Consider the following 72,089-nt stretch of genomic DNA (forward strand, 5'->3'; position numbering starts at 1 on the left):
TGGAGGGGGCAGCCCTGAGGCACAACACACACCATCAGTTACCATCACAATCTGCATGAAATGCAACATCAACTATTCAGGAAGTTCAGCGCTGTTGGTGTCACTACGCCGTTCAACCTTGACGTGCACCCAGCATGCACCACGCCTCCATCGATGAGATTTTACTGTTTCTGGTGCAATTAAGATGTTTATGAGGGGGACCTCTGCTCCACCGTGGCCTAGGGACCTCTGCACTACCGTGGCCTAGGGACCTCTGCTCCACCGTAACCTAGGGACCTCTGCACCACCGTGGCCTAAGGACCTCTGCACCACCGTGGTCTAGGGACCTCTGCTCCACCGTGGCCTAAGGACTTCTGCTCCACCGTGGCCTACAGACCTCTGCACCACCGTGGCCTAGGGACATCTGCACCACCGTGGCCTAGGGACCTCTGCTCCACCGTGGCCTACAGACCTCTGCTCCACCGTGGCCTAGGGACCTCTGCACTACCGTGGCCTAGGGACCTCTGCTCCACCGTAACCTAGGGACCTCTGCACCACCGTGGCCTAAGGACCTCTGCACCACCGTGGTCTAGGGACCTCTGCTCCACCGTGGCCTAAGGACTTCTGCTCCACCGTGGCCTACAGACCTCTGCACCACCGTGGCCTAGGGACATCTGCACCACCGTGGCCTAGGGACCTCTGCTCCACCGTGGCCTAGGGACCTCTGCACCACCGTGGCCTAGGGACCTCTGCACCACCGTGACCTAAGGACTTCTGCACCACCGTGGTCTAGGGACCTCTGCTCCACCGTGGCCTAAGGACTTCTGCTCCACCGTGGCCTACAGACCTCTGCACCACCGTGGCCTAGGGACATCTGCACCACCGTGGCCTAGGGACCTCTGCTCCACCGTGGCCTAGGGACCTCTGCTCCACCGTGGCCTAGGGACCTCTGCACCACCGTGGCCTAGGGACCTCTGCACCACCGTGACCTAGGGACCTCTGCTCCACCGTGACCTAGGGACCTCTGCTCCACCGTGGCCTAGGGACCTCTGCTCCACCGTGGCCTAAGGACTTCTGCTCCACCGTGGCCTACAGACCTCTGCACCACCGTGGCCTAGGGACATCTGCACCACCGTGGCCTAGGGACCTCTGCACCACCGTGGCCTAGGGACCTCTGCACCACCGTGACCTAGGGACCTCTGCTCCACCGTGGCCTAGGGACCTCTGCTCCACCGTGACCTAGGGACATCTGCACCACCGTGGCCTAGGGACCTCTGTTGCACCGGGGCCTAGGGACCTCTGCACCACCGTGGCCTAGGGACCTCTGCACCACCATGACCTAGGGACCTCTGCTGCACCGGGGCCTAGGGACCTCTGCACCACCGTGGCCTAGGGACACCTGCACCACCGTGGCCTAGGAACCTCTGCCTCACCGTGACCTAGGGACCTCTGCACCACCGTGACCTAGGGACTTCTGCACCACCGTGGCCTAGGGACCTCTGCACCACCGTGGCCTAGGGACATCTGCACCACCGTGGCCTAGGGACCTCTGCACCACCGTGGCCTAGGGACCTCTGCTCCACCGTGGCCTAGGGACCTCTGCACCACCGTGGCCTAGGGACCTCTGCACCACCGTGGCCTAGGGACCTCTGCTCCACCGTGGCCTAGGGACCTCTGCTCCACCGTGGCCTAGGGACCTCTGCACCACCGTGGCCTAGGGACATCTGCACCACCGTGGCCTAGGGACCTCTGCACCACCGTGACCTAGGGACCTCTGCTCCACCGTGACGTCACGTTCCCTCGCACATGTCCTGCTGTGATGAGCCACATTTTCTACCGTGGAAAGTAAAAAAACTAAAATCTCCAATATCGCCTTGGAGCTTTCACTATATTCAAAACTACATTTTAGCGAAATGAGAGGGATGCAGTTCAGAAGAAGGAAGTTACGTGCTGAAGCTGCATCCTGTCTGACTCTACTGAAGCTGCACACTTTTATTTATTATTTACTCGTTTATCCCTCAATTGAAAAACATCCAAACAGTTTACGTTGGTAATTAAACGTATTATTCTGTCGTTTGTCCACAAGCAGACGCTCGATATGTCCCCTGAGATGAAGATAATGGATATTTTATCTCACATTAGTGTGCAGTAACTAGTGTGTGTTGCATTCTTACTCTGAAGGTCCACGTGGAAGAAATGGGTGTGGGCTGTCCACTCGTCTCCCAGTGTCATGTTGAACTGGACAATCGTAAAGTCCATCTTGTCCTCGCTGAGTGTCCAAGACGTCCAAGACGTGGATCCAACTGTGTCCACAGACGGCTGCTGCAGAGAGTCGAGGGTGGTGTCCACATCACAGATGCTGCAGGAGGACACAGAAGAGTGAGACCTGGACCTGTTCCTGTACGTCCCTTACAGGTACAAATGACTAAGATGTTGTTGGACCGGTTCACAGAGACGAGGACCGCCACAGAGCCGGCCCAAGGCATAAGTGAACTAAGCAGCTGCTTAGGGCCCCGTGACCACTAGGGGGCGCCCAAGAGTTAAAAAAAAATATTTTCACATAAATACACATATTGACGAGGTTCTTGACGAAGTTGAGTGATTTTAATTATAGTTCTAGTTTTTGTAGTACTTTGTTGTTGCACTTAATTGTTCCACTTAAAATTGTTGTTGCACATTGAAAGTAGATAACGTGTTTACAGTAAATGGTTTATAAATGATCTATTGGATTATTAGGTTTCTTTTAGTAGGCCTACACTGTAGATGACACTCAGTATCACACTTAGTACTATATCACTTTAAATATTAAGTGTAAATCAACCCCAGGCCGCTCTTGTAGCTGAATTTGCTCCATTTCAGATTAAAAACCATAGATGGTAAAAACCTGCCAGGCTGACAGTAGGATGATGAAACAACTCTGCTGCAACTGTGCAGCTCTCTGACCTTTGACCTGTTGCTTCTCTGTGTGGCCAGTAGGGGCAGTTGCTGACTTTGATCAATATTAATAGAAATATTTTTCTGCAAGTTTGTTAATCTGTTGTAGTTTCCATGGTCTTAATCACTGTGGATTACAATCTAACTACAACAAAAAGTTCTTACATCTAGTTTTACAAGTGTATTTGTAACGACAGGGAAGAACATGAAATAAGTTTATAGTGGGTGTGTGAATGATCAATAATCAGTATCATTGGCAGTAATAGAGGGCTCCATGGAGGCTTGGGCAGGCCCTGACCGCCACGTCCATCTGCAGCCTGACTTCCACTTCTCTTTAATGGGCTTTTTAACATGGTTAAAGTACAGCAAAGGTGAACACAGGTACATCAGCATACCTGATGGCCACGGAGAGCTGAGTGTCCTCCGGCAGGGGGGGGAAGGACCAGGAGCATTTGAGGGTGTTGGTGTGGTACAGCAGGCAGACGAGGTGCTCCTCTACCTCCGGCGGGTAATCTTCCAAGCCGTCAGAGTTCTGCACAAGGATCTGCACGAGTGGCGAGAGTGTTAACGGAGCACACGTTTCTTGTCTTGGGGGGTCCACAGGAAGTTTGGAGAAGTTAAGGTTCTTACCGTGCCGGGCTCGTTTCCCTCAACACACATGCTGCCTTCGGTTTCTGTCAGGAAAGAATAAAGCTGTAAGGAAAACGATGGCACTGCTGAATCCATGCTCATGGATGGCCTGCGTGGACGCAGCGGTGCAGCGGTGGTGAAGCGGCGGTGCACCACTCAACATCGTCTGTCACCATTTCCAGTCACTGACTTTTCCACTTTGTTTAATAATCATGCAGAAATTAATGTCCCTAAACAACAGTAAAGGGAAGCAGACTTACACTGATTCTGACTTTTAGCACCATTGTCATATTTTTTTTCTTTGAATCAAAAAAAAATACGACTATCTGTGTGTGACGAGCACAGATAGACAAGCTATTTTGTGTTATTTTATAACTTTGTTGAAGTTTTGTTTTTGTTTTTTATTTGTTGTTTTTTTAATTACGTTTATTGGAAAGTGTTTTTTTTAATTTGTGATTTGTTTTTGTTTTTTTATTATTATTACATTAATTTAAATTTGATTTCTTAGGAAAAAGGGACAGATAAAATAAGCTTGGTCTTCTTTCTGTTCCCTTTCATTCAAGGAAAGAGATTTGTTGTAATTATATTGAACTGTTTTGTTTTTCTTTTAATGAATGAAATAAAGAAGAAAGAAGAAAGAAAAGAAGATCAGTACAAGATATTCTCTTCATAACCTGAGTGTGTGCATGCGTGTGTGTGTGTGTGTGTGTGTGTGTGTGTGTGTGTGTGTGTGTGTGTGTGTGTGTGTGTGTGTGTGTGTGTGTGTGTGTGTGTGTGTGTGTGTGTGTGTGTGTGTGTGTGTGTGTGTGTGTGTGTGTGCGCGTGTGTGAGAAGCCCATTAAGGTGAAAGGTCACTCACCATGGTGTAGGATCCACAGGACCAGGAACATGGACCAGAGTACCAGGACAGCTGGAGAGAGCTTCATAACTGACCTACCTGTTGTGAAGACATGCACACATTTACCCAGGATGCCTTGCTCCGTAACTACAGAACGATAAGACCAGACTCTGGTCTTGGCAGTAGGAAAGCGTTACCCTGCTGCTGCTCTGCCGCTGCTCTGCTACGGGGCAGACTGACATGTCTGATGCAAGATAAAACGTGATGTCACACACCGCAGAGAGCTTCAGGAAGCTGGGGGGGGGGGGTTCTTCTGCACATGCGCGTTCAACGGACTTCTTATCAAACTGCATACAACCATTCATGATCAATGCAGTAAAAACCACATCTGTCCACATCTGTTTGTGTCTGTTGTGGAAGGAAGAATCTAAAACCTCCGTAGAAGCGTTTTGCCCAATCGAGGTGACTGCAGTACCCGAGTCAGACTGAAACTTTTAAATTAATAAATAAAGACCCAGAGAGTCTCCAGTCCAGCAGGGACCCAGAGAGTCTCCAGAGAGTCTCCAGAGAGTCTCCAGAGAGTCTCCAGAGAATCTCCAGAGAATCTCCAGAGAGTCTCCGGTCCAGCTTTTTTGTAGAAAACACACAAAACAACCTGCAGTTCTCAAGAACATCTGTGCAGCTGTGTCAGACAGCTGAACCCAAACTGCACAGATACAATAACGGTGTGACCTCTGTGCACTCAACACGACCTCTCAGGGGGGTGGGACTCTTCCAGCACACTTACTCATGCAACACCAAGGGACACGTGCAGATTACTGTCCTGGGGCCTCATTTATAAAAGAGTGCGCAGGATCCATACTAAAAGTGCACGTAAAGCCAAAAGCCGAAAATGGCGGGCACAAAAAAAAATCTGGATCTATAAAACCTTGTGCACGCACACTTGCACGCAATGTTCACTTTATAAATCACAGTCCAGCTGGAAGGTTGCGCAGCTGAATTCGGCTCATATCCTGCCCTCTACACACCCACTTTTTACCGTAAATGGGCAATGCAAAGTAGTATTTGCATATGAATGATCCTGCTGAGCATGCGCAGCGGCTTCCTGCAGCCTGTTTGCGCGTCAGGATGAATGAGACGTGTCGAGCAACCGTGCCACTAAATTTCACGGAGACTGAGATCGAAATGTTGTGGATGAGGTGGAGGCCAGGACAACGACATTATTTGGTGGTCACAGTAAAAGTTTTAATAGTATATAAATAGTATAAAATAAAGAGGGTGAGTGGCACGTCGTTGCTGCGCTAAACAACGTGAGTGCCACGGCGCAATTTCCACTGGGGACAGGGGGAACATGTCCCCCCAACTTTTCAAAATCATGTTTATGTCCCCCCCACTTTTTACAGTTTAAAAACTAACGGTAGGCTCAGCCTGTAATTGCAAATCATCAAGACACCCTGTGCGAAGACGATGCGAAAATGGCACGGCAGCCCCGCACCCCCTCCTCCCCTCCCCTCTCCCCTCAGTGCTGCTCAAGGCTGATTTATGGTTCCGCGTTAACGCAGAGCCTACGCCGTAGGTTACGCGGCCCGCGCACCGTACAGTGCGCGTCGCTGCGTACCCTACAGCGTAGGCTCTGCGTCGTTTTAACGCGGAACCATTATTTAGGCTTACGCCCGCACGTAAATGTTTCACGCACGCGTAAAACTCATTATATATATAAAAAAAATCTGAGTCCCTTTAGGGGCTCCGTAGAGTGGCCCGGCACTATTTGTTCTGTCCTCAGTCACTCTACGGTTGGAAGCGGCCGGTGGGTGACGAGGGAGTTCCCGGCACGGCGCCCGGCACGGCACCCTGCACCGCCACTGCAGCAGTCACTGCAGCAGCAGAGTCCTGACTGACGCTGAGCTTCAAACACAGAGGGACACGATCAGCGCTATTTTATTATAATTCTGATATATGTTGTGATATCTGATGACATTAAAGAGCAGATTGCAGGTTGGAGACCCCTGTGAATCAATGTGTAGGAAAATAATGTAGGAACTGAATTTTCATTGAAATATGCATAAATATATACTACAGTGACCTCCAGAGTTGTTTTTGTGAGAGTATTTTACTTCCGCATCTGAAAAAGCTGAACCGGAAGTGACGTAGCACCGGGGAGTGCGGTGAATTTCAACAATAGGAAAAATAATGGATCTTAATGTTAGTTGTGACACTGAAGAGGTTGTGAATGTGTATTCACACCAATATGACGGGCCACAGCCTTATAATTACGAACCCGTTACGGCCCCCACCGCCGTGCGCCGCGTAACCTACGCCGTAGGCTACACCGTCGATTTTACGCAGAACCATAAATCAGCCTTTATTCACCGCAGCACCCGCCCGTGCGCTCCTGAAAGAAACTCCGAAAATAACTCCTAAAAGATGGGTGAGTACTTGTAATCTCTCTACGTTTGTACTTTCTAAACAGAAAACAAGCTTATTATCTTCTCCTTTTTCTGATTAAATGCATGCGAAATAGCCGGGTATTTTTAAAACCGAATATTTCTCCCCCTTCGTTTATAAAATAATTTGTATCCACATTACATCGTTGTTAAAAAAAAATCCTTCCACACATAACCGGAGATCTGCGTTTTCGACCACATTCATTAGCATTTCAAACCTGTAGATCATCTGTTCTTCCGGCCTTCGGGCCTCCGCGGCGCAGCTCCCCGGGATCCGCGTCTCCTTCTCGGTAACGAGCCCGAGTCCCCCCGTGTCCCACCACGGAGCTGCTGCGTTAAATCGACGCAGCCCTACGGCGTGGGGTACGGCGTAGGGTACGGCGTAGGGCTGCGTCGCCGCGTACCCTACGGCGTAGGCTCTGTGTCGGTGTACCGCAGTAAACGGTGGTCAAGAGCAGAGACCATTTATTTAATAAATAGCTTGGAGAACAGATGGTGGATCATCTGTAGTTCTGTTGTAAACAAAGGTCGCACGTTAGACGTCAGACTCAGAGCAGATTTGTTGTTGTTTTGGAGCATAATGTGACGTTCGAAAACGCAAAACTCCGGTTGTCTCTGTCTACACGCATCTACATAAACGGAGTTTTCAAAAATCTTCACTTTGCCCGGAGTTTTTTTAAACATTCGTTTATTTGTTTTTTCATGTGGATGACAGCTCCAAACGTAGGGAAATATCTTCGGTTTAGCAGATACCCGGCTACGTGTGGACGGGGTTTGCGCAGTAAGATGGGGCAGAGCTGTGGAGACGTCTCCCTGGTGCTGCGTCATATGACGCGGTGTTGTGTCTATCATCTTAAAGAGCTCATGGACAGTACTAAAGTGGAACAAAGCTCTGTGATTATTCTAAGAAACGGAGGGAAACGTATGTGGACAATTAAATCCATACATGAGTGTGACTGCAGTGCCTTTATATCCTTTATCTCTTGTTATATTTTTACAGAAGCACATCAAATACAAATAGTTGAACTGTTGTATGTGTGTATGTTTGCGATCTGGGAACCACGTGCACCAGCACCAGCAAAGCCAGGCAAGTGGATGCTATGAGCGCAGAGATACGCCGATAATTGCTTGACATGTTTCAGGTCAGGTTGCTATGGCAACAGTAACTGCAGCTGTCTCCCTGACTGGCCTGAAGTTTTCTGGATGGGTCTCTTGCGTGTCGCTAGTGACAGAAAAACTGCACTTTTTATACACACGTTTACAACTGTGAGCAATTAAAGGGGACCTATTATGAAAAACAGGTTTTTTCTTGCTTTAACAAATATAAAGTGGTCTCCCCTCAGCCTGCCAACTCAGAGAAGGAGGAAACAACCAAATTCTGCAGTGTCTGTACAGCCGCCCGGATGAGCCGTCCAGTCTGATGTGACTTCGACGAGCCGTTCAGATTCTGCTCCCGTCCTGAGTCACGACAGGAGCAGAGTTTGGCCTCCGATGCGTGAAACCACGGCCACAACTATAAAGCCGTTTAACTGCATGAGCGTCCGACTATCGTAGCACTGCGTGACATCGGACGCTCTCTGTCCATCTCCCTCCAGCAGCTGCCACTTTATTGAGGTTTTTGTAGTGAAATGAGGAGGAATCATAGAGATAACTTCTCATTTCAACTAACTGGATCAGCCGTTCCTCATCCGTGACTGTTTCCTACAGCGCTTTCAACCGGCTTTCAACACGAGTGGCAGAAAGAAAATAGAAGCAGGGCGTCCGACAAATGTTCAGCTCAAAACGGCGCGCCGCGTCATGCTGCGCAGCGCTGCATCGCTTGCGGCCAGTTAGGACAGTCCAATAGAAAATAAAGCAATGGAATTGATTTTGTCGCTGATGCTCGCTCCCATCGCATGCATGACACGCTGTAAAGGCTGATTTATGGTTCCGCGTTACACCAACGCATTTAACGCAGAACCATAAATCAGGCTTAACTCCACCAGCCGGAGGTTCCACCATTTTTTCGTAGCGTTGTATAGTGTCATTCAGGCAGCCAATCAGCACAGAGCCTCATTATTATAGCCCCGCCCACTCAGAATCCTGCATAGATAATGAGGTTAGAGACTGGGAAGATAAAGACATGGTTTAGAGGCTGAATTTCTAATTTATATGAAAAAAATCAATCAAAGGCTTGTTTTTAAGACATTCAAGGCCTGATTAAAATAGACATTAAATGCCATAATAGGTCCCCTTTAAGAGGTTTGATGAACTGGCCAGCATCTCGTCTGCATCTCCAGTGTCACCTCTGCCGTTCACTGTACGGGTGGAGGTGTGTGTCGCCCTCAGGTGTTGACCTCCAACCAAAAATACATGTATGTTCCAAGAGAAGACAGATGAGTTTGTTCATTTATAAAACCCTTCTTTAACCCTTCTGTTATGTTACGGGTTAAACTGACCCATTTTAAAGTTTGAAGATATAGGTGGAATATTTAATATTTAATATTTTCAGTATGAAACTTTTTCTGCTTGCCTTAATTAGTGTAATCAACATATACAGGACTATCTCAGAAAAATTGAATATTGTGAAGTCCTTTATTTTCTGTAATGCAAAAATGTCAGACATTCTGGATTCATTACAAATCAACTGAAATATTGCAAGCCTTTTATTATTTTAATATTGTTGATCATGGCTTACAGCTTAAGAAAACTCAAATATCCTATCTCAAAAAATTTGAATATTCTGGGAATCTTAATCTTAAACTATATGTTAAACATAATAAAGACAGTGCCAAGGCCCACTAGGATGGCAGTGAGTCGTGTGACTGTTGAGCTGGCCCTGCCCGATCCAATACAGAGAATAATTCTGGAAATGACTAATCTAGAAGGTCATGGCATGTTTTGGGTGGAGAAGTTGGAGGAGCTTGACAAAATAAATTTAGATGCATATTTGGGGCTCGTCATCCTGGCTGGGGTCTATAGGTGGAAGGATGAATCGACAGTCTTTGGGATGCAGAGACAGGCAGGGCTATATTTCCAGCCACAACATCTCTTGAGACTTTTCACATTTTCTCCAGATTAATCTGATTTGATAATCGAGAGACAAGGGCTGGTAGATGGGAGAGAGAGAAGTTGTCAGCTATTAGGACAGTGTGGGACGAGTGGGGAGAGCAACTTCCACTACTCTACAACCCAGTCCTTAATATCACAGTGGATGGAAGGCTGGTAGCATTCAGAGGTCGCTGCCCATTTAGACAATACAAACCTTCCAAACCAGCTAAATATGAGAGAAAAATCAGTTATGCAATGAACATTAGGGAGTTAGGGTTAGGGGGTGTTTTTATATGTTGGTCTTTCAAAAGTAATAAAGTGCTGAAACATTAAAAAAGTTTGAACATGTATTTCTTTTTATGAAAAACAAGTGAATTATCCTAATTGAACCATTTACCTGTTAGAGGTAAGGAACAGCATTGCACTAAATATTGATAGAATAATTAGATTATTAATTTAATGATTAAATATTCATTCTGCTTGTTAGGATTTCTTTACATCTTTTGGATAATTAAACATGCACCGGAAACACCATTGCTGTTCCTGACAAATGAAGATAACAGGAGGGTTAATCACATATTTTTGAAAGGGTGAGTAGGTGTCAGGTAGCATGTTGTTTTAGCAGATCTACTTGACAGCAACATCAAATAAAGGGTTTTGTTATTTATCCAAAGTTCTAAAAGGAAGCACAGTGCAACATGTGAGGGGGGGGGGGGGGGGGGGGGGGGTTGGGGTGAGGAGGGAGACCACAGCAAAAGACCTACAAACATCCACAATGTCACACATTGCTCAAGTTATAAAGAAAAATTAAAGCTGCAAGCAGCGATGAACGGGCCCTCGCACCCTTGTACACGTTCAGGCTGCAGTGGAAGCTTGTATGACTTGCATGTACATTCTTCAGGCCTGGACATTTAGGGGATGAAACCAGCCACGACTCTCTATATCAAACCATTCAAAAGTTATGGCAGAAAGTAGGAACTATCAGATATCGACCAATCAGAAGAACGGGGGGGTGCGCTTTTTGGCATCTATCGTCGCCACGGTAACACTTTTGACTGAGAAAAGTAATGCGCATCGTCGTAGGATTGAGACGCACATTTTGATGTATAACACACCTGGGTGCATGTTGGCATAATGCAAATGGCATAAATTTCCCCAAAATTACACGATTAATTCAAAATGGCTGACTTCCTGTTTGGTTTCGGCCATGGCGCCAAGAGACCTTTCTTTAAGTTACGACATGATACAGATGTGTAGGGATTTTCGTGCATGTTCCTCAAACTGTATTGTGGGGCTTGAGGCACAAAGTTTTCTAGGGGGCGCTTGTCAGATTAATCAAAGATTTGAACAAGTTTGTCATTATGAAACTACCAGAATCAGAATTTAGGCCTATTAAGGTCAGCTTATTAAGCTGACTGCTGGTTGTCACATTCTTATCACATGTTAACAGATCAGGGCAGCCCTTCCTGTGTTCCGTTAAGGGTTTGGGCTATCCTGGGACAACTGTCCCATTGTATTTTTAAGGTTTAAGGAGTTTTTGTCAGGGGGGTCGACTGACAGCCGTCTCATTGTCTTTAAGGGTTAGTTGGACCATCTGATGACAAGACCATTTGAGGTTTCTTAAAAGGATGTCTGTTGATCTGCATACCACAAGATAAGTTGCTTATTAACTGAAAAGTCATAGGTGTGACCTTTTTAACCATCATCTGATACCATGTCTGTTCTCCATCTGTTCATTGTCCATTATCTATACCAAATATGGTCTTTCCTGTCACCCTTGCTGAATAAAAGCGCCAGGCTGCAGGGAGAATTTGAGGTGGGCCGTGTTGCCTTGAAGCTCCTCAGACTTCTCCCCAAAGCTTCTGCAGAGGCGCCTTGAAAATCATTCCACAGTCTCTGTGTCTTTCCTTAGTTATGAATTTATGTTATGATGATTTAGGAACCTAACACGCTGTTGAGCCATTAGGCCACGCCCATTAATGCAAACCATTAAATATCAAATATTTCGCCAGGCCTGGCTTGCGTGCAAAATTTGGTGACTTTAGGGGGGCAAAAAGGCCCTCATTTCGTCTGAAAAATCAAAATGAGAAAAATTTAAAACAAGAAAAAAAAAATTCCTACAGATACAATAGGGCCTTCGCACTGTAAGTGCTCAGGCCCTAATATTCCCAATAAAAACAAAACTGATTTCTTATTAATGTCTCTTCTTCAAAGTAAATGTCTGTCATGATACATTGATTTTTCTTTTTTACCATGTGAACATCCTTGATAGCATCAAATCCGACCACAGCTGTGTCTGTTGTTTGGTGCTGGCGGGGAGACGGATGCTCGTGCGTCTGAACCTTTTACAGTGTTTGATGTCCTGCAGCAGTTCATCTCTCTCTGACTCACCCGGCTCCTCACTGCATCACCATCATGGTCCACCCCACTGTTTATCACATACTTCAGTTTTATCTTAAAGCTTAAAATGAGTTAAGAAGTAATTAATTTCATTTCATTTTATTCCTTATTTTCATTCAAAAAATAAAAAAAACAATTCAATACAAATACAAACACAAATGTTCATAAATTGTGAATGAAAAGGGAACAGAAAGAAGAAGAATCTTATTTAATCTGCCCCTTTTTCCCAAGAAATACATTCACAAATAACTTTTTAAAATTTAAAAAACAACAACTAAGTAAATAAAAAACTAAAATAAAATAAAATTACCGCCGGCTATGGGTATGTCAATCAAACTTAACTAACATATTTCATTATATTTACTTAACATACAGGCTTTAATTGTTCTTTTGAATGTAATGTTTGATTTGTATTCTTTGTTTTCTTTATTCAGATTGTTCCATGAACTGATTCCTTTCACAGAAACACAACGTTCCATCAATTTAGTCCTGAATCTTGTTTTTTTTTTTTTTTTTTTTTAATCTCTGTTCCTTTTAAGTTATACTTGCTTTCTCTTTTTGAAATCTTTTCTGAATGTGGATTGGTAAAGTTTTCTTATGAGCTTTAAACATAATTTGCAGAATACTATAATCTACTAATTCATGAAATTTCAACAATTGTAACTGAAGGAATAATGGATTTGTTGGATCTCTATATCGTTTTCTACTGATTATTCTTATGGCTCTTTTTTGCAAAATGAAAATTGACTGAATATAAATGTTTTACAGGCATTTCCCCAAACTTCAACACAGTAGGTCAGGTATGGAACAATCAGAGTGTTATAGAAAATGTACAATGCTTTGTTGTCCAATGAATCCTTTACTTTGTGTAATCCTGGCTGGGGTGCATGCAATAGTTGACCTATTTATTCTTGGAGCTTTTTTCTTTTTCTACAGTTTGCAGAAACAATTCAAGATGAAAGAATTCATGCAAAACAAACCAAAACAACAAAGACCAGAGCGCAGTGCAGCATGACAGAAAGGTGTGAAAACCAGAAAGCCTTTTCCTGTATCTCAACCTTTGGGCTGGTTCTTGTGCTGCAGCAGCCTGCTGCAGCTCTTCTGACAGGACACGGATGAAGACTTGCCTCTGAGGCGACATGGAGAGCGAGGGGACGGCCGTGCGCTCCATCTACTACGGGAGGATTGGAAGCGAGGCCACGGAACGGCTGCTGGAGAGGTTTGGATGTGACGGCAGCTTTCTGCTGAGGGACAGCGAGACCGTAGCAGGAGCCTACTGTCTGTGTGTGAGGTGAGCATCAGCCGAGGCCTGCAGGCCTCGACCACAGGCTGTTCATCAGCTTCTGCTGCGCCTCGAGGCTCTTTCTGTTCACTCGTTATGAGAACGTGTTGTTCTTATGGCGCTTTTCCACTAGTACCTACTCTGCCCAACTCGACTCGACTTGCCCTCGTTTCTTTTCAACACCCAGATCAGAAGTAGGAGGTTGGAGAGAAGCTGCTGTGACGTATTTGATTGTGTGATCTAAAGGAAGAAGACAACAACACTAAAGATGTAGAACCTGGAGGAGATGATAGATGTGCTGCTGGGTCTGTGGCTTGTGTTCAATATCAAGTTAAAAAATGAGAGTGAGAGAAGCTTCAAGCGGCGACGCTTTTAGTTTTTTGTTTGTTTGTCTCGGCCACCGTAGAAAAGTCAGCTGGAGCCGTGAGCAGCTATGAAGAGACAGAGCTCCTGGTAGATCTGGTCGTTCCTTATCTCCGTCTAGATCTACAGTGGCCGAGACCCGCCATTGCTGAAAATAAAAGTAATGCTGCATGCTGAAACAAACGCTGCTGCAAATAAAATAAACGCTTAGCAAATAAAAGAAACGCTGCAAAAAAAAAGAAACGCCTCTGCAAATAAAAGAAACGCTGCAAATATGAAGAAACCCCGCTGCAAATAAAATAAACCCCGCTGCAAATAAAAAAAAAATGACGCAAATAAAAAAGCCACAACGGAAGTGAATTACCGGGGACTATTTTTGCCGATGCACCGGTGTTGCACATTAAAAATGACACGTAGCGACGTTGAACACTAACCTTTTCACTTATTTTCCCGTTCGTTGTTCTTCTTATTCCTCGCTCTTCTTATTTCTTCCTTTTCACTTACGTCCTCTTCGTCTTCTTCTTCTCCTCTCACGTAAAAAACACCGGTGCATCAGCAAAAATAGTCCCCGGTAATTCACTTCTGTTGTGGCTTTTTTATTTGCGTCGTTTTTTTTTTTATTTGCAGCAGCGTTTCTTTTATTTGCAAAGCGTTTATTTTATTTTCAGCAGCGTTTATTTTTATTTGCAGCGTTTCTTTAATTTTCAGCAATGGCGGGTCTCGGCCACCGTCTAGATCCCTTTTTAATTCTCTCCTCAGCACCAGGTTTATGAACATCTGCACCTCAAAGTTGGATCACCAAACTTAACTCTGTTACAATACTTATCACCAGACTTTTGCTGCCATTGCTGAATCCGTCAGAGTCTCTTTCTCTGATTTCCTCCTCCTGACTCAGACGTCTGACTCCAACCCCCCGACCAATCGGTGGCCTGTAGTGTGATGATGTCAGATACAGCCGACTAGTGGAAAAGAACCAAACCGAGTGGAGTCGAGTCGGGCTGAGTAGGTTCTAGTGGAAAAGCGCCATAAATCCCAGAAAACTTGTCTTTCTGTGTGATGACGTGTCATGACTTTTGTTTCACAGAAAAGCCCCGTTTGTGCACACCTACAGGCTAGTGCACGTCCCTGAGGGCTGGTACCTTCAGGTGGGTGAACATGTAAGTCACACACACAATCAATCACAACAGACATTCATGACTTTACAGGTGTGTTTGTGTGTTTTAGAGGGACTTACTGGTGAAGTTTGGCACCCTGGAGGCCCTGATAGAGCACTACAGATCAGGCAGAGTCCCTCACGTTGGCATCGTCCCCCTCACTGACCCACTGTACAAAACCCAAATACCAAACAGCTTCCATCACGGTACGACACACACACACACACACACACACACACACACACACACACACACACACACACACACACACACACACACACATACACATACACACTCAGTAAGATGTGTGAAGGTCCTATCTCACCGGAGACCTGTGAGCAGAGCTGGGTAGTAACGAGTTAAATTTACTCCGTTACATTTACTTGAGTAAGTTTTGGGAAATGTTGTACTTTTAGGAGTAGTTTTGAATCAATATACTTTTTACTTTTACTTGAGTAGATTTTTGAAGGAGAAACTGTTTCTCTTACTCCGCTACATTAGGCTACGTTGAGCTGTTTTCGCATGTTTTGTCACATTTACACAGACTCAAACACACACAGAGTTTCTATGAGTTCATGTGTGTTCTAGTTCTGCCTGGTTAAAAAAGAAAAGTACAAAGGCTTGAAATTTTGTGCTACTTGTGCTTAATTTATTTTTTTATTCTGTTATTATTTTATTTATTTTATTATCTATTAAAGTACTTGAATTTACCTTTAAGATTATTTTAATTTAAGCTATTTTTTATTAAAAATTATTTTATTATTTTATTGATTTATTTTGCCTGAAAATGATTATTTTGTACTTTTGTCTGTTTGAAAGGTTGTGTTAAAAAAAAAAAAAAAAAGTAATTATTTGGATGAGTACTTTTTACTTCTACTTGAGTAAAAAGTACAAATTCTGAAGTAACAGTACTTTTACTTGAGTACAATTTTTGGCTCCTCTACCCAGCTCTGCCTGTGAGGGGTCACTGATACCCCAGTTTTCCCTGTTTTCCACCAGAGCTTGTGTACATGGAGCTGAGCAGCAGCAGCTTTGCTCAGTGACGCCCTCTTCAGACCAGGAGGCCACGCAGCACTTCAGGGGGCGCGTCTACTTCCTTATTTATTTCATTGATCATCCGTATTTGGCAAAGGCTTGAATAAAGCGTCTGTGACACCAAGACTCTGGATTGTTTTTACTTTGTGCTTTTATGTGCGTGGGAGTTAGTTTTTCGTCTTAGATGCAGTGACAGATGTGGGATGATGGGCTCTTATCGTGCACCACAGCACTGTTGATGGGGCTTCCTCTCAGAGCGTCGTTCCTCGTTTGCGGTCTGTCGCCCTCTTTTTGTGCGTGAGAACGACAGTTTGACATAATCTGCAATTTCGGGTCACGTGAGAAATCTGTACATGTGGTAAGTACTTGAGTTGTAAAAAAAAAAAATCAGGGGGGATGGTGGATTTTATCATATGGGGACAGATCATTTGTGCTGATTACAGTTAATATAATATATTACAAATAATAGCAGTGACCAAAACAGCTGCAGAAATACTGCAGGAATGACATAGCAGCAGTTAAATGCAGCCTTCTGTAAGCTTTAAATATCCACTGGGCTTACATCAAATACATCAAAACACAACAATAAAAAACACTTTTCTGAACTTATCAATATGACTCTGTCCTTCACAGGATAAGTAACATGGATCACTGCAAAAACTCACAATCTTAACAAGAATATTTGTCTTATTTCTAGTTAAAATGTCTCATTTTAGTAAAGAAATCTCATTACACTTAAAACAAGACTCATCACTGGAAAAAACAACAATTTTCACCTGTTTCAAGCAGATGTTCACTTGAAATAAGTAGAAACATCATTTTCCTACTTATTTCAAGTGAAAGTTTACTTGAAACCGGTGAAAATTGTCAAATAAGTTATTTTTCTGGTGATGAATCTAAATGTTTAAATAGCAGTAAAACCACATTCATTGATGAAATGACATAAGGGATGGAAAGGGGGGATGGCAGTTTTACAGGGGGGATGATTTGGACCGTTTTTATTTCAGGGGGGATGCCATCCCCCCTCATCCCCCCTCAACTCCAGTACTGCATGTGGTTGATGCTGGTTTCATCTACTTCTTTTCCTCATCTTGATAAAGCCGCTGTCATGGCCGGATCCATCTGTGGGTCTGAGGCTGTGCAGCAGAACACAGCATGCACCAAACGCAGCTCATTAAATCACTTCTGGGCCCACTTATTGCAGCACGATGACTTTAATCCATCACTCTGAAACATTCAGTTCCAGAGGCTTGTAGCTGAACATGTTGGGACCAAAGACAACACATCAGGCTGGTCCAACCTGATCTCACAAAAATCTGTGAAATGCCCACGACCTCTCACCACTATTTTCCGTGGTATATACACGGAAAATGGTATAATTCCGTGTGAGCACCACGGATATTGTACCATGCAAAGTCAATGGGATCCGTTGTCGTGATATATACACGGATTATGACATTATTATTATTTATATATTATTCTTTGTTATAGTGGCTAAATTATGAGTTTTTGTCACGCAAGGTACTGTTTGTTACTGTCAGTTTGTAAAAGCATGTTTTTAACGCTGTTTTAGCAGTGTTTTATTGAGGTTTTAATGGGAGCACCACGGATATAGTACTATGCAAAGTCAATGGGATCCGTGGTCGTGATATAAACACGGATTATGACATTATTATTATTTATATATTATTCTTTTTAAAATGGCTAAATTATGAGTTTTTGTCGCGCAAGGTACTGTTTGTTACTGTCAGTTTGTAAAAGCATGTTTTTAACGCTGTTTTAGCAGTGTTTTATTGAGGTTTTAATGGGAGCACCACGGATATAGTACTATGCAAAGTCAATGGGATCTGTCACCCGATTTTACTGCTGTTATACCATTGAATGAAGGACAAAACGATCACAATCATCCCATTGATATGGGCCAGTAGGGCCCTACTCCACCTACTAGTAGGCGCAGGAGGCTGTTATCACCCCTTTCTATGGCTAACCCCATGTTATTAATGCTTGCTATGGAGCTCACACCTCATTATCGCCCCTTTCTATGGCTAACCCCATGTTATTAATGCTCAGTAGGCACAGAAGTTTTGTTATGAAGCTCACACCTCACCTCCCCTTTTTATGTATTTAGCTAGAATTTTAAAACCTGAACAATAGAATTCAACGTAAAATGCTGGATCTTGTCCATAAAAAAACAATACTTTTTGGAACATAGTGTAACAACCACAGATAAGATAAGGCCTTGCCTTGCCTTGTGTGCCTTAACACATCAGCATTTGGCCGACTCGTTAGTGCAGTTGACTGTGGTCTGGGAGACTGTGGTTCGAGACACGCTCTGGGCACGACTTTTTCGCCACAGTATTTTCCTCATTGTGTTATGGTTTTCTTTTAATATCTTTAACATTTCTAAACACAAAAACACGAAAGTGTCCTTGATAATTCAATAATACAATAGGTTCATATCAATGACATCCGTTTTAATTAGTTCTCCTTCGATTATGACATGTTATTAATACTCAGTAGGCACAGGAGGTTTGTTATGTATTGTTATAGGTTTGCCTATGAGGCCTATTTCGTGTCTATTTTTGCTCAGTTCACTAAAGCTTTGAGCTAGGAGGCTGAAATTCTAGACTCTGTATCAAGAGGTGACTCTCATCCACTGCGCCGAGTTTCAGATCTGTGTGACCTTCAGAAGTGTCAAAGGTCACCGCGTGTGTTGCTTTTCGGGCCTGCGAAGCCTATTTTGTGTCTTTTTTTGCATAGTTCACTAACGCTTTGAGCTAGGAGGCTGAAATTCTAGACTCTGTATCAGGAGGTGACTCTCATCCACTGTGCCGAGGTCCAGACCCGTGCGACCTTCGGAAGTGCCAAAGGTCACCGTGTGTGGTGCCTTTTTCAGGCCTTTTTGTGTGTTTTTTGAATAATTCACTAACGCTTTGAGCTGGGAGGCTGATTTTTGACTATGTTGCAATGCAGAAAGCCCTTTGCTAGGATATTTTGGTCCTGTGGCAGAGCTAGTTGGCGTTGCAGAGGGTTCACAGAGTTGAGACTTGGCAAGCCCAATCTAGGCCCCATATGGAGGCCACAGGTCAAGTTTTACTTGGTTTGGTCAAATGTTGTGGCAACGGTGTCCGTTCAAATGTTGGAAAAGGTGAAGTTTCAAAGCCCCGCCCATCGAAAAAAGTACAGGTCCGATCTGCACCAAACTAACTAACTCCTAGCTAAAAGGGTTAGTGAACTATGCAAAAAAAGACACAAAATAGGCCCTGTTCCATTAGTCAGGAGGCTCTCAGACCTATACGTTTCTACACCCTCCTAACCAGCCAAGACGTTTTGGAGGAAACACTGTTGCAGAAGCCATAGAAGTCTGAAGCTTTTACAAACTGACAGTAACAAACAGTACCTTGCGCAACAAAAACTCATAATTTAGCCACTATGACAAAGAATAATATGTAAATAATAATAATGTCATAATCCGTGTATATATCACAACCATGTATCCCATTGACTTCGCATAGTACTATATCCGTGGTGTTCCCATTAAAACCTCAATAAAACACTGCTAAAACAGCGTTAAAAACATGCTTTTACAAACTGACAGTAACAAACAGTATCTTGTGCGACAAAAACTCATAATTTAGCCACTATAATAAAGAATAATATATAAATAATAATAATGTCATAATCCGTGTATATATCACGACAACGGTATCCATTGATTCGCATTGTACTATATCCGTGGTGCTCCCATTTAAACCTCAATAAAACACTGCTAAAACAGCGTTTAAAACATGCTTTTACAAACTGACAGTAACAAACAGTACCCTGCGCATCAAAAATGTATAACTTAGCCACTATAATAAAGAATAATATATACATAATAATAATGTAATAATCCGTGTATATATCACGACCACGGATCCCATTAACTATATCCGTGGTGCTCCCATTAAAACCTCAATAAAACACTGCTAAAACAGCATTAAAAACATGCTTTTACAAACTGTGAGTAACAAACAGTACCTTGCGCAACAAAAACTCATAATTTAGCCACTATAACAAAGAATAATATATAAATAATAATAATGTCATAATCCGTGTATATATCCCGACAACGGATCCCCTTGACTTTGCATGGTACAATATCCGTGGTGCTCACACGGAATTATACCATTTTCCGTGTATATACCACGGAAAATAGTGGTGAGAGGTCGTGGGCATTTCACGGATTTTTGTGAGATCAGGTTGCATCAGGCTGGTCTCGGGCATGTTAATCAGGTACGTTTCAGACTGGCTCTCCTTTGCTGGTGGACCACAGTGCACTCCTGTCAGATGTTACTGGAACAAGGTGTACCAGAGAGAATATTTATGTTCTTAATTATGGTGAGTTTTTTTTTAATCTGAGTGAACTGCGTTGCAGCTTTGGTGTCAGATGTCTCGCCGTCATTGACTGACCTTTTTATGTAAAGCACCTTGAATGAAATGTGCTACACAAATAAACTTGCCTTGTCATTAACTTGACTTTTGAGCTGTTATTTAAGACCCAACAGACTGTATTCATCTTACTTTAGAGGCAAAATGTCTTGCTTTGATGGAAGTTGTATGACCGATGAGATGGGCTCTAGTTTGGAAGGATGATCCAAACTAGGTGAAGGGGATCAGATCCATTGTTTTCAGCAGAGCTAGCCTCATGCTGACTCCCTGAGCTGCTCTGGGAGTAGATCTGGGAGCTCCTAGAGCAGCTCTGATTGCAACCAGAGCTGCTCCTAGAGCTGCTCTAGGAGCTCCCAGAGCTGCTCCCAGATCTATGCCCAGAGCTGCTCTGATTGCAACCAGAGCTGCCCCTAGAGCTGCTGCCAGAGCTGCTCCCAGATCTACTCCTAGAGCAGCTCTGATTGCAATCAGAGCTGCTCCCAGATCTACTCCTAGAGCAGCTCTGATTGCAACCAGAGTCAGAGCTGCTCTGGTTGCAATCAGAGATGCTCTGGTTGCACTCAGAGATGCTCTGGTTGCAACCAAAGCTCCAATGGTGGTTGGAGTCAGTAGTCCTGGCACAAGTAACATATGAGGATGGATGGATGGATGGATGGATGGATGGATGGATGGATGGATGGATGGATGGATGGATGGATGGATGGATGGATGGATGGATGGATGGATGGATGGATGGATGGATGGATGGATGGATGGATGGATGGATGGATAGTGCTTCCATTGAACTGTTTCTAGTCCAGATGACACACACACACACTTAAAGAAAAGGACTCAATAACAGGCTGCTGTTGATGCTGTTTATGCTGTTGATGCTGTTGATGCTGTTGATGCTGTTGATGCTGTTTATGCTGTTGATGCTGTTTATGCTGTTGATGCTGTTGATGCTGTTGATGCTGTTGATGCTGCTGATGCTGTTTATGCTGTTTATGCTGTTGATGCTGTTGATGCTGTTGATGCTGTTTATGCTGTTGATGCTGTTTATGCTGTTGATGCTGCTAGGACACTGTTGACGTCCTAGAACATAGACTAGCTAGCACGCTAGATTTGTGGCCCAGAGGGTCTTGGGCTGGGAGGTGACAGAGACACTAACGTCTGCCACTCATCTATTGATAAGCTTGACACAAAAATGTCCCACTGTGCACAAATGGGTCCGTCCTCCGTACATGAAGCAGCACATCTCTATGGAGGGTTCTGATCTGCGTCCTCCACCTCTGTGATCTCCTCCTCTGACTTGACTGGCGGCGCAGGACGGAAGAACTGGCAACAGAGGAAAACAGCTTCTGCACAGATGTTTGTGGCTGCATGAGTTGTAACGCATGTGTTGTGTGCACGGCTTGCGTGCATGTGGATATGAACATGCACTTACATTTTGTGGATCACTTCTTTCTAGGAAATATTTGTACTTTGGAGGAGGGCGGGGGATCGGGGGAAACAGAACTTTAGACAACCTAAGATAAAACACACACACACACACAGTCAGGCTTCAGAAACAACTTCGCTGCACATCTTAAACTCACTTTGACACGTGGAAGGCTGATGAACTAAAGGAAGTGGACAGTGAGCCCATCCCTTCATTATCTGTTTTGTATTTCCTTTTTTTGAGGACTTCCTCTTTCTGGCCGTTTCAAAACTCTTCAAGAACAAATTCTAGCTGTGGTGTAAGGAAATTCAGAGTCGGAGTTCCTTTGTGGCTTTTCGGACAACAATAAGGTTGTTTGTGAATCTGACTACTACACCTACTTCTTCTTTCCCGCCTCCACCCTCTTCCCTTGTGACAGTTCACAGCCTCTGCTGACACCAGCGTCTTGTTTTTGTCCGCTCTGACACTCGTCAGCGATGCGTTTAAGACACAAACAAAGGTGAGCATGCTCCTCAGAGTCGGTTCAATGGGGAGGCTCACACAATTCTGCAAGAACGATAACACGGCTGTAACCCAGGCGTTTCCTGTTTTATCTCATGAGCATCTCTGCGCGGCGGTCCCTGGAACACGTGTTGTCTTCACGTCAGCTTCAGCTGCTCTGCAAACACCATGTTCTTGAGGGCTTTCTGGTCCACTTCATGGAATTCAATCAATTCAATTCAATTCAATTTTATTTATTTAGCATCTATTACAACAGAAGTTGTCTCTAGGATCTTTCCCAGAGCCGGAGGCCAGACTGGGCAGAGGAGGAAAAGAAAGAACAGACAGAGAGAATGAAGAACAGAAAAAGGAGAGGGGGCAGGCCAGGATGTCAGCAAGCACACAGCAGACATCCACACAGACAGGTGGAAGCAGCAGTGGGATGATCAGAGGGGGGACTGCAGGTCAGGATGCAGCTCCTGAAGCTCCGGCCTGCAAACATACACAAAAGAGAAAAAGGGGGGCCAGCACAAGAAACTACAAGAACGATGGACAAAAATGATGGCAATGAGATACTTATAATAAATAAAAAATGGAAGAGGGGAAGAGCAGAAGGGAAGAGGAGAAGAGAAGAAGGGTGAGTGGCACCGCCTAGTAGATCATGTCAGTGCCCCCCTGCAGTGTAGCTCTATAGCAGCATATCTAGGATGAAGCTCTAGTCTGGTCCTGCAGCTGCAGCTATGACAACTGACTCTAACACACTAGAGTTTACACTAACTACAGTTTTACTAAACACTAACTAGAGGTTTACTAAACACTAACTAGAGGTTTACTAACACTAACTAGAGGTTTACTACACACTAACTAGAGGTTTACTAACACTAACTAGAGGTTTACTAACATTAACTAGAGGTTTACTAAACACTAACAAGAGGTTTAACACACTACACTAGACTAGATTACTGTAATGTATTATTAATGTATTATTAGCAGGATATCCAAGTAATTCTCTGAACATCCTCCAGCTGATCCAAAATGCAGCAGCATGAGTGCTGACAGGAATCAGCAGGAGAGACCACGTCTCTCCAGTGTTAGCGTTGCTCCATTGGCTACCCGTAAAATTCAGAATCCAATTTAAAATGCTATTACTTGCGTATAAAGCCCAAAACGGCTTAGCTCCGCATTATTTGCAAGACCTGATAGTGCCTTATGTTCCTGGCAGAGCTCTCCGCTCTCAGAGTGCAGGTTTACTCGTAGTTCCTAGAGTATCTAAATGTAGATTTGGAGGGCGGGCGTTTTGCTATCGGCACCATTACTATGGAACCAACTTCCAATCTGGGTTAAGGAGGCTGACACCACCTCCACCTTTAAAACTAAACTTAAAACCTTTCTGTTTAGTAAAGCCTATAGTTAGTGTTAGTAAACCTCTAGCTGGTGTTGGTAAATCTCTAGGTAGTGTAAACTCTAGTGTTTTAGAGTCAGTAGTCATTGTTGCAGCTATAGAACAAGACTATAATAGTTAGTCTCAAATATAGCTTTGCGGTAGATATGCTGCTATAGGCCTATGCTGCAGGGGGGCACCGACATGATCCACTGGGCGGAGCCTCTCACCCTTCTTCTCCTCTCCTCTTCCCTTCCTCTCTTCTCCATTTCCATTTTTATTTATTATAAATATCTCATAGCTATCATTTTTGTCCATCGTTCCTGTAGTTTCTTGTCCTGGCCCCCCTTTTTTCTCTTTTGAGCATGTTTGCAGGTCGGAGCTTTGGGAGCTGCGTGCAAGTTTTCTTCCCTCCTAAAGGGGAGTTTTTCTTGCCACGGTTTGGCTTATGTCAGGGTTTGACACTTCCCCCCAGTGTTTGTAACTTTCAGTTCTGTCTTGCCCCGCCTGTGTCCCATCTGCCCTGATTGTGTCCACACCTGTGTCTCGTCTTGTCTCGTTATCCCCTCAGTATATCTTGTCTTGTCATTCCTTGGTTCCCTGTCGGTCCGTACTGGTTCTTCCCTCCATGTGCTCTGCGTCGTTTTTCCCTGTTCCTGGTTTTTGTTTATCCTGCTCTGCAGCGCCTTGTGTTTTGCCTTTTTTTGGATTAAACCCTTTTGTTTTTGAGAACTCCTGCATCTGGCCTCCCTCTCTCTCCCTGCACTTGGGTCCTTTACCAACCAAACCACGACAGAACGGACCGACCAACATGGACCCAGCGGGAGAGTATATTACTCTTTTTGAGTTCTTCCGCCGAGAGGCAGAGAAAAATGGGGACCCCTTTCTGGGAACCTGCCAGGCTCGAGGCGGGCCCGGGGGTTCTCAGCCCCAGGGGAAGCGACGGCGTCAGCGCCAGCCCCAGCCTGTTCCGGTGGGGGCCCTGGACGCACCTCTTCCTGTTCCCGAGGTGGTCCTGGACGCATCCCAGCCTGTTCCCCCCTTCTGGGGAACACGCCTGGCTCGAGGCGGGCCCGGGGGTTCTCAGCCCCAGGGGAAGCGACGGCGCCAGCGCCAGCCCCAGCCTGTTCCTGCTCCAGCGGTGGTCCTGGACGCATCGCCCCCTGTTCCTGCTTCAGCGGTGGTCCTGGACGCATCGCCCCCTGTTCCTGCTCCAGCGGTGGTCCTGGATGCATCGCCCCCTGTTCCTGCTCCAGCGGTGGTCCTGGACGCATCGCCCCCTGTTCCTGCTCCAGCGGTGGTCCTGGACGCATCGCTCCCTGTTCCTGCTCTAGCGGTGGTCCTGGACGCATCGCCCCCTGTTCCTGCTCCAGCGGTGGTCCTGGACGCTTCGCTCCCTGTTCCTGCTCTAGCGGTGGTCCTGGACGCATCGCTCCCTGTTCCTGCTCTAGCGGTGGTCCTGGACGCATCGCCCCCTGTTCCTGCTCCAGCGGTGGTCCTGGACGCATCGCTCCCTGTTCCTGCTCTAGCGGTGGTCCTGGACGCATCGCTCCCTGTTCCTGCTCTAGCGGTGGTCCTGGACGCATCGCTCCCTGTTCCTGCTCTAGCGGTGGTCCTGGACGCATCGACCCGTGTTCCCCCTCAGCCAGCTCCGAGGACCCGTGTTCCCCCTCAGCCAGCTCCGAGGACCCGTGCCCCCCCTCAGCCAGCTCCGAGGACCCGTGCCCCCCCTCAGCCAGCTCCTAGGACCCGTGCCCCCCCTCAGCCAGCTCCGAGGACCCGTGTTCCCCCCCAGCCCGCCCTGGATGTGGACTGTGGGGACATCTGGGATCTGTCCCTTGAGGGGGGGCCAGCGCCCCGGACCCGGGTACCCCCGCAGCCGGCACCTCGGACCCGGGTACCCCCGCAGCCGGCACCTCGGACCCGGGTACCCCCGCAGCCGGCACCTCGGACCCGGGTACCCCCGCAGCCAGCGCCACGGACCCGGGTCCCCACTCGGGCAGCTCCGGGGATCCTCTGCCCCCCGACGCCGGCTCCCCGCATCCTGTCTGCTCCTGTTCCGGTTCCCCGCATCCTGTCTGCTCCTGTTCCGGTTCCCCGCATCCTGTCTGCTCCTGTTCCGGTTCCCCGCATCCTGTCTGCTCCTGTTCCGGTTCCCCGCATCCTGTCTGCTCCTGTTCCGGTTCCCCGCATCCTGTCTGCTCCTGTTCCGGTTCCCCGCATCCTGTCTGCTCCTGTTCCGGTTCCCCGCATCCTGTCTGCTCCTGTTCCGGTTCCCCGCCTCCTGTCAGCCCCTGTTCCGGTTCCCCGCCTCCTGTCAGCGCCTGTTCCGGTTCCCCGCCTCCTGTCAGCCCCTGTTCCGGTTCCCCGCCTCCTGTCAGCCCCGACTCCGGATCCTGAGGCGGTCCCGCAGCCCTCTGTTCCTGAGGCGGTCCCGCAGCCCTCTGTGCCTGAGGCGGTCCCGCAGCCCTCTGTGCCTGAGGCGGTCCCGCAGCCCTCTGTGCCTGAGGCGGTCCCGCAGCCCTCTGTTCCTGAGGCGGTCCCACAGCCCTCTGTTCCTGAGGCGGTCCCGCAGCCCTCTGTTCCTGAGGCGGTCCCGCAGCCCTCTGTTCCTGAGGCGGTCCCGCAGCCCTCTGTTCCTGAGGCGGTCCCGCAGCCCTCTGTTCCTGAGGCGGTCCCGCAGCCCTCGGTTCCTGAGGCGGTCCCGCAGCCCTCGGTTCCTGAGGCGGTCCCGCAGCCCCGTCAGGTTCCCGAGCCCCGTCAGGTTCCCGAGCCCTGTCAAGTCCCCGAGCCACGCCAAGAATCCCCGTCACGCCCCCCGCCAAGACCCAGGCCTAGGCCTCGGGGACGCCCCCCCGAGCGGTCTCGCTGGTCTGCCCAGTCCCGAGGTCGGCCCCCGGAACTTTGGCCGTGTGTGGCCTGGGCCCTCCTCCAGGCCCCCTCCGCCCACCCTGGGTTAGGACTCTGGGGACATCTGGGATCTGTCCCTTGAGGGGGGGGTACTGTCAGGGTTTGACACTTCCCCCCAGTGTTTGTAACTTTCAGTTCTGTCTTGCCCCGCCTGTGTCCCATCTGCCCTGATTGTGTCCACACCTGTGTCTCGTCTTGTCTCGTTATCCCCTCAGTATATCTTGTCTTGTCATTCCTTGGTTCCCTGTCGGTCCGTACTGGTTCTTCCCTCCATGTGCTCTGCGTCGTTTTTCCCTGTTCCTGGTTTTTGTTTATCCTGCTCTGCAGCGCCTTGTGTTTTGCCTTTTTTTGGATTAAACCCTTTTGTTTTTGAGAACTCCTGCATCTGGCCTCCCTCTCTCTCCCTGCACTTGGGTCCTTTACCAACCAAACCACGACAGCTTAAGGTTTTTCTCCCACTAGGGGAGTTTTTACCTGCCATTGTTTATGTAATAATTGCTCGGGGGTTTATGTTCATGTTCTGGGTCTCTGGAAAGCGTCTAGAGACAAAATCTGTTGTATTAGACGCTATACAAATAAAATTAAATTGAATTGAATTTAAGACCAAGAGACCCGAGTCCTCACTGAGACTAGGAGACCCGAGTCCTCACTAAGACCAGGAGACCCGAGTCCTCACTAAGACCAGGAGACCCGAGTCCTCACTAAGACCAGGAGACCCGAGTCCTCACTAAGACCAGGAGACCCGAGTCCTCACTAAGACCAGGAGACCCGAGTCCTCACTAAGACCAGGAGACCCGAGTCCTCACTAAGACCAGGAGACCCGACCTGAAACTCTCAGCTGCTTTAAGTCAAAGTTGAAAACATTTTTATTTACTGCTGCATTTCAGTAATCTCCCACAATGCACTGCAACCTTTATTTCTTGCATCTCATTTGTTTTATTCTTTTTAACTGTCTTTTTAAACTCTTTTTAAACTCTTACTTTTTAATACATAAAAAAACCTTTGTATGCTCTCTGAATCGTCTTGAACATGAAATGTGCTCCACTAATCATCGCCTACCTCTGATGGCGCACCAGTAGCAGCACGGCCAGGAGGATCATGGGTACTCCGAGAGAGATCAGGACGATCACCAGAGGGTCAAGCATGTAATGGGACGGTTCCAGCACTGGAAACACACACACACACACACAGCAGGTTCAGCCAGCCTGCAGGGAACACCAAGGAGTCGTCCAACCAGAGCTCACCAGCAGTGGGACTCCACTCGCTCCAGTGCAGAGGTCCGTAGCAGACGTCCACTAACTTCGTCCTCACTCTGACGCGGTAGGTGCGGTAAGGATCTGCAATTGGGACTTCGTGGTATTCCCGGTCCTTCACGGTTACCAGGTCCTGTTGAGACAGATTCCAGAGGAAAACTCACTGAAGCTGTGCCCACGCTGGACTTCAGACGCCACCGGGCTTCAGCCACCCATGTGCAGTTTTTTTCTTTATTCTTTATTTCATTCATTAAAAGAAAAACAAAACAGTTCAATATAATTACAACAAATCTCTTTCCTTGAATGAAAGGGAACAGAAAGAAGCCTATTTTATCTGTCCCTTTTCCCTAACTAGAGGAAATCAAATTTCAATGAATGTAATTATAAAAAGACAAAAACAAATTACAAATTACGCAATTTAATAAAAAACCCTTTTCAATAAACTTCATTTAAAAAAAAAAACTACAACAAAGTTATAAAATAAACATAGATAGTCGTATTCTTTTTTGATTCAAAACCCCCCTAACTTAACAATTATGATATTTCTTCATCAAACTGGATTGTATTATTATTTAAAATGTAATGTTTGATTTGCATTCTTTGGCTTCTGTATCTAGATTGTTCCATAAACCGATACCTTTTAAAGAAACACAATGTTTTAAGTTATACTTATTTTCTCTTTTTTCAATCTTTTTCTGTATAATGATTGGCAAAATTTTCTTATGAGTTTTCCACATAATTTGCAGAATTCTGTGGTCCACTAATTCAAGAAATTTCCACAGTTTTAACTGAAGGAATAATGGATTTGAAGGATGACTATACTGTTTTCTACTAATTATTCTTATGGCTTTTTTTTGTAAAAAGGAAAATAGACTCAGTATGCATGGGTTCAACTCATCTGGCTACAGCGGACCGCAGTTTTCAGAGCTGATCAGCCAGACCATCCACTCAGACGTGTCCTACCGGGGCCCCCAGGTCCAGCTGGTACTGGAAACATGCAGATCTCGTGGTTAATTTGGTGTGAGGCCGGTCCCATCGTACGAAGAGGCTCCCGTCTTTGACTGATGCAGAGATGTTTCCTGGTGGGGGGAGCAGCCCTGAGACACAACACACACCATCAGTTACCATCACAATCTGCATGAAATACAACATCAACTATTCAGGAAGTTTGGAGGGAAACCCAATTGGTTTTCTATTGTGTCAGAGCCCCGATGCATGGAACCTCTCAAAGTGAGACACACAAGTGCAAAGACCGCCAGCATCAACAGCGTTGTTGGTGTCACTACACAACCTTGACGTTAGGGACATTAGTTCCACGCCACAGCCCGAGCCAAGTTCCACGCCAAGGCCCAAGCCTAAGCCTTGAGGACGGCCTTCCGAACTGTTTTGCCGGTCTGCCCGGCCCCGAGGACGGCCTTCCGAACTGTTTCGCCGGTCTGCCCGGCCCCGAGGGCGACCCCCCGAACTGTCTCGCCGGTCTGCCCGGCCCCGAGGGCGACCCCCCGAACTGTCTCGCCGGTCTGCCCGGCCCCGAGGGCGACCCCCCGAACTGTCTCGCCGGTCTGCCCGGTCCCGAGGACGGCCCCCGGAACTTTGGCCGTGTGTTGGCCTGGGCCCTCCTCTGGGCCCCCTCTGCCCGCACTGGGTTGGGTTTTCATTGGGACATCTGGGATCTGTCCCTTGAGGGGGGGGGGTTATGTCAGAGTTTGACATTTCCCCCAGTTTGTGTTTCTGTTCTGTTCCGCCTCTCTTCCATCTGCCCTGATTGTTCACACCTGTGTCTCGTTATCCCCTGTGTATATCTGGTCTTGTCTTTCCCTTCTCCCTGTCGGTCCGTACTGTTTGCTCCCTCCATGTTCTCCCGTAGTTTTTTGGATTCCTGTTTTGTTCTGCCCTGTGATCCTGCTCTGCAGCATTTTTTGGTTTTTGGTTTTGTTAAATAAACCCTGTTTTTGCCAACTCCTGCCTCCTGCTCTCCTGCATTTGGGTCCTCAACAACCATACCGTGACATAATGAATGTGCAGCATCTTCTCACTTCCCCTCTGTTTGGTCTGATGTTCTATCTCAGATGCATAAAACTATCCAGACAACGCTTGTTTTCATGCTGAACTACTTGCTTAATGCCCTCCATTTATTTTACTCACCATTGGACAGGAAGAGCTGAGACATTATCTGCTGAGTTAACATCCAAACAGTTTACGTTGGTAATTAAACGTATTATTCTGTCGCTCGATATGTCCCCTGAGATGAAGATAATGGATATCTTATCTCACATAGTGTGCAGTAACTAGTGTGTGTTGCATTCTTACTCTGGGTGTCCACGCTGAAGACGTGGGTGTGGGCTGTCCACTCGTCTCCCAGCGTCATGTTGAACCGGACAATCGTAAAGTCCATCTTGTCCTCGCTGAGTGGCCAAGACGCAGATCCAACTGTGTCCACAGACGGCTGTTTAAGAGAGTCGAGGGTGGTCTCGCCATCACAGATGCTGCAGGAGGAGACAGAAGAGTGAGACCTGGACCTGTTCCTGTACGTCCCTTACAGGTACAAATGACTAAGATGTTGTTGGACCGGTTCACAGAGACGAGGACCGCCACAGAGCCGGCCCAAGGCCTAAGTGAACTAAGCAGCTGCTTAGGGCCCCGTGACCACTAGGGGGCGCCCAAGAGTTAAACAAAATAACATTATTTTCACATAAAGATACATATTGACAAGGTACTGTTTATCTAAGCCAGTGTTTCTCAATCCTGGTCCTCGTGGGCCCCTGTCCTGCATGTTTTAGATGTTTCCCTGCTTCAGCACACCGTGATACAAGTACCTGTGTCATCAACAGAGTTGTGCAGACCTTGGTGACAAGCTAATTAGGACCTTTAATTAGAATCAGGTGTGTTGATGCAAGGAAACATCTAAAACATGCAGGAAAGGGGCCCACGAGGACCAGGATTGAGAAACACTGATCTAAGCTGAGTGATTTTAATTCTAGTTCTAGTTTTTGTAGTACTTTGTTGTTGCACTTAATTGTTGTTGTTCCACTTCAAATTATTGCTGCACATTGCTGTTGCAGTTTATTTAAAACCAAAAATAAAGTAGATAACGTGTTTACAGTAAATGGTTTATAAATGATCTATTGGATTATTTTGTTTCTTTTAGTAGGCCTACACTGTAGATGACACTCAGTATCACACTTAGTACTATATCACTTTAAATATTAAGTGTAAATCAACCCGAGGCCGCTCTTGTAGCTGAATTTGTTCCCATTTCAGATTAAAGGTATAGTCCTTGATTTTGGAGAGCTAGCAAGATTTGAAAGTGGCACCTCCTCTAAGCCCCGCCCCCTCCTCCCCCTCCCGTCAGCGCTCCGTCCAAAGCCACGCCCCCACAAACTTTGGGGAACGCGCATTTGCAGGAGTCGAGTTTTCCAGGACGTTTTGGACAGCACATTTTCAACAAAACTACCCCATGTCTCATTCCCCTGTAAGTGAGGCTGGTTTTAGGGAGGGGCAGGGGGGGGCTGCGTCCTTTTTTATAATTTTATTTTTTTATAAATATAAAAAAATATCACAGAATATCTGTACCCATTCTGATTGGGTGGGCACTGCGCATCATTTTTAGACACAACAATGAACGCATACCGCAAAAGTTGTGTCTCGGCGGAGGGACCCGACATCCCAGCAAAATGAGCACAGAGAAGTTCAGAAGAGCAGACAGAGCACACACTGAAGGCTGATTTATGGTTCCGCGTTACACCAACGCAGAATGGTGCGCGTCGTCGCGTAACCTACGGCGTAGGCTACGGCGTAGCCCTACGGCGTACACTGGGACACTCTGAGGAGGACTCGTGGGAAGCGGACACGGGGGCTGGAAGCAGAGAGACGTGAGGAGTGCGCGCGTGCCGGGACTTAAAATGAAGACATCTGATTGGTTCTTTCCCCCCTGCAAATCCTCTGGTCCTCTGACCAATCCGTGCCATTCGGTGCGCAAAAAACAGATTGGTCAGAGTTTTTACAGGATTAAAGCTGTCAGAGAGGTCGGATTTTTTTCTTTCCTTTTTCTGAAAACATTATTCACTGGCTACTCTCAGGATGGAAGGACCATTTCACCCAGTCTAACAATAAATGTTTTTGAATACGATTACAGACTATACCTTTAAGAACCATAGATGGTAAAAACCTGCCAGGCTGACAGTAGGATGATGGAAACAACACTGCTGCAACTGTGCAGCTGTTTGACCTTTGACCTGTTGCTTCTCTGTGTGGCCAGTAGGGGCAGTTGCTGACTTTATAAATATTAATTGAAAGATTTTTATGCAAGTTTGTTAATCTGTTGTTGCTTCCATGGTCTTAATCACTGTGGATTACAATCTAACTACAACAAAAAGTTCTTACATCTAGTTTTACAAGTGTATTTGTAATGACAGGGAAGAACATGAAATAAGTTTATAGTGGGTGTGTGAATGATCAATAATCAGTATTATTGGCAGAAATAAAGGGGCCCCAAAATCTAATTGTGCTTATGGCCCGTGGGGGCTTTGGCTGGCCCTGCCCGGCACGTCCATCTACAGCCTGACTTCCACTTCTCTTTAATGGGCTTTTTAACATAGTTAAAGTACAGCAAAGGTGAACAGAGGTACATCAGCATACCTGATAGCCACGGAGAGCTGAGTGTCCTCCGGCAGGGGGGGGAAGGACCAGGAGCAGTTGAGGGTGTTGGTGCGGTACAGCAGGCAGACGAGGTGCTCCTCTACATCCAGCTGGTAATCGTCTAAGCCGTCAGAGTTCTGCACAAGGATCTGCACGAGTGGCGAGTGTTAACGGCAGATCGGAGCACACGTTTAGCGGGACAAGTTTCTTGTCTTGGGGGGTCCACAGGAAGCTAGGAGAAGTCAATGGGCCTTTTCCACTAGTACCTACTCTGCGCGCCTCTACCCGCCACGCCCCCGTCTTGCGCTTCTCCACTACGGGTCGAGGCGGGTGGAGCCGTGCCGAGTACTTTTTCTGTACCTATTCTGCCGAGGTTCTAAGCGGCTGAGTCGGCCCTGTATCTGACGTCATCACACTACACGCCACTGATTGGTTGGGGGGCGGGGCCGTCAGACATTTGAATCAGGAAGCGGGAGTCAGTGCGAGAGCAGCCCACGGCTTCCTCATTTTATCCAACAGGCAATGGCAGCGCAAAAGTCTGTTTCGCGATCCAACTCTGAGGTGCAGATGTTCATAAACCTGGTGGCTGAGGAGAGAATTAAAAAGGGATGTAGACGGAGATAAGGAACGACCAGATCTACCAGGAGCTCGGTCACTTCTCAGCCGCTCGCGGCTCCAGCTGAAGCCTGATTTATGGTTCCGCGTTACACCAATGCAGAGCCTACGGCGTAGGGTACACGGCGACGCGCACCAAGTACCCTACGCCGTAGGCTACGTCCTGATTTGACGCAGAACCATAAATCAGGCTTTATTTCTCATCAGCGCCGACGAACAAAATACAAAAAAAAACGTTGCCCACTTCTCACCTGGGTGTCGAAAAACAAACAAGGACAAAGCAGGTGGAGGCGGTACGAGGCGTGACGAGCCGTCCCGAGTAGGGGCGCGCTGAGTAGGTACTAGTCGAAAAGGGCCATAAGATTCTTACCTCGTCTGGCTCCTTTTCCACAAGACAAATGCTGCCTTCGGTTTCTGTCAGGAAAGGAAAACACTGGTACTGCTGTAGCGATGCTCATGGATCGCCTGCGGTGCAGCGGCGGTGCAGCGGCGGGGCAGCGGCGGCGCGGGGGCGGGGCAGCGGCGGCGCAGCGGCGGCGCAGCGGCGGCGCGGGGGCGGGGCAGCGGCGGCGCAGCGGCGGCGGCGCGGGGGCGGGGCAGCGGCGGCGCGGGGGCGGGGCAGCGGCGGGGCAGCGGCGGTGCAGCGGCGGCGCGGCGGCGGCGCGGCGGCGGCGCGGCGGCGGCGCAGCGGCGGCACAGCGGCGGCGCAGCGGCGGCGCAGCGGCGGCGCAGCGGCGGCGCAGCGGCGGCGCAGCGGTGGTGCAGGCACTCAACATCATCCGTCATTATTTCCAGTCACTGACTTTTCCACTTTGTTTAAGAATCTTGCAGAAATTAATGTCTCTAAACAACAGTAAAGGGAAGCAGACTTACAGACTTACTGATTCTGACTTTTAGCACCATTGTCATATTTTTTTTTTTTTTAATCAAAAACTAATACGACTATCTGTGTATGACGAGCACAGATAGTAGGGGTGTAACGGTACATGTATTTGTATTGAACCGTTCGGTATAGCGTGTTCGGTTCGGAACGGAGGCGTACCGAACGAGTTTCCACACGGACATATTAAGTAGCGGACCGCAAGTTGTGGAGCAGAGCGCTGCTGCAGCTGCAGCAGGCAGTTGCGCTCACACCGAGAAACAACAAGCAACAGTTGTAGCCGACGTCATGGCTAATGCCGCTAGTATTGGCAATAACCCATGCTTATTAATCACAAAACACAGGTTAAACATCATGACCAAATCTGCTCCAACCCGATGGGTCAGTATCAGCGCAGACAGACTGCAGCTTCGCCTGAATTATGGTTCCGCGTTAAAACGACGGCGTAGCCGACGGCGTAAGGTCGCGGTGCGGTGAGCGTCGCCACGTATCTTACGCCGTCGTTTCTGCGTTGGTGTGACGCGGAACCATAAATCAGCCACCGGGAGCAAAGGCAGAACGCAGGGTGATAAATGTTATTTAATCTGAGCAACAACTTTAAACTGTTCAGTGTTGCAACTGTTCAATTTTGCACATCAGGGAGATATTTTTTTTAAAGTCTGAGCCAATGTTATTTTGTGTGTGTGTAATAAAAAACTAGCACGTTTATATTTTGCATTTTGTTTTCTTACTGTACCGAAAATGAACCGAACCGTGACCTCCAAACCGAGGTACGTACCGAACCGAGATTTTTGTGTACTGTTACACCCCTAACAGATAGACAAGCTATTTTGTGTTATTTTATAACTTTGTTGTAGTTTTGTTTTTGTTTTTTATTTGTTGTTTATTTTTAATTCCGTTTATTGGAAAGTGTTTTTTTAAATTGCGTAATTTGTGATTTTTTTTTGTTTATTATTACATTACAGTAATTGAAATTTGATTTCTTAGGAAAAAGGGACTTTCTGTTCCCTTTCATTCAAGGAAAGAGATTTGTTGTAATTATATTGAACTGTTTTGTTTTTCTTTTAATGAATGAAATAAAGAAGAAAGAAGAAAGAAAAAGAAGATCAGTACAAGATATTCTCTTCATAACCTGAGTGTGTGCGTGCGTGTGTGCGTGCGTGTGTGCGTGTGCGTGCGTGCGTGCGTGCGTGCGTGCGTGCGTGCGTGCGTGCGTGCGTGCGTGCGTGCGTGCGTGCGTGCGTGCGTGCGTGCGTGCGTGCGTGCGTGCGTGCGTGCGTGCGTGCGTGAAAGGTCACTCACCATGGTGTTGGATCCACAGGACCAGGAACATGGACCAGAGTACCCGGGCAGCTGGAGAGAGCTTCATAACCGACCTACCGGTGGTGAAGACATGCACACATTTACCCAGGATGCCTTGCTCCGTAACTACAGAACCATAAGACCAGACTCTGGTCTTCAGACAGCATCATGGATTGTCTGATGTTTTCTCACTTCCCCTTTTCTAAGTTAGTTCAGAGAGACTTCCTGTAAGTGGGGATGTCGTAGACGTCGTTAAACTGCCAGGCTCTTTCTGCCAGATAGTTTGGGTCAATCGTACTTTTCAACCGAGAAGGCAGAAAGAAGGAGTTGCTGCTCCTTGTTTACAGGCAGATGTACTAACAAACTGCACAAAAACGCGTCTCCCTAAGCTCCTTTCTCATCAAACAGTCCATAAATGACGAAGGATTTGTGTTGAAGCGCTCTGCCAGTGATCAATATGCTGTCATTTTGAGTAGAAATAGTAGGAAAGCGTTACCCTGCTGCTCCCCTGCTGCTCTGCCGCTGCTCTGCCGCTGCTTCAGGGCAGACTGACATGTCTGAGGAAAGATGAAGTCACACACCGCAGAGAGCTTCAGGAAGCTGGGGGGGGGTTCTTCTGCACATGCACGTTCAACGTGTTCACCTGGACTTCTTATCAAACTGCATACAACCATTCATGATCAACGCAGTAAAAAACCCCATCTGTCCACATCTGTTTGTGTCTGTTGTGGAAAGAAGAATCTAAAACCTCCGTAGAAGCGTTTTGCCCAATCGAGGTGACTACAGTCAGACTGAAACTCTTAAATAAATAAATAAAGACCCAGACAGTCTCCAGAGAGTCTCCAGAGAGTCTCCAGAGAGTCTCGGGTCTAGCTTTTTTGTAGAAAACACACTGTGTCAGACAGCTGAACACAAACTGCACAGGTACAATACCGGTCTGACCTTAGTGCACTCAACACGACCTCTCAGGGGGGGCGGGGCTCTTCCAGCATACTTACTCATGCAACACCAAGGGACACGTGCAGATTACTGTCCTGATGAATAACGTCAACAATGAAACAGGTTTGAAGTGGATAAAAAGCATGCTAGCGTGTTGTGCTCACAAAACACCCTCAAGGCACCGAGGAGGAACCAAAACCAGCACCATTTATCTCCACGGCCACCAGAAGACTAGCATCAAACCCCAAAAGTCCAGGAGTCGGGAGAAGATATCCTGGTACTAACTACAATTATGGTCAGACACAACCACAGGAGGGGGAACCCAGAACCCCCAACTACACTTATGGTCAGGTGCCAACCTCAGAACCCCCAACTACACTTATGGATATGTGCAACCCCAGGAGGGGGAACCCAGAACCACCAACTACACTTACGCTCAGATACAACCCCAGGAGGGGGAACCCAGAACCACCAACTACACTTACGGTCAGGTGAAATCCCATGAGGGGAACCCAGAACCACCAACTACACTTACGCTCAGATACAACCCCAGGAGGGGGAACCCAGAACCACCAACTACCAAACAAAGAATACAACGCAGTAAAAGTGTTAACCTGTTCTGGGAGGTGAGGAACTACACCTCTGTGTTTGGGAGTTGAAACTTTTGGGTCTGGCAGATGTCAGGAAGAGAGCCTTGCTGACTGCATTGGGCCAACAGTTGACTTGTCCCCGGTAGAGGACCATCGCTTCAGCACTCAAAGACTTGTTGAACAATGTCTCTGACTGGTGGCACCAGTTTGGGGTGTGGCCCTTCGAAGAAAAGTGAAAGCTGTTGTAGCTGCAAAAGGGGAACCTGTTCAAGCTTAAAGTTCTCCTGTTTGCATGCAACGCTCACTCAAAGCAGCCAAAACCGGTTAAAACTGCTTGTTCAGCTTCTGGTCTGGAAGCTTTAAAACAAGCTGAGTCACTGAACTAATCGTGTGGAGGAGGATGATTTCTCCATGAATGTTGCTTCCTTTGTCTTGTTTTGTGTAAACCTTTATTTCTCCTTCACAGCAGGAGGACAAGGGTGACGGGGTTTGGACTTCCAGCTAGGGCGATCGCCTGACGGGACATTCCCAGCCGGAAGCAAGCCCGGCACACCAGGGCCGAGAGGGAAATCATGTCTCTCTGGTTCAGAAACTGTTCGTTCTCCTCCCAGTAGGTTCTCTCCCTGCCAAAATTCGTGACTCCCCTTCTTTGGACAGTTTCAAAGCACAACTAAAAACTCACCCTTTCACCCTGGCCTTTCGCCATTAAGTGGTTCCCTCCCCTGTTGTTTTGTCCCGGTTGTGTTTTTGTTTTGTTTGTTCTTTTCCTGTTTTCTTTTCCTGTAAAGCGACCTTGGGTTCCTTGAAAAGCACTATATACTGTAAGTGCAAGAAATATATTATTATTAGTAGTAGTAGGTTCAATTCAATTCAGTTTTATTTATATAGCGGCTATTACAACAGAAGTTGTCTCTAGGATTTTTCCAGAGACCCAGAACATAAACCCCCGAGCATTTATTACATAAACAATGGCAGGTAGAAACTCCCCTAGTGGGAGAAAAACCTTAAGCCAAACAGTGGCAAGAAAAACTCCCCTTTAGGAGGAAGAAACCTGGACCAGGACCTGGATCATAAGGGGGGACCCTCCTGCTGGAGACCAGGCTGGACAGAGCAGGAAAAGAGAGAACAGACAGAGAGAATGAAGAACAGAGAAAGGAGAGGGGGCAGGCCAGGACGTCAGCAAGCACACAGCAGACATCCACACAGGCAGGTGGAAGCAGCAGTGGGATGATCAGAGGGGGGACTGCAGGTCAGCATGCATCTCCTGAAGCTCCGGCCTGCAAACATACACAAAAAAGGGGGCCAGCACAACAAATTTCTCCAAAAAATATTTCAAAAAGATATTTCAAAATGTAATATCAAAATGCCTGTTTTTATGACGCTCTTTTGTAACGTATACACTTCGTGTGAAAATTTCAAAACTTCCCCACTTGGACTTAATTACTGACAACTGGCTGGCCATTTAAAGAAAAATCAAACTTCCTCTATTCTGATGTTTGCTCCCCACTTTCTCTGAGTTGGCAGTTTTTCGGAAGACTTGGTGATGTGAACGATGACCTTCTTTAAACTGTGGTCTCGTGACGCTGGTGCTTCTTCAGACGGAGGTGGCTCAGCTCTCCTGCATCATTTTCTTCGCTCTGCTTCATGCAAAGTGTCCCAAGAGAAACATTTAACTATGAACAATAAGAATACAAATATTATACCAATTATACTGTGTAGCTGGCTTTAGAAAAATTTAATGTGTGCAGTCGAAGAAAATCCAAGACTTTCAGTTGAAGTTTCTTCTATATTTTTAGTTGGTCGAAAAACAATATATATCCCCCATCACAAAAAATAAGAAAAATAGAGAAACATATTTTCTCATCAAACAAAACACATTTTTAATTTTTCAGACAACAAAATAACATTTGAACCATTTTTCAGACAATAAAATAACTGAAAAAATCTGAAAAATGGTTCAAATATGTTATTTTGTTACTTGAAAAATGTTAAATATGTTTATGTAAAATATGCTTTGTTGATGAGAAAATATGTTTCTCTATTTTTCTTATTTTTGTGAGGGGGATATATATTGTGTTTCGGCACTACCTTGTTCTCTATAGCTGATATAACATGAATTACTCCTATGTGGGATCAATAAAGTTCTTATTTTTGCCATCTGAGAAAATTAAATATATTATATTTGGTGCCTAACTGTTTCCCAAGTATATTAGTGCGTGTGTGAATGAATAAATGAGACGTAAAACGTACATTTCTTTGTAGAAAGGCGCTTTATGAAAATAAATCCATTTACTCCATTTACTCTGCCAGCTCGTCTCTGGGTGAAGGGAAATCTATGAGAATATGAAAGTCAGTGGTAGGTTAATTGATGTGAACTGATCATTTAATCAGTTGATCACCTCTATCATGGTTATTTTAATTCACTTTACTTACTTCATTTTGTATCATACACATACGGTCAAGTTTTTCTCTAGTTGCGCTTGGTGGACCACGTGTTAGGAACAAAGGACACGTGAGAAACCAAAACAAAAGGCGAGGGGTTGTAGTTTCTTCTCCGGTGCTTCCGATGTAGTTTTGTCTCTTTTCTGGCAGCACTGGATTGGACGAGGGGACGAGCCTACAGGACCAGCCAGTGGGAGTGGGAGAGACTAAACAACGCCCTCTCCACCTAGAGTACAAATGTTTACTGCATGCCATGTGGTCGGGGTCCTTTATTTACGGTGGGCGACAAGGGCCAAACGCACTGCAACGGCCTAATGCGTCTCAGTTAAGGAAAACGGTTTCAAGTACAGAAACGATTCAAATTCACAAACTCAAAACGAGGTACAAAAAGAGGAACGTGGTGCAAATGAAAAAACCTGCTGCAAAAAACAAAGACAAATGCAGCATCATCAAACGCTGCAAATAGAGAAACGATGCAAAGCACAAAACGATATAAAACAAGAAACCATCTTCAAAAGGAAAACGCTTCATAACCGGTCACGACAACCGGAAGTGCTCCAAACCTGCAGGGGGCGCTCTGACTGAACCACAGTGTTTACATCCATGGTTTAAACATACAGCGGGAACGGTAATGTGATGTTTATATCACTATATTTATATACAATGTTTATATCACTGTACAACGCTGTACATTGTATCATCTGGGGTAAAATATAATAAAGAAAAGTCTAGTAGGTTGAAGGCCGACGTGTCGCAAAAACTGACTTTATTTGTTTATTCTATTTAATAATGTCTGTTTTTGTACATTTGAATTTATTCTTATACGGAGAACATATTGAAGAGGTAATGTTTATCTAATTTGAGTGATTTTAATTATAGTTCTACTTTTTGTAGTACTTTGTTGTTCCACTTCAAATTGCTGTTGCAGTTTATCTAAAACCAAAAATAAAGTAGATAACGTGTTTACAGTAAATGGTTTATAAATGATCTATTGGATTATTTTGTTTCTTTTAGTAGCCTACACTGTAGATGACACTCAGTATCACTTAGTACTATATCACTTTAAATATTAAGTGTAAATCAACCCCAGGCTGCTCTTGTAGCTGAATTTGCTCCATTTAAGATTAAAAACCATAGATGTTAAAAACCTGCCAGGCTGACAGTAGGATGATGAAACAACTCTGCTGCAACTGTGCAGCTCTCTGACCTTTGACCTGTTGCTTCTCTGTGTGGCCAGTAGGGGCAGTTGCTGACTTTATAAATATTAATTGAAAGATTTTTCTGCAAATTTGTTAATCTGTCGTTCTGCTTCCATGGTCTTAATCACTGTGGATTACAATCTAACTACAACAAAAAGTTCTTGCATCTAGTTTTACAAGTGTATTTGTAACGACAGGGAAGAACATGAAATAAGTTTATAGTGGGTGTGTGAATGATCAATAATCAGTATTATTGGCAGTAATAGAATGATCAATAATCAGTATTATTGGCAGTAATAGAATGATCAATAATCAGTATTATTGGCAGTAATAGAGGACCCCAGAATCAAATGTTGCTTAGGGCCTATGGAGGCTTGGACCGGCCCTGACTAAACGTCTGACTTTTGTCTTTCAAAAGAAAAAGGGCAATTAGAGGTTCTGCTCTAAATTGATGGATAAAAGAAAAGAAGTTGAAGACTGGAAGAGGATTTATTAATCTTCATGAGCAAAGTTGAAGACCTAATAAAAAAAAACATAGCTCAAAATGTGTATTGTTGAAACAGTTATATTGTTACTTATGTATTATTTATTATTATACATGAAGTATTTAAAAAGAACCACGTGTAAGCTGCACAAAATGATTTACAGCGTGTTTCTCAATAACACCACTAACAAACAATGCTTCTCTTATTCAGATTGACACATAAACGTGTACATAGTGTTATTATAAAAATAAATGCCTGATTAAATGTGCAGCGGTTTCCTCCTGAGGTCCTGAGTTGCGGCTTTTCCGCCACTAGGTGGCGACAATCACACACTCGTTTGACTGACGCGTCTTCGCTGGGCCGGGGTTGCCAGATTGGGCGGATTCACGTCTCTTTAGACACTTGGATTTTAGTTTTTAGAACATTGATAAACAATGTTTGATCAAGGTGATGAAAACTGCAGAGTGTGATGCATTACAGATTTTTGAGAGCGTTTTAAAGTCGATTTAAAATGCTGTTTGCTAATTATGACTAATGTTTAATTGGTTATCTTTAAAAAAATATTAAATTCCTGTTTTTACTTACTATGATGTTACTTATTAGGCTATATGGATAACTTGGATCCTAAATATTCAAACATTATCAACCTGGTGATGATTTTGGGTAAATAGCATATTCACACTTGTAAGTGGAGTGGAAATACTCCCTCATTTACTATATTTTTACTTTTTTTTTACCAACTACTTTAAATCTATGAAAAAGATTGATAATATGAATGGGGTTGCCAAGAAAGTGTACTCATCCATAACTCAGTCCTTGCTCTTTTGATTTTATTGTACCTTGCTGTCCATGTGCTTTTTGTTGGTTCTTGTTTCTTGTGTGAATCTGTTCAACCCAGTCTCACATAAAAACGTACCCTGCCTACGTTGGTCCAAAGTGCAAAAACGTAGAGGGGCTACAATATTAGCCCTTGAAATGTATAACTGTTACATTTTGAAATGTATAACTGTTACATTTTTCTGCCTATTCATTTTGCGTCCAAGTCACGTGACTTTTAAGATTCTGGCCGTGACAGCAACAAACATGGTGGACATTTTTCATTTTTGAATGAAAGAAATCAATATTTTGAGTTAGTTTCTCCATAGAAATATACATATTTTACTTTCATAATATTCACTCAGTGAATTTACATAATCACTTGCTTGCTCGTGGTTGCAACGTTTTTTCAGATCTCGTCAGAATAATGTAAAACGGTAACGTTTTAAAAATGTGAAAAAGTAACATTTTGGTTGTTGGTGCTGTGAAAAAAATCAATATTTTGATGCTTCCTCGTTGTTGGGAATTATTTTCAGATCTCGCCAGAATAATAATTTGAAATTGCAACATTTTGGTGCTGGGATACGTGGCCGTGATATATACACGGCCACGTACAGTATGCCGGCGGGATTCCCCCCCCAAACCAGATTTTGATAGCGGAACGAGTCAGCCCACAGAAAGCAGTTTTATTTTGAAAACCAACCGGATTTTCTTGCATTCCAAAAGTCTGACTTCCGGCCCGCCAAAATAAAAGATACAGCCAGACCAGGCCCCCAGTCTCGCGCTCAGCAGGCACGCCGATTTTTTCCAGTGGTCAGCCGCGGTACTGCAACAAAAAATCCCATGGGGCCCAGAAAGCTTTTTTCCCATAGACCGCAATAGTAAAAGAGAAGCCTCTAAAACTGTTCACAGGACACCTCCAGCTGTAATCACCGGCAATTACTAATCTTTGTATTCTATATTTTTAAGTCATGGACTTTATATCCGTCAAAAATGTTTTATAACGGCCAGAAAAGTCAAAGAAAAGTCTCTTTCTGGGCGTGACGTCACGGCTTTGTCCGTGCACTCGCAAAGCGCGGTCGTGTGTGTCTCGGGAACGAGCATGGCTGAAACTAAGCCGTTCGGCGGAATAATCACTCAGAAAAGTGGAAAACACGGCTCAAAGGTGTGTTTTTGTTTGGTCACATCGATTTAGTTTAACTTTATGATAGTTAAAGTCTGTTATTAGTCTCTTGTCAGCTTTCGTTTTTAACCCTCTGATGCACAACATGGGTCAAAAGTGACCCGACTGAGATTTTACGTTATTTATATTTGTAATGGATAAGTTTTATCTTTTGGTCTTCCAGGTATTCCTCTGCAGAGCATGCGTTTCATGCGCCGGCATAGGAAGGTCAACCTACATCTGGAGCTGCTGATCCAGTTTTACTCTGCACTTGCCTGATTGTCTGGTTTGGTTCAGCCACCAAACAGGACAGACACAGTGTATGTATGTGTATGTATATATATATATATATATATATATATATATATATATATATATATATATATATATATATATATATATATATATATATATATATATATATATATATATATGTATATATATATATATATATATATATATATATATATATATATATATACATACATACACACACATATATATATATGTATGTATGTATGTATGTATGTATGTATGTATGTATGTATGTATGTATGTATGTATGTATGTATGTATGTATGTATGTATATATATATATATATATATATATATATATATATATATATATACACACTTGTGTGACTTGTGTAATTTATTTGCTTTTTTTTGTTTGTTCTTCCCCCCCCAAGTTCTACGCTTAACCCATAACCCATTGTATTTGCTTAATACAAATCTGATATTTGCTGTATTTGTATCTGTATTTGCTTAATACAAATACAAAAATGTATTTAAATGAAAGAAATGCTCATCAAGGAGTTGTTTGTGTTGATATTTAAAAGAATGACTAGATATGCTTTTAAGAAACACTTGCAAGCGGTCTCTTAATTTTTTTTTCCATGACAAAAGACATTGGGTTTATAATAAAACCTCAGTAAACGAGGGGGAGCTGCTCTGATCAGTGTTGAGCAGCAGCTGAGCAGGAGACCCTCTGTCATTCATTGAGCTGGAGCTGCGCGCTATGGCACAGAGCTCAGGTGGGACGCTCAGGTCACACTCGGTCTAAACGCCCTGACCAGGGGGATCACAGACGGAGTGAAGGCAGCGGTGACCACTCTCAGAATCGGAATAAGAACTGTTTTTATTGCCAAGAGCAGTAAAGGTCAGTTTACAGCACAAGGAACTTGTCTTGATGTAAGGTGCAAACATAAAGGTACCGGTAAAAAAAATACTTTAAAGAGAAGTATAAAAATAGAATTAAGAATTAAAATAAAATACCTCCCCCCCGCATAAATACACATAAAATAATAGAACAAAGAGGCTAAGTTATCGTGAAAAATGTTGTAGTGCGGTGACTGCCAATAGATTTGGGGTTATTTAGGGGGAGCTGGGCCATTGTTCAACAGGCTGACTGCAGAGGGGAAGACAGACACTACTTGTGGCGTGAAGTCCTGGGCCCTCATTTATCAACCATGCGTATGCACAGATCTGTGCGTAAAGCGTGCGTACGAGCATTCCCACGCAAAGTATGGTATTTATCAACATGTATCTGTGCGCAGAAACACGTGTAAATATACGCACAGCTCCGACCATGCGTACACACAAAACCTAGTGGTAGAACAGTGAAACTACAAATAGAACCCATTAAAAGAGTCTCAAACTTTACATGTGAAGTTTGAGATCGCTGAACTGTGACTGAACGGGGAACATGTGCACATGTTCCCCGTTTCCTCCAATTTCTCCATAAGTAATTCAGACATTTTGAATAATTGGTGTGAAAAGCTATAAAAGACAGCTTTGGCAGGACGACCTGAAAAGAAAATACAAGTACCATGGCTTATCTTGCACTGTTGGAGGATTTAGAGACCGTGCGCTCCGCAAAAACACGCTCCGCATGCGCTTTTTCAAAGAGCGCGCTGATCTGTTGATCAGTGAGAGCACGGAGCGGCTTCTCAGCAGGTACCGCTTCCCCAAAAAAGTTCTGATGGATCTATGCTGCGATTTACAACTCCATCCCAGTCACATCCAGCTCCTGCGGGATGTTTGTCCACCGGAACATTTCAGAGAGAGATTGGAGACATGCGGCATTTCGCAGCAAAATCATGCCGGCAGTGTTGGATGCAATAATTTCTCTGGCCCTGATTTACACCCAGTTTCCATAAACACATCACCAACAAGCCCAAATTAAACGAGGATTTCACGCCATCGCCGGATTCCCAAACATAATTGGAGCTATAGATTGCACCCACATTGCCATAAAAGCACCATCACACAATGAATTTAGTTACGTGAACATGAAAGGATTTCATTCAATCAATGCACAAATAATCTGCGATGCAACTATGTCTCTGTTGCCCGTCGTTGCCCGGTGGCCTGGAGGAACGCAACACTCCTTTTATTCTGCAGAACAGCTCGGTTGTTTGCACCTGTTTGCAGAGATGGGAGGCTACAGCCGATCACCCGCTCAGCAGAGTCAAAGCATGCTGCAGTTTGGTCTTGTCTATGGCTGTAGCTGCAGCACACACACCACACTGTCAACACATTGCATTGCCAATTTGCACCAAACAGAAATGTTTAATAGCAAGAATAATAATGGTTTGTCATTCTTGTACTTAAACATTTCCGTTGTAGCCAACGGTGTATGGTTTGTGAAAATAAGATATCAGGCAGGAATAACACTTAATGTGAGCCCAGAAGCTGTAAAAGAATCAGAGAAAATGCAAAGTTAATTACGCCTAACATTCGGACTGCACGATCATTAATAGACAAAAAGATTTACCCAAAGGTATATAGATAAATAGCATATGACAGCTTGTGTTATTGTGGGGAATCCCATGTGTTTTTTTGTTTGTTTGTTTTTATAAAGATGACTCGTTTTATCCTTACTCAAAAAAATTAAACTCCACAAATTAACCACATTTAAACATAATATTTGACATATTTAAACATAATACTTGACAAAACTTGTAATACAAAAAATATTTGTCTTAATGTAAGTAATAAACTTGGGAAGTTTCATGGTGATACCTGCTATTTACATTTTTACCCTATTTTAGCCTATTAACCTGGGGTGTCTCATCTTAAATAAAAATGACTCGTTTTATCTTTAATTAAAAAAAACACACAAATGAACCATGTATAGTCTATAACCATGACTTTGAGAACAGCATCGGTTGATTTGCCCTATAAATCCCTAATTTCATTGTGTACATCTATCATTACCGGTCTGAAGGACTCATGAGCGCGCAGCGCTTGTCCAGAGCGCGCAGCGCTCGTTCACATTGCCCCGGGGCATGATGGGAGGCCCCAGAGCATCATGGGAGGTGACTCAACTGCGCATGCTCTATGGGCCCGTGTACCAGGAAGTAAACCAGGAAGTCAGAAATTTTTTCGGCGGATGCGCTGGGTGAGCAAACTCCATTGAAATGAATGGGCGGCCATTTTCGATCCGGTATCCAGTTATATAATACATCCATGAGCCAGACGAAGGAAAAAATTAAAATAATCCCTCTGGGATCCCCCTATACGTCATAGTGACGAGGGGGATCCTGGACACGTGACAGATGCCCCCGATCGTGTGCCGGTTAATATTTAAGATAGTTAAGTTTAGAGTAACTAAACTAAGTAGGGATGCTGTTATAATAATAATAAATGATTATAAATAATTTGAATTAATTATTAATTATATATCAGACTTAACCTCCAGAAATTAATTAATAATTTATATTAATCATAATATTAATATTTAGTATAATAATAAATACACCTGTAGCACAAACCAGTGTTTATAGCAAACATTCAGAGACATTATCAGACAATGATTAATGACAACATAAGTAATGTGACTGTCTTTCAACCATTTCTTAACATCAACATCAAATATTTGAATGGATGGCACTCCACTGTTCTGGTGTCTAAACCGTGCAGTATAAAGTACACAATCTTAGCATAAACAAAACAAAAAAAAGTCACAAGCTCAAAAAGTTGTATTTTTCTACAATACTGCAATAGTTCGGCTTTTCGTCCAGCGCTTTAAAAAAGATGAGGGAAGTTAGGAAACCAGGTTGCCAGATTTCCAGTGGCCGTTTTTCACGCATATAGCAGTGCGTCGTTGACTAAGTACAGGCGGAGTTGTCAAGTAATGCGTGAAAAACGCTGACAATAGCAAACCTGGCAACCACTAATATTGAGTTTTTTTAGCCACTTACCCCAAAACACGGTTCGATTAATTTTCCATGGATGATTGCAATTACTGTAGAAACAGTATATAATTTATCTAGACTTTATGTGTTAAACTATACTTTTGAATCTAAACTATTCATCAGTCCGACCATCTCTTCTTCTTAGATTTTTAGATTTAGATTTATTTATTTGCACAGTTAAACATTACACAAATAAAAGTACCAACTTTAAAAATTTAAAGTGCAGGAAGAGGCGAAAACTCAAAGAGCTTATCAGGTGCCTCCACCTATAGTTAACATAAAATTTAATATCATACTTATAAAAACAAAATATACAAATTATCAGTTAGAAATCTATAAATGATAGAAATTAAAGGAAAATTACAAAGAATTTACACAAAAGAAAAATTATGGGATAAATGAAAAACGAGTACAATTTAATAATTAAGAAACAAACAAAAAAATAAACGACTAAATAACAAACCAGATGAACAAAAAAATAATAATGCAAAATTAAGTTGCTTACTGACTTCAGTATTAGAAACAAAGCAGTGCACTGTCCTGGTTTATATAAAACATGTTATTAATGTTCATGCACTTTAATTTGTCCAGCTGTACAGTGTTTACATGTACAAGCCTAGGAGACAGTGAGGAAATATACAAATGCACTTTCTTGTATGAAGTTTTGGCATTGAATAAATGCATAACTACAGACGTTTTCCTTTTTATAGGTATTTTTTTTTTTCAGTCCCATATATCGTGATATATCGCTCTTATTGATATATCGATATATCGAATATCGTGATATTATCGATATCCTGGGCCACATATCGCCAAAGTATCGAATTGGGACTTACCCGTATCGTCCCACCCCTAATAATATATATATATATATATATATATATATATATATATATATATATATATATATATATATATATATATATATATATATATATATATATATATATATATACATACAGAGGTGGACAGAGTACTCGAACCCAGTACTTGAGTAAGAGTACAAATACTACTGGTCAAAATTTACTCCGTTACAAGTAAAAGTAGCTCAGTCAAAATATTACTCGAGTAAGAGTAGAAAAGTACTTGCTTTTAAAGGTACTTAAGTATCCAAAAGTAAATGCTTTTAAATTTACTTTAAGTAAAAGTAAGAGTAAGAGTACATTTCTTTCTTTTCCACATCAGTAAATTACTATATTTTTTCTAATTTAATTTAAGGATCTTTTAACTCTTGTTTCTTCAAATTCGATGTTGAGTTGTTGAAAGCAGAGAGGTAGTTCTGCTTCGGCAGACACAATAAACATTTGAAAATAAATGTCTGTGGTTTGTCTGTGCCCTCGTTTTTTACTCGGTCGAACTCAAACATTGAGTTAAGATACGGCCAAGGATTTTGTGAAAGTCCCTGCTCCGAGTCCGGCTCATTATCAGACTCTGACGACTCAGCGGATTGTCTTTCTTCTCCTGACGCAGGCGTAGCCGTTGTTGCGGGACTGTCTTGACAAACGCAGGCTACTTTGGCGGTATCGTTTTGAGGAGGCTTGACGTATTTCCGCTTTACGTACATCCCAGTGGAGAGCGTGCACTGTGATAGGTCTCCTCCTTTGACAAAAACAGCTTGTGTCCAATAGGATTTTAGGGAAGAAGAAAAAAGAGCAGACCTGAAAGTAACGAGTACTTTTCAGCCTTCCTAGAAATGTACTCGAGTAAAAGTAAAAATATTTGTCTTGGAAATGTATTCAAGTACCAAAGAAATCTAATACTCTCTCTCTCTCTATATATATATATATATATATATATATATGTCTCTCTCTCTCTCTCTCTCTCTATATATATATATATATATATATATAGAGAGATATATATATATATATATATATATATATATATATATATATACATATATATATATATATATATATATATATATATATATATATATATATATATATATATATATATATATATATATATATGTATATATGTATGGGTGTATGCCTATGGTGTGATTATGTGTGTAAGTAGATATATTCATAGATACAGAGCAGATACAGTATAATGTAAATAAGTATATTTATATAAATATTTATATGGGCATGTGTGTACAAATATATAGAAATATTTAACTATGTGTATGTATGTATAAGTATGTGTGTGAGTATAATTACAGTATATAATAATAATAATAATAATAATAATAATAATAATAATAATAATAATAATAATAATAATAAGTTATTTAGCAGTGTGAGTACAGTGTGTGAGTATTTATAAATACAGGTTAAATGATCAGTGAATGGGGGTAGGACTAAATAAGTTTACACTTCTTCCTACTCCTTTTTTGGCACATGTAAATTAAGGTAGCAAGTTTTAAAAGATGAAATTCTTTGTTTTGTTGTTTTGTTTTCTTAAACTTCTCATGAAGTGTTGTTTTTTTTAAATATTCAAAAATAAAACTGGGTTTTTCAGATGTGGCAACTCTGGTTGGCTTTTACTTTCACTTTTACGCGGTAACGCGGGGCATAATAATAACCCACTGGTTCAGACGAGACTGATCACCAGTTTACCAGCCCGCAGGTCTACATCACCAGTCTGCTCTCACAGAACACGGACTTTGTCCTGAACTCGTCTGGAAAGGGAAAGTTTACCCGCGAGCAGGAATAAGGAGCAAGTATAGGATCCCACATCCACACAAACTTATACAGACACATATACATACTGGACAGGGTAAGGTGTATTTCTGATCTGATTTTCATGGCCTAGATGATGTTTTACTGTATATTGGAATGTTTCATGTATGTTTTTTTGCTTTAAGATACTAATTTACATGTAAAGTAAAGTTTAATGTAGGTTTGTCGTGTTATTTCGTTTTCTTTGTCTTGTTTTTAACTGTTTTAAATGTATTGTTTTTTTAATGTGTTAAACTGTGTTTAAGGGCATAGCTAATGGGGATCCTTATAAATAAACTAATAAACTAAGTAACTAACGTGTGTGTTGTATTGTTTTTGTGTAGTGTGGGTTCAATGACAACACCGTATCTTGAAGATGCAGGCAGGTTTATATAGCAGTTCTCAAAAGCAGTTACAGGCAGCTCGACTCAACTCTTCTTCGTCGGTTGATCTGCACAGACGCGGTGCGCCCCCTACTGTCAGGATTTATAAACAGAATTCCATTAACAACAGATACCAAGCAAATCTCATTTGCTGTTATCATTACATCTTCCTTTTTTTTTTCTTTAAAAGTAAACCTTTCGACTTTTATAAACATTTTACTTATTTAAGTAAACACAGTTAACATTAATAAAATCCGCTTATGTTAACCTCAAACTGTACCAAACAAGTACATAAATGCATCTAAACCTTAACGCAATCTGATGACCTCAGAATCAACATATAAACTAATTTAAATCTGTTCAATGAGTCTCTCAGGTGGCTTCACATTTCTTGAAGACTTTCTGAACGTTTGTTCTTGCTTCTGAGCAGGTGTCACAGGTGATAGAGTCCTGAGCGTGTGTGTAGGTTGTTCAGCAGCCTCAGACGTCTGTTCTCCAGTTGCAGTTCCTTTGAGAAGATCTCTGCGATTACGTCTCAGAAGAGCTCCGTCTTCCGTCTGGATGGTGTATGACCTTGGTTGAACTTCACGTAGAACTTTTGCTTTCTGTCTCCATGTGTTTGTTTTGTCTTTAAACCTCACTTCGTCCCCAGTATGCAGTTCAGGTAAGTTCTTTGTTCCTCTGTCATAATAGAACTTCTGTTTTACTTTTTGCTGCTCTTTGAACGTTTTCACACTGTTACTTTCCTCTGTTTTAAGTAAGCCATCCTGGATGGGCAGGTTTGATCTCAGGCGTCGTCCCATAAGGAGCTGAGCTGGCGACACGCCACACTCGAGTGGTGTCGTGCGGTACACTAGCAGGCTCTGGTAGAAGTCAGTTTCACCATCACGTGCCTTGCTCATCAGCCTCTTCACTGTTTGGACTGACTTTTCAACTAGCCCATTAGACTGCGGGTAATGTGGACTTGATGTTGTGTGAACAAAGTCCCATGCTGTGGCAAACTGTCTGAACCTCATGTTAGAAAATTGTGGTCCATTGTCAGTAAAAACTTCACTCGGCACTCCATGTCTCGAGAATATGGCTTTCATGGATGTAATCACAGCCTCTGCCGTTGTAGTGTGCAATCTACAGACTTCTGGATACAGTGAATAATAGTCTGTGACTACAATGTAGTCCTTTCCTCCAGAAACAAAGAGGTCAGCACCTACCTTCTGATAAGGGCGGTCTGGCACGGGGTGTGGCTTAAGTGGCTCTGCAGGATTTCTAGATTGATATTTTAAACATATTGCACAGTTTGACACTTCATTAGTCACATCCTGATTAATATGTGGCCAATACATCACCTCACGTGCTCTCTTTTTGCATTTTTCAATGCCAAGATGTCCTGCGTGTATCTTCTTGAGCATGTCTCCTCGTAGACTCTTCGGAATCACTATCTTGCTTCCCTTGTAGATGATACCTTCCACTATCGATAGTTCTGCTCTGCAGTTCCAGTACTCTTGAATGACAGATGAGCAGTCTTGCTTACAGTTGGGCCATCCATCAATGATAGTTTTGCTCAAGGTTCCTAATGTGTCATCTTCACTTGTCTCTGCTCTTATGAGCTTCATTTTTTCATCTGCAACAGGCAGTGCACTTGTGATCATGTTCACATATACTTCCACATCATTGTCCATTTTGGTGTTTGCTGGCTCTTTTGGGTCAACAGCTCTGGATAAAGTGTCGGCTGTGTACATCAGCTTACCAGGGGTGTACATCACGTTGAGTGTGTATCGTTGCAGCCGGATCATCATCCTTTGGATTCGCAGTGGACAGTTGTTAAGTGGCTTCTGGAACAACGCGATCAGTGGTTTATGGTCAGTTTCAACACTGATTGCTTGCCCTGACACAAACTGGTGGAATCTTTCACAGGCATATGTTATGCTGAGCAGTTCTTTCTCTATTTGTGCATACCTTGTCTCTGCGTCTGTCATGGAACGCGAAGCATATGCAATAGGTTGCCAGTCATCAAACTTTTGCATAAGAACAGCTCCAAGCCCACTCTGTGATGCATCTGATGAGATCTTAATGGGTCTCACTGGGTCATAAAAATTCAGCACTGGCTCTTCTGTGAGCAGCGTCTTTAAGTTGCACCACGACTTCTCATGTTCGTGATTCCACTCCCATTCAATTTTCTTTTCTGTCAGCTGTCTCAGTGGTGCCATCTTTTCAGAGAGATTAGGTATGAATTTCCCCATGTAATTTATCATACCATTAAACCTCTGTACATCCTTTTTACACTGTGGCCTTGGCATGTTTTCTATTGCTGACACTTTTCTGGGATCGGGTCTGATGCCTTCACTGCTCAGGATGTCACCCACAAATGTCAGTTCCTTGACTCCAAGCTGGCATTTCTCTTTGTTCAGCTTGAGATTAGCTTTTCTGGTTGCCTCAAGAACATTTCTTAGTCTTATGTCATGCTCAGCTTTTGTGCTTCCCCACACAATAATGTCATCCATGGATGTGTCCACTCCTTCCAGGTGCTCATAGATCATGTGTATTGTTTTATGATACACTTCAGGTGCTGAGGCAATGCCGAATGGCAGTCGCCGGAACCTATATCTGCCAAATGGACTGTTGAATGTGCATAGTTTTGAGCTTGCATCGTCCAACTTTAGTTGCCAAAATCCTGATGATGCATCTAGTTTGCTAAAATATTTAGCATTTGCAAACTGTGACATTATTTCTTCTCTTGTAGGCAGTTTGAAATGTTCTCTCTTTATGGCTCTGTTCAGATCTCTAGGATCCATGCACACTCTTGGCTTGCCATTCTTTTTCTCAACAATGACCAACGAACTCACCCACTCTGTTGGTTCATCGATCCTTTCAATGACCTCCAGGTTCTCCATCCTGTCCAGCTCATCCTTCAGTGGCTTTTGAAGAGCAAATGGTACTTTGCGGCATGGATGTATGACTGGTGGCACGCTGTTGTCCACTCTGATGGTGTGTTCTCCTGAAAGGCAGCCAAGACCCTGGAACAAGTCACTGTATTCTTTCATTAAATCATCATAGTCCATATCATCATCAGTTTCCACAATAAGCACTCTTTTAATTAGGTTCAGTTTCTCACAGGCATTTAAACCTAATATGGGCTGCACATTCTTCGGCACCACGATGAATGTTAGTGTATGTTGTTTGTCCTTGTGTGTCACTTTAACGATGCATTTACCTTTCACAGGTATTTCCGCTCCTGAGTATCCACTTACTTTCACTTTAGTAGCATGTATTTTTGGTCTGGGTCTGATTTTCTTGAACTCTGCCTCTGATATGACGTTCGCTTGGGCACCGGTATCCAGTTTAACCTCCATGTGAGTGTCATTCACCTTGAGTGTCATCATCCAATCCTTTTTTCCGACTTTGTTTTCTGTCACAGCATCTACATAGAACTCCTCTGTTTCATCTTCATCCACTGTATGGACTTTGCTTTGTCTTGGGGTACTATTTCTGCAGCACCGAGCATAATGGTTACTTTTGTTACAGTTGTTGCATGTTTTGCCATATGCCGGACATTTTTTAGGAGGATGCTGTGTGCCACATCGACCACAAGTCTTCCCTTTACTGTCTCTGTTAGTTAGTAACTTTGTATGTTGTTTAATGTCAGCGGTAGCACTCCTTTTATTAACTCTGTGTGTGTTTTTATTCACAGCATCTACCTTGCAGCCGTCACTGAACAGTTCTCTTGCTTGCTCTTTCACAGCCTCAGCCGCTCTGCACAGTTTCAATGCTTTTTCCAGGTCGAGATTTTCCTCTCTCAGTAGCCTCTCTCTTAGACCATTATCAGGAATCCCGCACACGAGTCTGTCCTTTATCAGGGAGTCTGCCAGCCCGCCAAATTCACACGTCTTGCTTCTGTTGCGTAGCTCGGTCACATACTGATCAATTGTCTCTCCAGTCTTCTGTGCACACGTGAAGAATTTGTGCCTCTCAAACGTCACGTTTCTCTTTGGTATGCAGTATGCTTCAAAATTGTCCATTATGTTCTCCAAATTTATTTCGTCTCCATCATCAAACGTGAAGTTATTATATACTTCAAGTGCTTCCTCACCCACAACGTGTAAAAACACTGACGCTTGCTTTTTATCACTTTCCTCGTCAAGTCCAATTGCTGACAGGTACAAAGCAAAGCGCTGCTTAAATCTTCTCCAATTTTCAGCCACGTTCCCAGTAAGCTGAAGAGCGGGTGGTGGTTGTAAGCCATTCATGTTGCCGTCGTTTTAGCAACACCACGTTCACTGCTGAGCTGATGCTTCGTAACTGTTAGCTGGGTGGCTAACCGTAGCTTGCCTCGGTAGCTCGTCTCCGTTGCTTTATTTACGTCAGTTACGACCCTCACCTCTCTTCAAGACCATCTTCTGACACCATGTATTGTTTTTGTGTAGTGTGGGTTCAATGACAACACCGTATCTTGAAGATGCAGGCAGGTTTATATAGCAGTTCTCAAAAGCAGTTACAGGCAGCTCGACTCAACTCTTCTTCGTCGGTTGATCTGCAGAGACGCGGTGCGCCCCCTACTGTCAGGATTTATAAACAGAATTCCATTAACAACAGATACCAAGCAAATCTCATTTGCTGTTATCATTACATGTGTGACTGAATATCAACGTGTTATTTCTCTCTCTTGTCTCAATCAGACTCAGCATGTCGGCCAGAGACACTCTGAGGGACAAGAAAATAGACATTCAGAATACTTTAGTTGGAGACTACCCGTTAATCCTCAACAAAGTTTTGGTGAAGAAACTGATCACCCCGCGGGATTACAATAATCTGAAAAGAATCCCAAATGTAACCGTGGAGGGACACGTTATTGAGCTTGTGGACAAAATCTACAACAGAGGAGAATCGTGTTGCAGGAACTTCCTGGACCTGCTGCAGAGAGACGACGACATCAAGAGCGCCTTCCCGGAGCTGGAGCTGAAGCGCATGCGCACCAGCTCGCCGCTACCCGCACCTGTCCCGGTCTCTGGTCCCACAGGTGCTTAACACGCATGCTTTATGTTTAACATGTTTAACACACATGCGCAGCGTTTGCAGCAATTCTTACCAGATGTACGTGTCTGATTATTTGTTTCACTTTCAGATGGTGAAGACCGACTGCATGACCAGGTGAGCTGCTAACGGACACGTCCCTCTGCTGTCTGACGCCAATCTGAGTTTAATGTTGATTTATGTCACATTTAGGGTCGCCAACTTCCTGAATAATAAATAAGGGACTCCTCATCTGCAGGGCCGGCCAACCCCGTTACCTTATACCTTCCTGGTGTGGTGAATTTATTTAGCCCCTTTTTTTTTAGTGAAACGATTTTTTAAATATTTGACTCGAAACTGAATTCAATTAGATGCATATTTTTGAATGCTATGAACACATGGAAAACACATTATTGAATTAAATGTTATTTGTATAGCGTCCAATACAACAAAAGTTGTCTCTAGGCGCTTTCCAGAGACCCAGAACATTATTATCCAGCAATTCATTTTAATACAAAATAACAAAATGAACTGAATAAAATAAGTATCTTTCTTAAGCAGAAACCATGTCCTGCTTAACTTAAAATTGTATAAATGAATATAAAACAATAGAAAGAAAGCAGAACATCCATCCTGTAATTGTGTACATTTTTAGTGAAATAACAAAAGTGCAAACAGAAAGTCCGTAGTAAACTTGTAAACATATTTGAGCCTCAAAGGCCATGACTGTAGCTACAGTTGGAGTAAAACAGAACAAAATAACTCATGAACTCAACAGCTCAATGACATTTCCATTGGCATTTTATGACTATTTTCTGACTCTCACAGTAAAACGGGACAAAGTGCATCCCTTTTCAGCTCCATAGGGGATGCTACTTTAGTTTATAAATATGGGACGATTCCGCTTTTCAAGGGACGGTTGGAAACACTAGTCACATTTCTGTCTCAAAGGTCCGTCAGCACTGGCTTGTTGGTGTAGTAACAGTCTCTGTCGTACGGTGACATCCGCGCGGTAAGAGGACCTGCACCGCTCTGAAGTGAAGCCGCTGCTCTGTTTTCAGGGGGATGTTTATCGGCTGCAGAGCCGGCCCGTCGGCCTCTGTGTGATCCTGAACAACGAGAACTTCACTGACCTCCTCTCAGCCAGAGCAGGAACAGGCCGAGATGCTCGTATGCTTCACACACTCTTCCACAGCATGGTCTCTGTTGGTGGTGGTGGTTCAGCCGTGATGCTTCATGTCCTGTCATGTCCCACAGAGAGTCTGGCAGAGGTGTTCAGCTGGCTGGGATTCAGAGTCCTGATGTGCAGGGATCAGACCAGGGACCAGATGGATGACACTCTGACCTGGTTGGCCTCTCTGGATGTCCGAGTTCAGCCTCCGCGGATTCAGGAGTGGCACCACGGCAGCTTCGCTGGCCTCCAGCAGGACGTGAGGCACGGCGATGCCTTCATCTGCTGCGTCCTGAGTCATGGGAGTAAAGGTGTAGTTGTGGGGGTCGACGGGGAGTCCCTCTCCATCAAAGAAGTTACCAGAAGGTTCAGGGCCAGTAAGCAGTCGGCCCTGACCAACAAGCCCAAGGTGTTCATCATCCAGGCCTGCCAAGGACCTGGGATACAGAGAGGGGTTTTACGGAGCGGTCTGGAGGCGGATGATGCTGGTTCTCTGTCCACCCCTGAAGAGGCAGATGTCCTGGTTGCCATGGCCACCGTGGAAGATCATGCAGCAATGAGACACATAACACAAGGGAGCTGGTTCATCCAGTCAGTGTGTCGGCAGCTGAAGGAGTGTTGTCCAAGGTGAGAAACGCAGGTGTAGTCACCAGTTATCTGGGTGGGGGGGGGGGGTGTAACTACCCCGTAGTGTTGTATGTAGACTTGATCATCCCCTGTGAACTGACAGTGAAAACCTTTTGTAAATGTTTCAGGAGGGAGGACCTCACCAACATCCTCTACCGTGTGAATAATGACGTGAGCCAGAAGGAGGGCAGGAAGGAAAGACCCGGCCAGGTGAAGCAGATGCCCGAAGTGAGGTTCACCCTGAGGAAGAGGCTTGTGCTGTCCCCCCCTCACCCCTGAATTCAACCACCAGAAAACTGAGACAGCAGACCTTCTGAATGTTAGCCAGCCAAATATATATATATAGAGAGAGAGAGAGAGAGAGAGAGAGAGAGAGAGAGAGAGAGAGAGAGATTTGTAAGAGCATTCTCAGAGTCCATAGGATCACCCCCAACAATGGATGCCGAGCAGAACTGGGACAATTTCCCCTTTTAATTGGGATACAAAAAAGAGCCATCAAATTTTACCAACGCCTAAAAGCAAGCAACCCCGACTCCTACCACTACAAAGCTCTCCACAGCCAAGAGGAGAAGCAAGAGAAGAGTCTCCTCAGCCAGCTGGTCCTGAGGCTCACCTGCTCTACCAACAGCAGGCCTCAGGACAGCCCTCACACAATCCGGCCCAACCAGATTATAGCCAAAGAAAAAGACAATTACATTAACTATTGGACATCTACCACAAAAACCCAAAGCAAACTACAATTCTATTTGGCTCTAAAAAGACAATATACAATGGCGACCTATCTGACCAGCGTGACTGATCAGACACTCAGAAAGACTTTGACCATGTACAGACTCAGTGATCACAGCTTGGCCATAGAGACGGGTCGACACAGGCAGACCTGGCAGCCCAGAGAGGACCAGGACCAGGACCAGGACCTGGACCTGGACTAGGACCAGGACCTGGCAGCCTAGAGAGGACCGGCTGTGTCGGCTCTGTCCACACAGACAGCTGGAAACAGAACAACACTTCCTGTTAGAGTGTGAACATTACAACGACATTAGATCTAAGTTCTTTCCTAAAATTAAACAACAAGTCCAGGATTTTGATTCCCCTCCAGATCAGGAAAAAATCCTACATTTAATTGGAGAAAAAAAGGAAAGTTCTTTAGAAGCCGCTAAATACATCAGCGCATGTCATAGATGGAGAGAAACACAACCAGACAACTCAGTCTCCTTATCCTTAGTCTCCCTGCCTATTCATGTAAAATAGTTCTCTATATATGTGTAATGTATATGTATGTGTATATATATATGTATATATATATGTATACATATGTGTGTGTGTATATATATATATATATATATATATATATATATATATATATATATACATATATATATATATATATATATATATATATATATGTATACATGTGTGTGTGTGTGTGTATGTGTATATATATATATATATATATATATATATATATATATATATATATATATATATATATATATTGTATGCAGGTGTTAGGTATTTGGTGTTAGGTATTTGTTGTAATTGTATTGGTGTTTCGTATGTTGATTGTCTCGTGATTTATTGTATGTATGCTTTCGGCAACAATGATTACTATCATTCATGCCAATAAAGCCAATTTGAATCATCCGATTAAAAGGATAATTTTGTCCAACTGGAACCTGTTGAAAAGTGACCCTACTCTTAGAGAAGTATTTCCAGTCCCCCCCAAAATTACATTTAGGAGGGCCCCCACCCTTCGAGACAAACTTGTACCTAGCCATCTTAATGTGAAAAAAAAGACCACCTGGCTCCATAGACCGATAACTGGTACATACAAATGTGGCTATTGCAACCATTGCTCCAACATGAAAGAATGCAAACAATTTATTGATTTCAAATCTAACAAAACATATAACATTCAAGCATTCATCAACTGCAATACCACCTTTGTGGTGTACCGTTTATCATGCTCCTGTTGCTGTTTTTATATAGGCCGTACAAAAAGGCGTCTAAAAGACAGAGTCTCCGAGCATAAAAATGCCATTAGGAAGGTTAACTTGGATTATCCTATGGCTAAACATTTTCACACAGCACACAATAGCAATCCAGATGGGTTAATGGTTGAAGGTCTAGAAACCAGAGCATGTGAGCGGAGCGTGAGCGAGCGGGGGAGCGGAGCGGCGAATTTTGAAAGGAGCGCAGAGCGGGAGTTTTTTTTCTAGGATGATTCGGGTGGAGCGGGGCGTCATCCCGCTCCAGTTTCGCTCCGTTACCCCTCATATCACGGCCCCGATGCGTGTCCAAACATATCCCACAAACCTCTCCACAAACCGCCTGTTACCTTTCTTCTTTTCCAGTCCTATCTCCGAACCGTAGTTGGGAGAGCTGGTATTTTAATTCGGTCTCTGGCTCGTAACCGGCGTTGTCTAGGAGTCCAGGGAAAGTGAAGGGAAAAAAGGACGGAGGAAAAATGCTGTCCGTGCAACCTCGCACATTTATTACAAACATGTAATAAGAGCAAACAAAACGCGTGAGGGCCGAGGACTGAAACTAACGGAGGACACACTGAAAAAGTAACTAAAAACGTGTTCCGGTCTTCCACACGCGCACACCTGCATCTCCCTCTCTCCCTCCTCCGCTGCACCCACACGTCTCACACACACCAACACAGTCTCACTCCGCAGGCGTCGCTTTTCGACAAACGGTCACGAACCATTGGCGACATCTACTGACACAAAAGGTACCCACATGCGTCTCTTTCAGACGCAAGTAGGCTCCAATTGACTCCAATGTAATCCCGTCTGCGGCTATATCTGACGCTCAGAGCAGCTGATCGCCGCGTCCTCATTCCTCTTTTAAAATGCAAATACTTCAATTTAAAAAATGTTATCCCACAATCTGTTCAGTGAGTATCATGCATGGTTTATCAGTTATTAAGAAGCATTTTTCCACTTTGACCAGAGTGAAATGCGGATGAAATTGGGCACCAACAAACGACAGCAGCCTTTTTGAAAAATATATTTTTAGTTTAATGCATTGCATGCATGCGTTTATAATTCCCATATATTCTGTGGCTGTAGCCTACTAGTTGTCTGACATTTTTGGGAGATGTATATATATTTTAAAAACTTAAATAGGGGACTAGTAGCCGTCGTCTCGCTTTATATCCTCCCCCCACCTTTCCGCTACCCCCGATGCGTCCACCAAGGACGCTTACGCTGCGGCACTACATGACGCCCAGGGCAAGTGATCACCAAATCACCATGACAACCAAACACTACACTCCCGACTCCTCTCACATAAAAACGTACCCTGCCTACTTGTTCCAAAGTACAAAAACGTAGAGGGATTTGAATAATAGCCCTTGAATTGTATAAATACATTTTTCTGACTATTCCTTTTGCGACCAAGTCACGGACTTTCAAGATTCTGGAACCCCCTCTGGGAATTCCCTCTACGTCATAGTGACGAGGGGGATCCTGGACACGTGACAGATCGTGTGCCGTTGACTGGTATCAGCCCATGGAATGAGGCTTTATTTAGTCCCATAAGTAGGCTAGTGGGGGGCTATTAACCTGCTAGTAGTTACCGGCCATTTGTTTCAGTTATGGATAACTGAAACAAATGGTTTGAGTAGCCCAGTAATGATTTGTACGCTTGGTAAGTCTCAGCCAATCACGGGGCTGGTTGTTAGTAGGTAGGGACCCGGATGTGGTTAATGGTAATCCTCAGCTACCGTTGCTATAGAGACGACGCCAGTCCAAATGACACGTGTAACTTCCAGTTAAGGCTGATTTATGGTCCCGCGTTACACCAACGCAGAGCCTACGGCGTAGGGTATGCGGAGACGCACACCGTACGGCGCGCATCGCCGCGTACCATACGCCGTAGGCTCTGCGTCGATTTAACGCGGGACCATAATTCAGGCTTTACTTCCAAGACGGAACGAGTCTTTCGTTTGGAGTGACAGAGAAGTGGAGTTACTTTTAAGTGTGACTTTAGAATATTAAACAGGTAAAATACAAGAAAATATTGACGGTGGCCAAACTAATTGTAAACACAGGTCGCACACATGACGCTGGTGAAAAAAATAGTTGTTTTTATCAGTGATGGATAATTGTAGGCAATACACTACCCATAATCCTCAGCTACCGTTGCTATAGAGACGACGCCAGTCCGCTTTCCTTGACAAAATCGTTTTAACTATTTATATTTATTATTTATTATTATTATTATTATTATTATTATTATTATTATTATTATTATTATTATTATTAGTATTATTATTATTATTATTATTATTTATATTTATATTTATATATAACTATTTTAACATTTCTAAACACAAAAACACGAAAGTGTCCTTGATAATTCAATAATACAATAGGTTCTCCTTCGATTATGACATGTTATTAATGCTCAGTAGGCAAAGGAGGTTTGTTATGTATTGTTATGAGGCCTATTTCAATTAAATTCAATTCAATTTTATTTGTATAGCGTCTAATACGCTATAATAAAGTCATGTTCTGGGTATGGGTCTCTGGAAAGCGTCTAGAGACAACTCTGTTGTATTAGACGCTATATAAATAAAATTGAATTGAATTGAATTGAATTAATACAACAGATGTTGTCTCTAGACGCTTTCCAGAGATCCAGAACATAAACATAAACATAAACATAAACCCCCGAGCAATTATTACATAAACAATGGCAGGTAAAAACTCCCAGAGTCGGGGACGTCAGCAGCACACAGCAGGCAGGCGGAAGCAGCAACAGGATGATCGGGGGGGTCAGCAGCATTTCGTGTCTATTTTTGAACAGTTCACTAATGCTTTGAGCTACGAGGCTGAAATTCTATACTCTGTATCAGGAGGTGACTCTCATCCACTGTGCTGAGTTTCAGATCTGTGTGACCTTCGGAAGTGTCAAAGGTCACGCTTTTCGGCCTGCAAAGCCTATTTCGTGTCTTTTTTTGAATAGTTCACTAATGCTTTGAGCTAAGAGGCTGAAATTCTAGACTCTGTATCAGGAGGTGACTCTCATCCGCTGTGCCGAGGTCCAGACCCATGCGACCTTCGGAAGTGCCAAAGGTCACCGTGTATGGTGCCTTTTTCGGGCCTTTGAAATGTTTTTTGAATAATTCACTAACGCTTTAAGCTGGGAGGCTGATTTTTGACTATGTTGCAATGCAGAAGGCCCTTTGCTAGGATCTTTTGGTCCCGTGGCTGTACGACTTCCACAGAGCTGGTTGGCATTGCAGAGGGTTCACAGAGTTGAGACTTGGCAAGCCCAATCTAGGCCCCATATGGAGGCCACAGATCAAGTTTTACTTGGTTTGGTCAAATATTATGGCAACAGTGTCCGTTCGAATGTTGGAAAAGGTGACGTTTCAAAGCCCCGCCCATCGAAAAGTACAGGTCCGATCTGCACCAAACTAACGTCTGTCTGTTCAGGGCATGCCCCCAAACAACATATAAAAAATTTCTATGACTTCTGCAACAGTGTTTCCTCCAAAACGTTCTGGCTGGTTAGGAGGGTGTAGACACGTATAGGTCTGAGAGCCTCCTGACTAATGGAACAGGGCCTATTTTGTGTCTTTTTTTGCATAGTTCACTAACGCCTTTAGCTAGGAGTCTGAATTTCTTATATGTTGTTTGGGGGCATCCCCTGATCAGACAGACATTAGTTTGGTGATGGAGGAGCCGTTGGCCGCGCTTAACGGTGGTCCGTTACCTCCGGTCGACCGGTCCGTGGCGGTTGGCGGCAGGAGGCTCAGCTGGGAGCCGGAGTCCACCAGGAAACGTTTCCCTGATGCAGAGTCTGCAATGAACAGCAGCTCTTGACCGCCGATCGCTGCTACTGAGCGCCGGTTTCCCGGCGGCTCGAACTGACACGGAGGGACGCAGCGTCTCGCCTTGGCGCCGAACCGTTGGTGGAAGAAACACAGATCTGTCCCGCGTCGTCTCTGGGTCTTCACTGCAGCCACCACCGCTGGGTCCGCGTCCTCCGACGTCGATCGCTGGGCGGTTGTTGCAACGTGGTGAACGGCCAAACTCCGGGTAGCGATCAGGACTCGGTCGGCTTCCTCAGCCAAGCCGCGGTAGTCGGCCGTTGCGAGGCAGCTGGAGTTCGCCAGCGCGGCGCGGACGGGCGGCGGCAGTTGGCGCAGGAAAAGATGCGGAAAAAGAAATCCACCATCGTCCGGGCCAAGCAGAAAAAGCATCTGGTCCATCAGCTCCACCGCCGACCTGTCACCCAAGCCCGGCAGGGAGAGGAGTCTGTCCGCTCTCTCCGAGGCGGAAAGGCTGAACCTCCGGAGCAGCAGCTGCTTCAGCGCGGCGTACTTGTCTTTCCGCGGGGGCGCACGGAGCAGCTGCAGGACCCGCCGGGTGGACTGTTGGCCTAAAGTGACGACGACCAGATGATACCGGGAATCATCTTCCGTGATTCCCCGTAGCCAGAAAAACGCCTCGATATGCTGGAACCAGGAGCCGGAGTCCTCCTGCCAAAACTCAGGCAGCCTCAAAGCTGCAGCGGAACCTGCGGGCTGCGGAGGCTGCTGATATGAGGACGAGATGTCTTCTGTTTCCTCAAACATGTTCAAACAAGGGGTCACCAATGTGGCAGGATGAGGCTTGACTCCAGAGGTTGGTAAAACACGTCTTTATTCCGTGACAGCGGAATCCAACTGACCAAAAGAACTGTCAGTTGACAACTGTAAACAAACACACGTTGCTAAGCAACCAATAAACGCTTGTGACCACGCCCCCTTCCAATACAGTCCTGATGGGTGCGAGGTCCGTTATTGTGTCCGCCACAACATATATATATATATATATATGTATGTATGTATGTATGTATGTATGTATGTATGTATGTATGTATGTATGTATGTATGTATGTATGTATGTATGTATGTATGTATGTATGTATGTATGTATGTATGTATGTATGTATGTATGTATGTATGTATGTATGTATGTATGTATGTATGTATGTATGTGTGTGTAAAGTTGGATATTTTATGTTTTACCTCTTTCCATGAAATGATTGACGATGTGATTTATTCTTGATAAAGATATATTCTAAAAATTGTATCTCAATCTCATTGCACCTGGTCAAAAGTGACTAATTTGTGTGTATAAATAAAAAAGAAGAGGAATGTGTCTGAAAGCAAAATTATTCCAACTTTATGGGCAACCGTTTATATGTATGTGTGTGTGTGTGTGTGTGTGTGTGTGTGTGTGTGTGTGTGTGTGTGTGTGTGTGTGTGTGTGTGTGTGTGTGTGTGTGTGTGTGTGTGTGTGTGTGTGTGTGTACTGTATGTATCAGGGGCGGGGCTTCAGGAGGGTATGGAGGGGCGGCTGCCCCCGGGCCCGAGTCTCTAGGGGCCCGGGCTGGCTGTTGATGTTTTTTTTTTTTTTTTTTTTTTTTTAATTTATTTTTATTTCATTTCATTTAGATGTGACGGTCGGGCCCTATCATATTTACAAGGGCCCAGTATTAAATAAGTAAATTTAAAAATGTATTTAAAAAAAAGTTCAGTGAGTTTATGACGCTAGAGAGCAGAAATATTACATTAAAGCGCTTATGTCCCACTCGCTGGTCCTCTCGATGCGCTTGTTGCGTTGAGGCACAGATATGGAGACATTATGAAATTATCAAACTATCCCTTACAAGTGACAAAAAAGATGAGCGTGATGAAGCAAGTGCCCTCAAGAATGCCATAAGCAAATTTTCATTCATATTTTTGGTCAACTTGCAGACCAAGATTTTGGAGTGCGTAAACGCTGCCTTGCAGTTGCTGCAAGCGAAAGACACTGATATCCTCAAAGCATCTACTCTACTGAAAAATGCCGTCAGTGTTTTGATGGAGTACAGGGAGCAATTTGATGAGGTCAAGTCCACCTCTCTTGCTCTAGCCACTAAATGGGGCAGTCAAACACAGTTTGAAAGAAGCAGGGCGAGAAAAATTAAGCGTCACTTTGATGAACTCTCTGAAGACAGCCGCCTCACTGACGCAGAGAGCAATTTTAGAGTAGCCTAAACGTTTTTAATGCCTGCCTGGATATAATCATCCAGCAACTGTCCCGAAGATTCAGCAGCTTATTTGGAACTGCAAACTTGTTCGAGGCCATTCATCCCAGCACACTGCAGCACGCACAGGATGACGAGTTATACCGAGCTGCCCGGCGGCTTACTGACCACAGTCGGGATATCGCTCCCAGCTTCTCTGGCCAGCTGCTGTCCTTTAGGACATGTTTCAGGGATATTATGCCAAAGCAAAAAACTGTCAAGGATCTAGCCAAGCTAAAACTGATCAAAAACTATTTGAGGAGCACGATGGGATAGGAGAGACTGAGTGGACTGGCCATGCTGTCCATAGAAAATGATCGAGTGAGGAAATTGGATGTACAGCACATAGTGGATGAGTTCGCAAGGCACGTCGCGTGCCCTTCAAAGTGGTGAGTAAGCCTGGGACATTAAACTGCATTAATACAGAATTAAGGCGAGTGGGTTTCAAAATTATGTCAGGGTCCGACGTTATATAGCCTATATATATATATATATATATATATATATATATATATATATATATATATATATATATATATATATATCACTGACAGGTGATCACAGGTGTCACTGACACTGACAGCGCACGTCTCCACCTGTGACAGCCTGTCACAGAGGTGGAGACGGCTCAGTGATAATAATGTTATAATCAGACACATAGCCGCACGTCTTCTCAGGAGGAAGTGCTGAGAAAAAAAACTCACACTGATTCATTTACTTTTTATTAATGAACTACGCCAAAACTGACAATCTTCTTTGGGTTTAAAGGGCCCGATCCTTTGCCCCGCCCCCCGGCCCGCCTCTGTATGTATGTATGTATGTATGTATGTGTGTGTGTGTGTGTGTGTGTGTGTGTGTGTGTGTGTGTGTGTGTGTGTGTGTGTGTGTGTGTGTGTGTGTGTGTGTGTGTGTGTGTGTGTGTGTGTGTGTGTGTGTGTGTGTGTGTGTATGTATGTATGTATGTATGTATGTATGTATGTATGTATGTATGTATGTATGTATGTATGTATGTATGTATGTGTTGTGCGTCTCGGGTAGCTTGGCTGTCCAGTTATCAAGGCTAATGATAATTCTATTAAAGAATTATTAATAATTAATAAAGTTGACTATTTATCAAATCGTATTATCAATATGATAAATAAAAATCCTCGGGGCACCACCGCCGGGGCCTTACTCCGGTGGAATTCGATAACTAAAACAGCAGAAAATCAGTCTCATATGATTTTTGAATTATCCTGCAGAACAGCAAATCTTACAGAATAACAGTGAAGGCGTGATGTCCGAACACTAGGCTCTGCTTAAACAAATCAATTTGTGACCAAATCTTGCATGAAATAACAACCACTCATAAAGAAATCAATCAGGATTTATTTACATACAGGTGTCAAAAGATGATAAACGCAACACCCCAAATAAACCTGATGGCAGAAATGGCTTAAGTATCATAAAACAATTAATTAACTAGAAAAACATCAATAGAAAAATAGGACATGAAAGTTAAATGCATGGAATGAAAAGAAAAGAATCAAATGTAATAATAATGAAGATACAGAACATCTACAGTTCAAACGGGGCTCCTGTGGTCTTTTAAAGATGGACGCGCCCTCTGGGCCACGTGCAATCGGACCGGATGGTGATCCCGGTGTTAAACCGTGATCAACTGCAGAAAACAGCGCCTTAAAACATGAATGACTAGCAGAAAGTAGTGACTACAAATTAATCAACCATGATAATGATAACAATGATGATAATGATAACAATGATGATGTAATCTCAGCTCTGAACACAGATTTAGCTCTGTAACACTCTTAAGTTACTGATAACCCAGGTCTCACAATCTCACACACAGTTCTGAACACTCTTAAATCCTACTGATCACTGCTACGCGGGCTCACGTCTCCTCTGGGATCCGGAATCGGGTGCCTGCGGGTTTGTCGACTGGGTTCGCGGTCCTACTGGGGTTTCGCAGTCAGGCTATCGCGTCCCGTCCCTTCCCCTGAACCGGATTAGACAGCGGCGGGGCCGCCTCGTGCCGGGCCGTGGTTCCGGACCAAAACGGAGGCTCACACGCATTCCTAGGCGCGGCGGGGGGACCGGTCTCTCCGCCGTGCTTCCCTCTCTGCGCCGGTCGCCGACGCGCGGCCGTCCGGGCCCCGGGAGAGCTCACGCCGGGCGAGACGCCGGCCGTCCGTCCCCGATCCCTGCGCCGGTTGGCAGACAGGGGCTCGGAGCGGGAAGGGGGTTCAGTCTGAGTCGCAGCTGTGTCCCGATCTGGTTGCCGGGAGCGCGTGGGCGTCGGAAGCTCGGATCTGTGAACTTAAAGAGGAACAGAGTTTAGTGAGAAATCTGAGCCTCCCGGGGGACCGCGGCTTCTACGGCCGGACCCCGCAGGGCCCGGTCCGGTGCGGGCCTCCTGCCTCCCCCCAGCCCGGGGGGAGAGAGAGGTGGGATCTTTTGGTGGAGCCAAAGATCCAGCGCCGATGAGATGAAGTTGAGAAGAGAGTGAAAAGGAGCAGCGGCAGGGGTTTTGATCCTACGCGCGCTGCGGTGACGTCATCGGTGCCTCGTTTGTGATTGGATGCGCGCCGCTTGTGGGCGCCGCCCCATCCCGCAAGGCATGCTGGGGGGTTGCTGGTAGGTTTTGTGTCTGTCCAAAGAGGCCTGGTTTTAGGGCTCCGCTGCGTCCCGACCCCTGCTTAGGTGTCATAAAACCCCAAGGAAGTCTGTTTTCCCTGGCAGAAACCCTGCTGGGTCCTTGTTTTGATCTCCGGCCATGCAGTGGGGGTCGTAAACGGACTATCTGGACCCAGGCCGAGATAACCAGGAGTTAGCAGCAGGGGGTCGCAGGACTTCAGGAAGAAGGGGCAAAGTCTGGTTTTACAGGTCCTCATAATCACAAAAATATACATTTATAAAAGTCCACATGATCACTGGGTGCGGCCCAACATATGTATGTATGTATGTATGTATGTATGTATGTATGTATGTATGTATGTATGTATGTATGTATGTATGTATGTATGTATGTATGTATGTATGTATGTATGTATGTATGTATGTATGTATGTATGTATGTATGTATGTATGTATTCAATTTTTTTGGTTGGGGTGCAGGGTCAGGAAAAGACTTGTGCTCCGTAATGCAAGCTACAAGCCACCCACGGCCACCTGCAGGACAAAAGAGAGAAAAGGGAGGAGAAGGGGGGGCCAGCAACGGGATGACCAGGGGTGGGGACCGCAGGCCAGCACGCAGCTCCCGAAGCTCCGGCCCAATCAGCAAGTCCCAGGTTGGGGTGCAGGGTCGGGGAAAGACTTGTGCTCCGTAATGCAAGCTACAAGCCACCCACGACCACCTGCAGGTTCCGGTGTCCGGCAAAGGATGCTGCAACATGGACAAAAGAGAGAAAAGGGAGGAGAAGGGGGGGCCAGCACAAGAAACCACAGGAGCGACTCTGACACACTAAAGTTTACACTACCTAGAGATTTACCAACACCAGCTAGAGGTTTACTAAACACTAACTATAGGCTTTACTAAACAGAAATGTTTTAAGTTTAGTTTTAAAGGTGGAGGTGGTGTCAGCCCCCTTAACCCAGATTGGAAGTTGGTTCCATAGTAGTGGCGCCTGATAGCAGAACGCCCGCCCTCCAAATCTACATTTAGATACTCTAGGAACTACAAGTAAACCTGCACTCTGAGAACGGAGAGCTCTGACAGGAACATAAGGCACTATCAGGTCTTGCAAATAATGCGGAGCTAAGCCGTTTTGGGCTTTATACGCAAGTAATACAATTTTAAATTGGATTCTGAATTTTACGGGTAACCAATGGAGCGACGCTAACACTGGAGAGACGTGGTCTCTCCTGCTAATTCCTGTCAGTACTCGTGCTGCTGCATTTTGGATCAGCTGGAGCCTATTCAGCAAATTACTTGGACATCCTGCTAACAACACATTACAGTAATCTAGTCTAGAAGATACAAACGCATGAACTAGTTTTTCTGCATCACTCTGTGAGAGGATTTTCCTAATCTTTGCAATATTACGGAGATGGAAAAAGGCTATTTTACAAACCTGATTGACATATGGTTTAAACGACAAATCCTGATGTATGTATGTATGTATGTATGTATGTATGTATGTATGTATGTATGTATGTATGTATGTATGTATGTATGTATGTATGTATGTATGTATGTATGTATGTAAATATATATATATATATATATATATATATATATATATATATATATATATATACATACATATATATATATATACACACACACACACACACACACACACACACACACACACAACCACACACACACACAATTAAATTAATTAATAAATGCATAAGTTATGTCCACTGAACACATTTATGAAGAAAACAAATATCTCACACTCTAATTTAGGGATTTACACAGCAACCCTGATGAAGAATTGGAGGTGATTGTGATGAAAGCGTATTTATTTTTGGGAAGGTGCATCCAACTCCTCAGTAATAACAGTCTTATTATATGTACTAAATATATTCCATTGTAATAAAGAGAAACACAATTCTAATGAATAACAAATCATTTATTTGTGATATCAGGAGTCCACAGACAGTACCTCAGAACAGGAGCTTCAGGTAAAAACACAAAATATATAAAACACTCCATTACAGGGTCCAGAATTAATATTTGGGCACCAAATGGCTACTGAATGTTCAAAACACTGCTTAACAGTTATGTGGAAAATTAATTTACTATATTCAGGGTTCTATCTTTCTTAAACATCAAATTAGATTTGAAATGATGTTAAAATGAAAATGTATAATAGAAATGACAATTAGGTTTATGTCAAGAAGATTCATAAGACACAGTTTATTTATATTTACAGGAGACCTCTACTGTCAGCTCAGGGCGAAGCGCAGTGCAGTAAGGTAGATTGTGGAAATGGAAAGTTGCTACGTGACTCATTTTAACACAGAATAGAGTAAGACTGTCAGAGTATTTTGACCAACACATCCCCCTCTCTGCTTTTATTGAACACAACGCTACCTGACAGGTTGACCAAGGCAGCACAGACATGTACTATCTTGTCAATGGAAACCACATCCCTTTCCTTCACCTCATCCCACAGGGTCTTGACGAAGCAGTGAGGGAGTGGCCCATCCAGGATGGGGAATCTCCGCTTCAGCACACCTATCACCCGTTCTGTAAAATAAAACAAAGAGGTTTTAGAGTCTTTTTCAGCATGGACGTTCATACTGGTATTTTACATGTTTTGTGCTATTTTATATCTGCTAAGGGGCAGGACTCATAGTTGTTTAACAGGTCTGGCTGCACTGCTGCGCTGCTGCGCTGCTCTCCACTGGTTCAGAAGGTTCTCAATACCTATTCCTTATTAATCTTTGAGTTGTGTTGTTGGATATTAATGTATGAGTTTCAATGAAATTGTAAACCGATTTTAAGTGCCATCAGATGGAATAGATTGCCAGTCTGTGGAAAATAAATGTACTTGCCAACATGAATCCGAATTTTTGATTTAATTCTGGATTCTTCATTGTCTTTGCCTGTGAGCTGCTTCTTGCCACGAGTGAAGGCTGGGGTTATGAGACTGACACCTAGCACGGAAAAGTCATCCTTCAGGGTAAACCCCCGATCAGCCAAAATCTGAAACAAGTACGGTAATACATTAGATATACATATATTGCTTTTAATGTTTGTGGTGAAACACTAATTTACAGCACTTGTCCATAATGACTACAAAAATACAACAACAGCGTATAAATTGTTTATATTATTTATTGCGGCTTTCCTGTACTTATTAGAGCCGCTTGAGAGTTTTTGTTGGGTCCTGTATATTTGTATGACGCGCTGCTGCTGACATGAAAGCACGCTGAGTCCGAGATACGTTTTATGGCGTTTAATAACAGACGCTCAGCCACATCGGCCTCCCGATTACATTCACTTATAGGTTTTAAATGTGTACACTGCAAAGTGTAATCGGGGTGATCAGTAAAAGACGGTCAACAAAAATTACGGCTACCCAACTCGCCTCTCTCCTCCCTAGTGCAGGTGATTTGATTCCTTATATAAGCTACGGTGATGACCCACGTGACCCAAACTTCCTTCATCACCGTGGCAACTAGATCAAACAAATGAAACATCAATATATGGCTCCTACACACCAGCCCCTAATTATTGAACTAATCTCAATAATTACTGACATAATTAGACATAAATTTTAACATTAAAGCTCAAAATGTCCAACCCATAATCAACACACGAATCTTCTTTCTTCTTGAATCATATGACTCAAAGTCCACAGTCTCACTGGTCAAAGTCAAACAGACGAATCCTCTTCGGTCTGGGAAGGTCTGTATCACTCGTCCCACAGGCCACGAGGTGCCGTGCTGTCCATGATAATGACAAGGTCTCCCACAACCAGATTCCTCTTCACTCCTGTCCATCTTTGACGCTCCTGTAGCTGAGGTAGATATTCCTTCATGGCTTTTTGCTCTGTGACTCTCTGGGATGACTTCGAGCACTCCAGATCTGTTACTCAACCACTTTGTCAGGGAAAACCCACTGTAGCAATGCCCGTGGTCCTCTGCACACTTTCTGAGAGTGAAGTTGGAACAACTGGGAGATGATGTTGCTCCAAAGAGATGCACCTTCATCCGATACTCAGCAGGTAGTTGCTGAATATCCCCCTTAGGCCACCAGAGGAACCTTAAGAGGTCTCTGTCATGAGGAGGGACCTGGACCTGGTGGAACATAGCTTCAATGTCAGCCATGATCACAACTGATTCCTTCCTAAACCTGGTCACCACTCCAATCAGAGAGCTGGTAAGATCAGGGCCCTGTAGAAGTTCAGCATTCAGAGATGTTCCTTGATATCTTGCTCCACAGTCACACACAACTCTGATCTTTCTTTTGGTGGGATGG

General features: G+C 44.2%; 3 protein-coding genes across 3 annotated transcripts; 2 read left to right on the top strand and 1 right to left on the bottom strand.

The window, feature by feature from the left end:
* The first annotated feature begins 13,352 nt into the window (after nucleotides 1-13,352).
* Nucleotides 13,353-16,203, top strand: LOC133452126 (SH2 domain-containing protein 1A-like). Its single transcript, XM_061731340.1, has 4 exons — nucleotides 13,353-13,546; nucleotides 14,985-15,045; nucleotides 15,125-15,260; nucleotides 16,054-16,203. Exons 1-4 carry the CDS (start codon nucleotides 13,395-13,397, stop codon nucleotides 16,095-16,097), a joined length of 393 nt encoding a protein of 130 aa, XP_061587324.1. The 5' UTR covers nucleotides 13,353-13,394; the 3' UTR covers nucleotides 16,098-16,203.
* Nucleotides 16,204-21,119: 4,916 nt separating this feature from the next.
* On the bottom strand, nucleotides 21,120-33,993 carry LOC133452269 (interleukin-5 receptor subunit alpha-like). Its single transcript, XM_061731491.1, has 9 exons — nucleotides 33,687-33,993; nucleotides 33,588-33,631; nucleotides 32,603-32,751; nucleotides 30,275-30,450; nucleotides 28,928-29,061; nucleotides 27,956-28,097; nucleotides 27,771-27,876; nucleotides 21,947-22,028; nucleotides 21,120-21,837 (listed from the first exon to the last, which is right to left on the bottom strand). Exons 1-9 carry the CDS (start codon nucleotides 33,991-33,993, stop codon nucleotides 21,760-21,762), a joined length of 1,218 nt encoding a protein of 405 aa, XP_061587475.1. The 3' UTR covers nucleotides 21,120-21,759.
* A 15,764-nt stretch (nucleotides 33,994-49,757) lies between these two features.
* Nucleotides 49,758-57,455, top strand: LOC133453128 (caspase-8-like). Its single transcript, XM_061733010.1, has 6 exons — nucleotides 49,758-49,955; nucleotides 54,951-55,291; nucleotides 55,397-55,422; nucleotides 56,346-56,454; nucleotides 56,542-57,082; nucleotides 57,211-57,455. Exons 2-6 carry the CDS (start codon nucleotides 54,958-54,960, stop codon nucleotides 57,359-57,361), a joined length of 1,161 nt encoding a protein of 386 aa, XP_061588994.1. The 5' UTR covers nucleotides 49,758-49,955; nucleotides 54,951-54,957; the 3' UTR covers nucleotides 57,362-57,455.
* The last annotated feature ends 14,634 nt before the right edge of the window (nucleotides 57,456-72,089 follow it).

The sequence above is a fragment of the Cololabis saira genome, chromosome 10 (assembly GCF_033807715.1).
Source record: "Cololabis saira isolate AMF1-May2022 chromosome 10, fColSai1.1, whole genome shotgun sequence".
Taxonomy (NCBI): Eukaryota; Metazoa; Chordata; class Actinopteri; order Beloniformes; family Belonidae; genus Cololabis; species Cololabis saira.

Excerpts from the sequence above, each read along its gene's own strand:
- LOC133452126 (XM_061731340.1), top strand. The coding sequence starts at position 13,395 with ATGGAGAGCGAGGGGACGGCCGTGCGCTCCATCTACTACGGGAGGATT. Across the intron at positions 13,547-14,984 it reads GCCTACTGTCTGTGTGTGAG|AAAAGCCCCGTTTGTGCACA; the intron begins GTGAGCATCAGC and ends TTTGTTTCACAG. Across the intron at positions 15,261-16,053 it reads ACCAAACAGCTTCCATCACG|AGCTTGTGTACATGGAGCTG; the intron begins GTACGACACACA and ends GTTTTCCACCAG.
- LOC133452269 (XM_061731491.1), bottom strand. The coding sequence starts at position 33,993 with ATGTTGAGTGCCTGCACCACCGCTGCGCCGCCGCTGCGCCGCCGCTGC. Across the intron at positions 33,632-33,686 it reads CGCTGCACCGCCGCTGCACC|AAACCGAAGGCAGCATTTGT; the intron begins GCAGGCGATCCA and ends CTTTCCTGACAG. Across the intron at positions 32,752-33,587 it reads TGGAAAAGGAGCCAGACGAG|ATCCTTGTGCAGAACTCTGA; the intron begins GTAAGAATCTTA and ends CCACTCGTGCAG.
- LOC133453128 (XM_061733010.1), top strand. The coding sequence starts at position 54,958 with ATGTCGGCCAGAGACACTCTGAGGGACAAGAAAATAGACATTCAGAAT. Across the intron at positions 55,423-56,345 it reads AAGACCGACTGCATGACCAG|GGGGATGTTTATCGGCTGCA; the intron begins GTGAGCTGCTAA and ends CTCTGTTTTCAG. Across the intron at positions 56,455-56,541 it reads AGGAACAGGCCGAGATGCTC|AGAGTCTGGCAGAGGTGTTC; the intron begins GTATGCTTCACA and ends CATGTCCCACAG.